The 72,089-nt window shown below is 42.5% G+C and overlaps 1 protein-coding gene across 1 annotated transcript; it reads left to right on the top strand.

The window, feature by feature from the left end:
* The first annotated feature begins 30,537 nt into the window (after nucleotides 1–30,537).
* Nucleotides 30,538–54,280, top strand: OLFM4 (olfactomedin 4). The gene is made up of 6 exons (XM_086611767.1): nucleotides 30,538–30,618; nucleotides 32,789–32,866; nucleotides 38,259–38,411; nucleotides 44,200–44,412; nucleotides 45,346–45,499; nucleotides 53,487–54,280. The coding sequence occupies exons 1-6, from the start codon at nucleotides 30,538–30,540 to the stop codon at nucleotides 54,278–54,280; spliced, it is 1,473 nt and encodes a 490-aa protein (XP_086467893.1).
* Nucleotides 54,281–72,089: the final 17,809 nt, after the last annotated feature.

Here is a 72,089-nt window from a genome sequence, read left to right as displayed (position 1 = left end):
GGAAGTAGGACACCAGGCACAGTTTCAGAGAGGCCCTGGGGATTAAGGTGATCGGTGTCTCGGTGCGTGCATTAGTACGTGTTTGTGTCTATGTCACAAACAAACAAAAAACTCCCTGCAGGTGCGTTACAGACCCCAATGTATCCCATCTACCACCACTTTAACAGTTGCACTCTGGAGATGCTGGCATACAATTGAGCACCACACTTCTGCAGCCTAGGAGAAATAGAAAAAAAAAAAAAAAAGCCTTTTTAACTGTGTGCTTTGTTATGATTTATACATTTCTTTCCTGAATAGCTGGGGTTTATCTTCTTCAGCTGCAGGAACTTAGAGCAAATGATAAACGAAAACATCAACTCAGAGCCTGCACTAATGCCTGACACAAACACGTCGCTCGGTATTTAAGTATTTATTTATTCATTTATGTTTTTGTAGTCTCTTCTTAGGCGCAGAACCTTTGTATTTATTATAATAATGGTGACAAAATGTGGGAACGGGGTGGGACGGGGGGGGGGAAGGGGGGGCGGGGAGAGAATGAACATAAACGCCAGCAAAAAAACCCAAAACCGGCGACACCAGAGACAGAGGAACGGTCCCTGCAGAGGTGGGGCCGTCGCTCCTCTTTATTTTTGCTTTAACTGAGGAAAACCAGTTGGGGAGCAGGCTGACCCCCATGTCTGAGACTGGGAAGGCGTACGGGGCATTCCGGGGGCTGGCCAGGAGGAGATGCTGGGGGAGAGCGGGGCCAGAGGCACCCGAGGGCAGGGGGTTGCCCCAGGCTGACGGCGGGGTGGTCCCGCCACCAGCACGGCTACAAATTGCCGTGGCTGCGGTCCCGCTGGAGAGTGGGGCGGCGTTGGGAGAGGCGGGCCCCTTCCGCCTGGACGGTCCGCGGGGAGGGAGCGGGGCTGGGGGGAGCGGCGGAGCGAGAAGGGGACAAAAGCGGCGGCCGGGGCTGGCTGCTGCAGAGGGGTGCCCGGCTGAAATCCTTCACAGAGCCGGGACACAAAACCTCCTAAATCTTCATTGGAAAGTCATTAGAAATCTGTCGGAGGAGCTGGGCGCAGATTGCCAGGGGAGGGGACTGAAAAGCCGCTCCGGGCTCCACAATACCTGAAATGAACTGGAAGGGATGGGGTGGGGCTGGGAAGCAGATTTCCTGCCATAACTAAAGCCCCCCTTTCAGCCTGCTTCGCAACAGTTTTACGATGTGGTAGAATTTACATTCACGTGTTGTTAACCATTCTTTGGCGCAATGAAACGTTTTATCTGTCTGACCTCAACCTTTGCCATATGCTGGTGCAAACTGTTCAACTTAAGCCAGGGCGAGTCGAAGAAAAGGAGGCAAAAAAAAAAATAGGGAGAGAAAAAAGAGGGTCCGAAAAGCACATTGCTCGGTAGGCTCTGTTGTTGCTCTTGATAGCTGCCTTCCTCTCCGTTTTCCATGGAAACGTTTTGAAAGCCAATTCCAAAAAAAAAAAAAAGAAAAAAGAAAAAGAAAAAAAAAAAGGAGAAAGATCCATCCCGATAAATGAATAGTGTGGCTCAGAACATGCCAGCTCTTCACTAATTGTCCAGTTTACATATGCTCCTTCATGTCTGGCAATTCCTTTTATATTGTGGAGAGACAGCAATGAAACTTCATTATACTGTGGTAAGGAGAAGCGTATGGAATGCATTCAAAATTGATCAGAATGAGTTTTATAAGGTTTTAATTTATTTTATCCTAATTTCCTTATTGCTTTCTGAGCCCAGTTCGTTTGAAAGAATAAGAGATGTGGACTACTGAAGGAGAGTGATAATTTCGTGAGACAGCCAGGTAATTCACAATGAAAGACCCTGTTTTGTGCTTTTGAAGATGTGCCTAGTTAACTTCCACACTCCACCCTGTTTCTCTCAGGGACCTGAACAATGGCATTGCCTCAGTCCTGCTGTTTGATTCCTCTGAAACTATGGCTATGGACCTGTCTCTGCGTTTTGCATCTGGTGTGTAGATGTGGTCGGATGTTTCTCAACTCGTATTTTGGGTGGAGTAAGCAATCCTGAATATGCTTCCTAATATCTTGTGTGATGGACTTTCATGAATTGTGATGATTTCTGTACTGAGAAACATCAGTTTTCCTTCATCCCACAGATGCCTCTGGAGTCTAGTAAGAATGGTGACACTGAGGAAATCTGGCTTCAACTCAACCTCCTGAATGGTCTTGGACTAGTCCCTAAAGAGGATGTCCACAAAGGTGCTGTAATGTTGTCATGTTCAGCAGCGGGGGGGCTTTGCGATCAACAAAGCTTGAGTAGCCCCTGTGCAGCTGTGAAGCCCATGCCTGAAGAAGGTGCTTTAGCGCATGGATGGAGTTGTTTATGAGAAGGCTTGAAATGCTTAAGGATGTTAGGTTATTTAGGGGTTGGGCAAGTCCTTGGTGAATCAACTGGTAGCAGTTAGTTTCATGGAAGGCCCCCATCTCTTTTTGTAAATCTCACTGTTGCTTTGTGAGCTTCTCTCTGTAAAGCCACGGTGGCCTTGGAGGGCATTCAGGTAAGAGAACTCTCATGGCCAGATAAGGCTCATATACTCACTGTAATAATGAATCTGCAAATGAAGAACCTAATTATGTATGTTAGAGTTGTGAGCTGATGCAGCCCATCAGTAATCCCTATGCTGGACAAACGATTGCTGCAGCCTCTTGCAGTACATATTGCTGCATTTCATGGTATGTGCAATGCCTTGGGGAAATAAAAATCATTGTTGCCTTCTGTGAAACCCTGCCAACTCATCTGTACTGGGTTTGTGTGGTGCGATTTTGGTAATGGGCGAGGGGCTACCAGGAAGGTTTCCTGTGAGAAACTGCTAGAAGCTTCCCTGGCTCCAAGTTGGACCTGCCTTTGGTGAGGGCCAAGCCAACCAGTGATGGTGGTAGCACCTAAGTGATAACATAGTTAAGAAGTGAAAAAAAAAACCCACCTGCTGGGGAATCTGCAGTGGAGAGAGGGGAAGGTGTGGGGCTTTCACCTGGTTTCAGTACTCAAAGCCCTCCAAGGAGTGTCTAAAATCCACTGATGTTTCAGAGTGCTAATTTTTGTGTTTGGATTTCTGATGAAACTGAAGGACATGTCAAAACCATGTAACAGACTCTAGGTCTGATAAACCCCTGAATGCTTCCAGTCTCTGCTGGTGTTAACTCCAGTGATTTCATTGGAGTGGAGCTGCACGGTATTGATTTAATGGTTATGTTGATGCCAACCTCCGGAGACATACTTCCCTGCTCTTATTCCCACTGACTTCAGTTCAAGAACATAATCAGGATCATAATTAGGAATGATGACCTGATTCAGTCAGGCATAGAAATACAAGCCAGTCTTGAAGTTTCTCGGTAATGATACTGACTGTAGTGGGGCTACTTTCTTCCCTAAAATCAAGGATGTGCTTACGTCCCTTGCAGACGGCAACCTATGTATTTAGGTTCACTTTTGAATTCTGTGAAAGTCTTTTCACTGGCTATAACAAGCTTTGGATCAGGTCCATAAACAGAAGAAACTTGGTAAGAAATTTAAGGAGGCTCAGGAGCTAAACTGTGGTTGCTCCTCGATCCCTGTCTATGCAATTCCATTTGCTCCAATTAACTTTTATGTTTGTAACTGGAATGGATGGAATTTGATCAAAGTCCCTTTCAGAGTACATTCATAGTATTGTGTACAAACCTATTACTTTCAGAAAGCAAAGTAGGATAATGCACTTCATTCTGCAGATTGTGTTTTCTATTCTAGCTGCCATTTAAATATCTGGTGCCTCAAAAAGCATACTCAGCAGGGTTTAAATGTTTTAGTTTATGTGTGTTTTTCAGGCAAAAACTTGCCAAACTCCAGTATTGGTTGCAGGCTTCTGGGCAGAGAGCTTGGCTTGGAATTAAATACCCAGGAAATGGACTGGATCCAAGAATGAGTAAAATCTGCAGCTGAGGTGCAAACACCTAATTATAACCATTATCCAAATAGTCAATGTGAAAATAATAGGGGAAAAATTACTCATTACATTGAAAGATGATTTTTTCTAATGCCATTAAGAGATTTTAAAACCAGCCAAAATATCAAAAGTTGAGTAACCAAAGTATCCATGATCAATATTTATATTCAGATAGGAGTGAAGAGAACTGAGATAATGAAATTTAGAAATGCCCATATTGTAATTCGATTTGAATAGGCCACATTGGTAAAAAGCCTAACTGTTTACTATAAGATTACTTTCTGATTCAGCATTACCACACAGAGCTACATCTGTTACTCTTCATTTGAATACAAAAATTACCTCTAATCTAATTAAAAATAGAATAAAAGCAGGAGCTTGATGTCCTTTGGAAGTCCTCAAACTTCTTAAAGCTGAAAGTAATTCAACAAATTTAAAGAATTAATCGAACTAATTAATCAGGGGCTGGATTCTGACTGGTGAGCTCCAGCTGCAAAGGTGACCATGAAGAATAAGACTTCTAACGCAACACCAACAGTGTTCTTATTGCTTGATGGTATTTAATAAGTACCTGTGATAGATCTAAGTTACCTTTGAAACAACTAATTTGACCTATGTTGCCTTTGAAACAGCTAATTTGAATTGGGCTAGCTGACAGCTGCAGCAGCACTGGGCTCAGTGGGGGTTGATTCATCGTTCTTATACTGCAGGGGATGAACTTCTGCAGTTAGACTGCCAGCACTTCAGGCCACCTTAGATCTACAGATACTTTCTCTAAGGAGTAGAGAGGGGTAGGTGACAGAAAGAGAATGATAACACAGGTAGGCTGATTTGTGTCTTGCTTGGTCCCACCTTCCTTCCCTGGCAGATCTTTAAGCTGTGACCTGAAAAGAGCTTGCATCAGAATTTCCCCTCCAACACACTAAAAGCATTGTCTCTTTTAAGTACAGCAGATCACCTCTAAAAAATGAATCCAGCATCCTACCCATAACCTGTTCTTTTTTTGTTGTTGTAGTAATCCTTTGCTTGGAAAAGCCTCAACTCCACAAAAGCAGTCCTGAAGTATTTTTGTTCCTGAAAATCTATGAAAACAAACACAGGTGCATGCCAGGGAACAGAGTGAGAATTTTTGAGTGTTACATCTTGTGATAAGTGACTAACTACAATAGGTAGAAAATTACTAGTCTTCAGTATTTATGTAACATTTTATGTTCTTATTACAGGTCTCCACTTTCTCTAACTAAGAGAGGATATTGGTTTGTCTTTTTAATGTGGAGATGAACGAACACAGAATAGTAAATGTCATATTTGTTTCAGGTCTTGCAGTAAATCTTGCTGAATTGCTTTGCAAATTTCAGGTGTGATTCATCTCACCTCACTTTAGTTCTTTTAAAAAAACACCAAAAGGCAGCTAGTATAAGGTAGCCATCTAGGCTTTGCTTTTAGTCAATGAAGAACAATGGACTTCTCCAACTTGTGGTGTATCCTGTCCTGATGGAGGTATGTAAGAGAAGTGGGGTCAGTAGCCTTTGATAAGCACCTAGAAATGTCTCTCTTCAGTGACTGTGGCGGGAGGAAGCCCAGGGAGCAACTGGCTTACACCAGATGCCTTGTTCTTTGGCAGCTAGGGTTAGCTGAGGTGAAGCTCCCTCACTATGGTGTTGTTGCACATCTGTGAAAGGGAAAGACACTCTGATTGGCACTTTTAGTAGATCAGATGTAGATGATCAGACATAGATTTGGTAAAGTGAATGCTGATTGCAATATCTCTGGCATTCCTGGAGGAAGACCTTTATTTCTTACTGTCCTTGTAGGAAATGGTTATGGTGCAATTTCTTGTTCAGCAGTTGTGTCATATCTGGTTGCCATATCAGAAGTGGGATCAGTGGATGGCTGGCTGCTAAGCAGAGCTCTGAGCCTGTAAGTACAGTCTTGGATGTGCCTAAGGCACCCTACTCTCGCAAGCAAGGCAGTGCGGTATGCCATCCTGCTTGCCAAAGGTAGATGCTTGTAGAATCTCTGAGGGAAACCATTTGGATAGCAGTCAGGTGGGGCATACCATAGACGTGGCTGCTCTGTAAACCTCTTCCGCTTCAAAAATGTTGAGCACTTTGACCTGATTCCCCAGATAAATTATTTATCTTTAGTATTAGATTGTCCTTTTGGAAAGAGTCAAAGCAGACAGGTTTGATATTACAGGGGCAGCTTTCAAAGAATTCAGGTCCAATTGATTACACATATGGCATAAGATTCATCTTACCTGCTTCTAGAAGTCTGTGGTTTAAATGATGTCTATTTCTGAGCTAGTCACCTTTGGCTCCTGTTAGAGTCAGCAGAAAGAAACTGGCACTGCCAAAGGGCATGTCTCAGACACCTGCTGTATCAGAGATGACTCACCCAACTGAAGGTACTTAACTCTTCCCACTGACTAGGCTAGCCTGGAGCAATGAGCTCAGACTAGACACCTTGGGTTTAGACAATCAGCTTTAAGTTGGGTAAATCCTGTTCTTAGCATGTCAGTACTGTTATTTAAAAATTACAGATAATATTAATGGAAAAGTTGCTGCTGATTTGCATGAGAACTGTGATCTTTCAACCTCATGAGACTACTCACATGAGTAAAAATCATGTGAACATTTCACCACTGGCAGGATCTAAGCCACACTGAATGCTGTTTAATTAAAAATAAAAGTCTCTATTGGTTTTAACTGATATCATGTTAGGATCCCACTATAGCATAATCCCTTGTGTACCAGGATGAGTTTTCTGGTTTGACATTGTTACTTTCCATGTCAGAGCATGTACAGGAAGATCTAGAAGTCTACATTGCAGCCATGGAGTGCAGCTTTAGACAGAAGGTTGCTTTACACTGGCTGTGTGGCGTACTGTTGCAGGTACTCTGTGTGCAGCTGGGGGCTACACTGCTATGGGCTTCTATGGCTGAAACGCAAGGTCTGCTTCAATCCATAGGATGTGGTATTTCACCTGCACTTCTTGCAGCGTACAGCTGCCACTGTCCTATTGCTGCCTGCTCCTGGTTCCTCTCCAGCAGCCCCTCTGGCTCCTGCTGCTGTGCAGACAGTGGGCAGGGGTATCAGAGGTGGCTTCAGGTGCTGAAGGCTATGATATGTGTATGAAGAAGAAATGGTGATAACTGCCTGTCCCAAACAGCCTTTCCCTTGTCCCTGACACTCCTCCTTGGGATCCTGTTGCTTCTGCTGCTGCCTGAGATTGAACGGCCACCAGCGGTTACTCTAAGTGGCTAGAGGAACATGCAAGAAGCTGGAGAGCAGGCAATACAGAAAGAAGGCAGGAGCAAAAGACTAGAAATCTTGTTACTCCCCCCCAGCACACCTCCTGCTTACACATCCAGTGTAAGTATCTATCTCTTGCTGTCCTGTCTATGCTGCTGAGTGCAGAAGTGCATTTGCACCAGTGTTTGTCCTGTTCTCATCATCTCTTTCACGAGGAGTGGCAGAATACAATGCAGAAAGGAATTTGTTTTGCCATTTTGGGATTTCAGGGCATATGTCTCCCTTCTTTCACCTTCTGATGTCCTTCAGGGAGTGTAAGGAAATTAACCCCATTAACAATGTGGCTGCTTGTAATTAGAATTCTCATTCACTCTTAATAGCCACTGGCATTCATCAAAGGCTTGATTTCCAGGTCTGTTGAGTAACGCAGTGAAGAGGAAAAACACTGAAGGTGCTAAGCATGTTGGCAGAACGTAAGTGGAATGGCGAGAGCTGCTGTGCTGACTCTGAGAGCAGGCTTGAGAAGTTCCAGCTATGCTTGGCATGCCCCAGAGCGCTGCATGGTCTTGAAAAGCTAGTCAGAGGAGTGAGAAAGTGAGGCTTTTAAGAGCATTTCATTGGACACTAGGGGCAAGCCAGAAATGAGTTTATAATCTGTTGTCATGGTTCAGCTGACAGATGGCAACTGGTGAGCAGTGGTAGCTTGAATGCTTCATGGGATCGAATCCTGTGCTAGCTACTATAACCTGATGGTAAGCTGGTGAATGCATCCCTGTGCAGAGAAGTTGTGCTAGCTAAAGGCTGAATCAATCTGAAAACCAATTTTAATTATACTAGTGCAAATTTTGTGAGCAAGCACACAATCTCCTTGGCGGTAAGGACAGAGATGCCATTAGTGTTGTGTAAGATCGGTCCATGCTCTCTGGATCAGGCCAGCACATACTGAAAAGAGTATCAGAGACAAGGTAATTGCCATAATATAAAGGTAAAAAGTCCCTTTATATTAGATGGTACGTGTTAATCTGTCCCTTGTTAACAGAATCTGACTGATGATCAGGCTGGGATTCAGACCTCAAAACCAGGAAAACCCCACACAATAGTGCTCTATAAAGTACAGGAAGAGTGGATTAACAGGGTACAAGGAAGCCTGCCACGTTTGCGTGGTATCCTGAGCTCCACCATCCCGTTTGCAACCTTCTCTTTACAGTGCAACAAGTGTCGACGTCACGAGCTGGACGCACGCTGACACATCGAATCTGTGACCTCGCGTTTCAGCCCTGCTCTGGTGTAGTGGCTGAACAGACCCCTGCAGCCAGGGATCAGATGGTAAGCCATTAGGGGTGATTCCTCACCAGCACCATGTCCAGACTCATGTCACTGCTGCTTCAAGTCATCCTGGGAGCAATCATCCATGAATTGATTTTGTGGCAGTGCTGACACTTGCCTTCATTCTTCCAGAGCCAGAGAGAATTGCTCTTAACCATGCCCCCCGCCGCCTCGGGATATAATCTCAGGAGCATAGTTTAGGGGCACAGCCAGCTTCAAGGAGCATTACTTTGCTTCAGTGCATTTTTATGTGTTTTCTTTTCCCTACAGGCCTTTTTCTGCTAAGGGGGATATTTGAACCAGTGAATGCACTTTTTTTTTTTTTTCCTTCTTCTTAGCAAAGCAACAGTCAAAAAGTCTGTGTCTGTGTGCTGTTGTCAAACATATAAACATTTGCCCAGTTTGCTACTGGGTAGCATCCTGGGTTTATGTCTTAGCTTCCAGCTTGGTGATAATATCCTCCCTTAACAAAGGATTTTGCAAACAAATGCACGCATCAAAATCAGTTCATCAATATAACGGCATTTTGAAGCCTGTGTTTGCCAAATCCACAGTCCTGGGAATACGCTTCAAGGATAAAACTTCAGTGAGATTATTTATGCCAAAAGTTTTTTTTTTAGCATCAGGACCAAAATAAGATTTTTTCGTAGGTCAGAAATCCTTTGAAGTACTTTCACTTTTTTTTCCCCTGTAATTCTCATTAGCTTAATTAATTGTTGCTCTCTTTTGAAATTAAGGAGAACAAATTGTTCTCCTGGTACTGAAAGGCACACACAAAATAATTGCAGAAGTCTGTTTGTACCTGGGTTTTTATTATATTTCTCTTGAATAGAATCTGAAGAAAAAGGGAGGCAAATTATTCGCAGGAAAAAAACTCCACTGTATTAAAGCCAGAAATATATTTGCATGGTGATTTCTTGTGGATGCATGTGGCATTGCAATGTTCTAATAATGGAAAGAGTTTGTTTTAGAAACAGTATAAAGGTTGCTAATTTCCAAATAATAGGAAATGGTCTGCTTGACAGGTTTTTCTTTTTGGTATTTATACTGCGTGTACAGTAGCAAAAGAGCAGGAGCAGAAGCAGAGCCGGGCAGGCAGGGCAGGCTCTCCAACAGCTGCTGCGACCTCTGCTGTACGCTGCCAAAGCCGGTGCAACGGAACAGCGACCAGGATACGGGCTTTTGGGGGTCCCGTTACGTGATCAGCCCCCTCCCTTTGGGGTGAAAAGGAAGAGGGATTTTTTTTTTTTCTTTAAAGAGGAAAATGAAGGCAACACCTACATGGGCAGAAGGGGGTACGTTTTTCGTGTTCTTCTATTCCATGAACAAATAGCTCTGAAAAACAAGCACGATTTGGAAGGGTAACCTGGCTGGGGAGCTTGCAGAGCTACGCTTCTGCCAGACTGTTTTTCGTTTTCCTATTACATTTCATGTATCTGAAACATAGGTAGGGAGCTCGTGCTTACTTTTTGCTGTTGTATGGAGGCAAATGGTGTTGGAGCTTTGTGGATTAATAGGATGGGAGGTGGCTTCCTGCCTTCTGTCGGTGAGAGATAAAGGTGCCTTCCCACCACACAGGTCTTTTTGAAATAGGCGTCAAGTTAAGTATTAGAAAAAGGAGTTGGTGAAGTGGGTGGAGAGAAGAGAGTTTCTATAGCAGAGTGCATACATTATACTTACTGGCTATTGATCTCATGAGCATATTGGTCATATTGCTCTGGCAATAATGGAGATGAAGAGCAGTGATGGACTATTTGGGCAACTGGAGCCGATTTTTGGGAAGAGTGGTCAGCTTGGATCCCATTTAGCTGAAGAATGACCTGGAATTGGGTTGGGAAATGATGAAGACAACCACCCATGCATAGCCTCTTTACAAGATAGGAAGGCTGGAGAAAGGCTGTTATATCTGCTGCCTTTGCCAGCTCATTTCTTCCCCTGTCTACATGGGAAAGCAGTTAGGAGGCAAAGGACTGTTTCTCTGTCGATACATCGTAAGAATATGTGAAGGCAGTGTAAGTCACAGAAAAACTTCACAGATTTTAATAGAAGATGAACCATCCTATGACAATGTGTAGATATAAGGTCATGTTTTCAGTCTTTTGAGTTTTCTACTGACTCTTAGCTGTGACATCTCTTTCTAAAAACTTTTAGAAAGGTTAGCACAGTCCCTTAAGAATCCTAGAAACTTCTAGACTGGTGACAATAGAACATCTTCAAACTTACTGTCTTTTGGGATTTTAGACCCGCTAAATCCTAGAATGCTTTACGTATGGCCAAAACTGCAAATATATAGGAAGTAAAGGATGGGACTCACAAGCCCAAAGAGTATGGATAGCAGGAACATGTGAAACTTCCCTTAGTGGGCTAGTTGAATACCATCTGCTCAAGGAAGGCTAGAAAGCCACATGGTCAAGGAAGGCTTAAAAGGATTGAATAACAGTCAAAAAAAAAAGTTAAAAGAGAGTTACAAAAGCCCATGAGAAAAGGAGTAGAACTGAGACTCCTATGAAGTGCTGCACAGCTTCCTTTCTCATTTGGCTTTGCATCATGTCACAGGTGTCCTTTCAGGCTCTGTGAAGCAAGGGCCAGCCATCATCTTACATACTGTTCATAAGGAACGATATACTGCCTTGTACATGCAAATATACATAAAGGATCTTACTATCATTCCTGATACGATTATTTTGATTATTCAGTGTATTGTGAATGAGAATGAGTAATTAAAATAATATTTAAATGTAGACTCTATTTGCACAGATACTGAAAAATATCTCTCTTTAGCAAAGCCTTTTGCTATTGCTCTTTGCACCCCGGGGAGATTCAGATGCCTGATCATTTCCCTTGGCCCCCCAGCTCTGAGGAAATCATATCTTTTTGTTGGCTCCCTTGGCTTCCCAGGCAATGTGAAGAGCTGGCTCAATGTGGGACCTAAATGACAATTCATTGCCAGGAGGGAAGTAATTTTCAGGCCTCCTCCCCTTCTTGCCATGAACATAATAATACACTTTGGAAACATTACTGGGGTAATCTGAAAACAGCAACGCTGTCAGAAATCAGAAAATGCCTGATAGAACCGGTTGTTCACATAGCTTAGCTACAATGTTTAGAATCACTGTACATCATATTTCACTCTTCACTGACATCCTGCTGGATTTTTCCCCAGTGAGAAGTTGTCTTTGCACTAAACCACCCTAAGAGCACTATAGGTTGGACTATAGGTTGCCCTTCTCCTTCCTCCCTGTCCTCCCTCCTATTTTTTTTTTTTTTTTCTAGTAGAAAGCTACTTCATGTTGCAAAGATCATCAGATGAAATGAATGCAGCCCAGCTGGGATTTGCTGGAAATGTGTTCAGCTTGGCAACACCTCTCACAGAGTGCTGGGTCCCTAAAAGCTTTGTTTAAAATGATGAAATGAAAACAAAGGAGACATAATTAGCTGGTGTGTAATAATAGACAAGGCTTGTATCCAGCTACTGTAAAAGTCATTTAATGAAGGGTAATCTGGACATAAGCCTGCACACTATAGCCATAAAATATTTAAGCTTTTTAATGAGAGGAAAAACGGAGAGAAGGGTTTGCTAACGTGATTAGGAAAAATGCCTTTCATAACCATTTTTACAGGGGCTTGCAATTCCTAAACTGAGGTTTGTTGCTTTCTTGAAGCCAAGCAGCAATAAAACTTTTATACCACAGCAACACTTAAAAGCTACATACATCACATTGGTTTTATATGTCTGAGTGGTAACATCAGCGTACTGCTTTTTATGTCTGCAAAGGGCTACACTGGCTATTGAGGAGCATCTCCAGTTTTTTCCACTTACCTCAGGTTGCAGAGTGCTTGTGGATGAGCAATCATTAATCTTAAATTGCAGTAAAAGTTGCTTTCAGTGATGTTCTTTCTCATCTCCCTCTCCTTGTTCTGTTTTTCTTCTCTATGTTCCTTCTCCTTCCTTTCTTTCTCCTTCCTGGAAAACTCCCTTTCTACTCCCTGAGCCCACCGCTATTGGAACCAATTCAGATGCTTCTTGATCTGAGCTGGACCAACCACTCCAATGTGATGAATACAAACCATTATTTTTAGTTCATTCACAGATTACTAGGCAAAATACAGGAATCAGCTGGGATTTTCTATGATGGGACAATCATAAATGATGTAATAAAACATTATTGTACCCCTGTGAAACATTTAGAGGTGGGATCCAGCATGGTTATGGTGTTTACCTAACCTGAGTGTGCAGATGTGTCTAAGTTTTTGTTACCTGTTCCTGGGAGGAAGGGATAATCCTGTCCTCCTGCATGAGACACCTTGTTTTTCTCTAAGCAATGGAGAAAGATGGGCACCCAAGAAAAGTGGACACCTCTGAAAACCTCCTCTCTTCATTTAAGAAAATGAATGGAGTCTTACAGTGGTACACTAGATTTCCCAGTCTTTTCTAAGATACAAGAGCAGCTGAGAAGGGCCACATGATGCTGAGACACAGTGCATGCAGTTTTGCATGTCTGTTTGAGACCTAGGGGGACGAATAATGGAGACAGACTGGTTTCCACCCTAAACTTCTCTCTGTGGAAAGTCTGTTGCCCATGGATAGCAGGATACCCACCAGTAGAGCCTTCCCTGCAGTCTCCTGCACCAGTGGCTGGGGGGAAGGAAGACTTGGTGACGGGGAGGAGCTGTGGTTGGGAGTTTTACCACTCTGAAAGTTTTCAAGGTGAAAGAAAGAAAGTCCTGGGAGTTCATGTGTCCCCATAGTGCCAAAACATCACCCAAGCAATGCTCGCCTGGCTGGCTCGTGTGCTGCCATTGTTCAGCTGGCTTCAGCTGCGTTATTCCTCTCATTTCCTAGCTGCCTGTTTTCAAGGGCTCTGTGGATTGCTCTCATTGTCAGTACATCCAATTAGGGTAATTGTTGCCATTATTTCAGTGATATCTCACAGAAATAACATGCTCATAGACATGGCTTTCTCAATCCTTCAAAGTCATGACTGCACCATCAGAATTTTAGCACAAAGGTTTTGTTTAAGCATATAAATAATATTCATAGGTCTGTCTCTCACGTTCTTGCAAATTCTTCCTTTAAGCTTCCATGTAGGAATGGAGACAATAAATATTCATGTCTTTCTTCCTACCTTGATATGCTAATTCTGGTGTGAATGGTAATCAAGAAGCAGCTGAAAAAGATGGCTCGGTTCTGGCATTATTTATGAATCCTGCACTGAAGTATTGGACTGGGGGTGTGTGACAATGCCAGTTAAGGGTGATTTAACATGAATTGCTCTCTAGAGATATCTTCTTGCTTTATTCATCATATAAAAACATTTAGGATTACTAAATTCCCTATTTATTACCTCAGTGAGTTGTCTCAAATTAGGTGAAATTGGTTCTTTCTTTCCCACCTCTTTCCCAGCCTTCTAAATAAGGTGCTGAACTCAAGTGCGTCAAGTTGTGCACCTAATAGTTCGATTGACTTGACTGAGTTAGTTAAAAAAAAGCCTAAGTGTTTGTAAGAGTGGTGAATCTTTTATAGTTACCAGCTCTATAGTATATATTGAAGAGTTGATTTCTGAGCAAGCTGAATGGATGTTCAAGTTGACTCATATACCATTTCAAGTAGAGTCACAAAAATACTTTCAGAATACTGGAGAATTAAAGATATGCCTAAACTGAATCTCAGACATTAAGACCTCCAGACTTTGTTTCTGAAAGCTTCATATTTGAAGTAGCTGGGACACTCATCTTGAGCAGAGATCCAAGCAGGTGCACTATGCCTGAAATTGGTGAAATGGGTAGAAGTTTGAATTGAAATTTCACATTGAGATTCTGAGAGGTGGATTAATCTCTGTACAGAATATTAGTATAAAAATGTAAAGAGTCACAACTTTTTCTCAGCCAATTATTTGTACAGGCTGAAGATCTCAGGACTCTACTACTGACTTCAGTGGCAGCAGAGACCTGCTTTCATCAGCACCAGAACCTAATCGAGTTAGAAAAGTAGCAGTGGCTCAAACCAGCGCCACACCAAACTAACCTCCATGACGAATGCTTGAAGGAAAGACAAAAGACAACTTGAGCTACTTGTAAATTGGTAACTCTCATCAGTGTGTGTAAACTCTGTTATGCACCATACTGCATGTTTGCTAGAAGAGGTGTCATACAAATGGTCAGGATTAATCTAATTTTTTATTTTTAGCACTTCAATGAAATTTTAGATAACAGGAAGGATCAGAAAAACATATAACCCTGCTATAGCCAATTTCCCGTGTCATGAGCTAGCCTTCATTTTTGTTAAGTATGAAATGACGTTTGTCATATCGACAAATCTTGACTCTGCTGAAAGATCAAATGACCTTTGGATGTAAGGGGTTAAGAAGACCAGATGCTCAGAATTGAGTTCATTGTAGATTCAAAATGCTTAAAGCTAAAAGCTGAAAGACTGAGCCTTGTCTTTTCTCATTTGATGTTCCAGGTCACTGAGGTTACATGCTCTATGTGAAGGCCCTATGAATATGAAGACTTCTTCCTTTTCATCTAGCTGCTTGGTAACAGCATTATGGTTATAAATTACAATTTTCTTTTCAAATGGCTGGAAAGATAAGACGGGCTAAATTTAAAACTCTAATTCAAATATACTCAGTTTCAAGCTTTTTAACATGACAACTGTGGGGATTGTATTTAACTGGTGGTAGGTGGCACTTGATTAAATAATACCAATTTGGCTCATGAGCTGCAGTATCACCGGATGTACCCATAAACTGCAAACGTCCTCTTTATTCTGTTTCCCCATCAACACTGGGTAGGTTAAGGAAGAATATTTGCCTTTGTAAGTGGTCAAGAATTGTCTAGTCCATAAAATAAGAAAAGTTAGTAAAAAGGTTTGACAAACTTGACCCATGATGTTTGTTCTGAGCCTAGATTAGCTGGACCCAAAACATGAGAATGATGGCAGCTAGAGGATGCTAACCTATTTTTGTGCTTGCTCTTGAGCAGTCTTAAGCGAAGTGGTATTCTCTGCATCAAAGATTTATTCAGTTTCATTATTGCTATTTCACCCTGCTACAAGGAGGGCCTGAGTGGGCAGAACTCTGAGAACATGAGAGTTTAATATTTCTCATTAGAGATGTGCAGAGACAATGGAAGGAAGAGTGGGACCTCTGCCAGAGGTGTCAGGGGGAGAAAGCGGGTCATTGATGCCTTCTATCAAAATGACAACTCCCAGTAGGAGTTCCTCATCAGGGACTGCTTGGGAGCAGTGCAAAGGTAGTCAATTTTGTTGTTGGTGGGGGTGATCAGGAGCTGGCATTGTATCCATCACCACCCCGCACCCCGCAACTGTACTGCTATATGACCTGCTGGTGGGAAACACACTGTACAAAGACAGAGGCACCGCTGGCATGGTGGGAGTCCTGCAGAAGTTTAGAGATGTCAGGAAAGCACTGACAGCTTGTGCTTTTCAGATATGGTAACCAGCTGATGCATGGCTTGTTTAGTTGTGCTATGAGAGTAGCAGGCTTCTACACAATGAATTGTGGTGGTGAAGCTAGTTAAACGTATATGCTTCCCTTATATTGGTTTGCGTTGTTACCGCTGAAGTTTGCATGTGTTTTTATTACCCTTCTTGTTTCAGGAAGTAGATTGTAAGAATTACTGTTATTTCAGCAAAACACACCTCTGCCAAACTTGATTTTATGTAAGTGTCACTGTCTAAAACTTAGGTGTCTAGCCTAAGCTAGTTAGACAGCTTGCCTCTGGACCGTACTGCCAGTGAGGGGAGAGAGAGAGGTGATCCATCTATCCTGTTTTATATAGATTGACTTGACCCTCTCTGAACTGTCTCATGCTTCAGTTCTTTAAGAAAGAGTTTGGTGGCTGGATCAGTTATAGTTATCATCAGAGCCTGAGCCTCAGCTTTGCCATCTGTGTTGACCAGACTACAAAGGTGTACTGTCCGACATTGAAACACCCCACAAAGATTCAAGCGTCTCTGCTCAAGATGGACTCGGAAGTGGTTTGCTGCCATTGTCATGTCAGGGAACGGTAGCACAGATGGAATTTAATCTGTAAACGTTTTTCTTCAATGTAATTCAGGAGTGCACATTTAAAGTGCTTTCCAGATTCTGGCCTCATTGCCGTCTTCTTGGGAAATTTTTACACTGCAACTGTTTTGTCCCTAGACACAAAAGGAATAGGTTCTCTGTAATGTATGATGACACATTTCGCTAGAGGGACAGAAATGAGTGTTTTACTGAAAAAAGACTCTGTTAAATAACATCCATCTTCCTCTTTGTAAAATGGGCAGTTAGTATTAAGCTATTTCTGTGAATGCCACTGCAATATTGCATTTTCTTTTGCATTTAAACTTGACCAGTAGCTCTTCATTAGTGCTGTTAGATCCTGAGGAAGAGCAGTCCATTGTACTAGCTTGCTGGGATGCCAGATACAGAAGCTGGCACAGAATGGAACTCAGATGGTCACTATGTGCTTACTACACAGTCTGCCAGGAGTGGAATTCACCAGGAATATATGAATTGTTTAACACATCTTTAAAAAGGAGCACATCTTTTCTGAGTGCTCATACCTGTTCCTCTCTGTTCAAATGAACACTTGCTTTTCACTTTCTCGACAGAGTGACTGCTCCCTTTGCAAAAGGTTTTTTTTGTCCCTTTTAAAATCTCTGCTCAGATACCTTAGTCTTGGTCATGAGGGGTCATGTATTTTTATACAAAGCCATGGAATTTTTGACTGCTGAATATTCCTAGATTTCAGCATTTACCAATGCTGGAATTTTTGAGTGCTTCAATCCAAAAGAAATATGAAAACACAACTTTGATGTGGGCATCAAGAAAAGGATGTATTTCACCTGTGAAAGTCAGACATGTACTTGAAACTAGTTGTCTTTCTTCCTCTCTCATTAACAAGAGAGTCGTATCCAGAATCCTTCTGAGGAGATGCTTAGCTTAGTGTCATGTAAGTCACTCTTTGGAATTACCTTTCTTTCTACTGTTTTTAGAGCTGAATCCCACACCTACTTCCCATCGTTTTCCCCTTGATGTCACTAGGAAGTTGGATGTTGACATGGAAATTAAGCATCTAAATATCTTTATGGACCTAGGTCTAAGCTGGAAAATTTTGTTTGATGATGTTTCTGTCTGCTTCAAAGTTCACAATTATTGTCTTTCCTTTTATTTTCACAGGGCAGAGAAGAAAAATCTCTGCATAAATCCTTTCCTCAGAAAAATACTACAATCAGCTGAGCACCGGTAATTGTGTTCTAAATCTTTATGGCCTTAGTTCTAGTCTTTAAAGTATAGTTGGAATAGCATATTTAGCTGTATTTCTTCTCTTGCCTTTAGAATGCCAAGCACACCAATAGAACTATATGAATAAGAAATTATAATGCTGTTTATCATCTAAATTGTTATCGTTTAGAATTTTTCTCTCAAGTGTTTCTTCTAGAAATCTATTCAACCCTCCCTGATGACACATTTGGATGAACATTTTTCAACTGTGAATGCCTAAAGTTAGTCATCTAGATCTATATTTAGGCACAAAAATGAATGACCTGATTTTCAGAGTTGCTGATTACTTATTTTGATGCATTAATATGAATTTAACAGCTTAGCTGTAGGTGCCAAAGTCTTAAGAATGTTATTTTTTTCCCTGTGCACAACTTGTCTATCAAATTGCAGAACACATGCAGAATTAAATTACTAATGAATGATGACAATATGCCATATAAAAACAATGTTACATTGATTCATTTATTTGTTTACATGGTTGGGCAGGCTAATTTTATGCACAAAGCCCATGATGAAATCTGATTTATAGTAATTTGAACAGAAAAGCATATATTTCTCCCATTTCATATCAAGACAATGGTGAATTCTCTGTGAAGAAAGCACATCCTCTAGTTGTTCTTTTTTGTATGCCAAAGAGAAATGGAATCCGAAGACATTTTGCTCATTCTATCAGAAAAGCAAACTTAGCTTTTCCTGATGACTTTCATTATGTTAAAAATTGAGAAAAACTGGATACTGCACAAAAAATTGACACATATTGCAAAACAAAAGCCTTTCAGAAAACATTAAGAGCCATATGTTCATTTTAGAGATATAAGGTGCCACTTTGAAATATGGTTTTCTTGTCGTTTAAAGACCCAATTCATCAAAGTGCTTGGCTACTTACATTAATGGGTCATAAGCATTTGCTTAAGGGCATTGCTGAACAGGGACCTAACAGCTTGATTTGCTATACCTTGTCTAGATGAGTCTGAGAAGGTCCCTAAGCTACTTTGAGGACACTCAGGTCTGCTTACAGAATAAGGACTGTTGAACTGTAGTGTGAATGGCAGAATCTAGACTTTAAAGGTAAGGGTAATAAATACCCTCTGTTTTAGAGTGTTGTCCTATTATCTGTTTTCCATTTATTTTTTCTTGATACACACAAAGAAAGAGATGAAATGAGGACCAGCTGCTAGGTCTCCTCATCTTTAGGGGTTGGTCTCTGGGCCCTGATCCAACAGTGAGGATATTCCTATGATCCACAGGGGCAGCAAATGCAGGATCTCACCTACTGCACTGAGTTTGCTTGCAAAAACCTTATGGAGCATGGCTTGAATACAAGTAAGCTGAGTGAGAACTGCACAGCTCCACCTGACATTACACTGACAGCAGGTGGTAAATGTGGATGGAAGTGCCTGACTATCTCTGAATAAAACACACAGTCCCTTCAGCATAAGCAGCTGTGTGATCGCTGGGGAGCTGTTTGGTTACATGTGGGTTTTTTCCACATCTGTCATTTTAACTAAATTGGTGGTCTAAATGAATAGTGTCACGCACAGGAACATTACACGGATTTATGACAGCTGAAATGTATAGCACCTAGAGGATTTGGGGTCCATGAAGCAGTGAATGGATTTCAGAAAGGCTTGATTTTCATCCGTGGTGGATATAAGCTTGATCCATTATTCATCATGCTATGCAAAAGAGAATTGCGCATTGGGTTCACAGGGCAGTCTTCTGGCATTTCAGAAAGAAGAAAAAGGAATTTAAGGGAAAGATTTATATGCTTATGTTGCGTCTGTTTATAACGTGAGCAAAATAAGTCCAATTTCCTCCTAATTAGATGATAACAGGTGCAAGCAAATCCAACAGAAGGAAAGATGTTTGTAGAATATCTATACAGCATTTGGTGTGAGCGTATCAGGGAAACGGGAAGTATCTCTCAGCCGTGCTTTTCCCCTCTTACGGTCTGACACCTGCTGTGTGCCCTGCTGTCGGATAGCAGTGTAACTGTGCTCGGCGAGGTGGCTACCTGGCTCAGGTAGCAGAGCTGAGTTCATCTGAACCAGCTGGGGAAGTGTGTCACTTTTTGAGACTCGTTTCATGCTGTGCCTTGTTATTCCGAGAACTACGTTGCCTCCCATTCCCTCTCCTGCACACCCTGTTTCACTAAGGTTTGGGTCCATTACTGTCACCCGCATGGTAGGCGTCACAGTCCTTGCCACTTCTGCTCAGGCAGGGGAATTGGACTAGATGATCCTTTGAGGTCCCTTCCTGTGATTCTCCACTGCTGGTCCTGCCTCATATTCTGCTTCACCTCCACCTCATCCAAAAGGGCAGCAAGCAGAGCGTAGCACATCCTACATGCAGACATCACATCCTCCAGCTGTTTAAGCTGGGATGCTGAGACGTGAGCAGAGAAGGCTTGGGGCGTGCCACACATTCTGCTGTGTTACCATGTGGTACTACCAGCAGAGCGATGTGGTGGACAGTTGGAGGCAGAAACCTGTGAAAGTGTCGTACCAGGAACTGCCAGAACTTGCCTATCAGAGATTTCAGGTTGCCTTGGTATCTACAGATGGTGAAAGTTATTCTCCTTTCTCCTCAGATTTGCACAAGTGAAGCTCTGTTGACATCCCTCTGATATACTTCTGATAATGAGAACAGAGTCCAGGTGGGCAGAAGCTGAACATGGAGGGCAAGAAGATGAATGTTTCACCCACTTTTAAGCAACCCAGGGAGCAATGTTACTTCAATTAAAATCAAAATGAATGAGTTGAGAAATTTTCATTGCATTTTAAAGGAGGGGCGGACTTTCTACTTACATTTTGAATTTATAACCTAATATGGGAGAAAGGTGAATATATACTTTTTAATTAAATAGCTGAAAAGATCAGAACTGAGATCCTGTTTGACTAGGATGTTAATGTTGTTCTTTAAAAACTGCCACTGAAACAGAAAATCTAGAGGATTAATTTATCCTTATTATAGAGAAATACACAGAATCATTCATGATGGTGGACTTAATAATTTTCTTGTGGGCAAAATTAAGTACTCTGATGTCATATTATGTATTTGTGTGGAAACAAGGTTTATTTCTGTGTAAACACATTTTACCATTGCTTCAGACTCCTAGTGAGATTGTAATGATAAAGCAGCGCAAATACTGTCACAAACTGGCAGAAACCAGCATGGCAGGAAATTCCAGACTCAATGGCAAACTTCCACAGGCTATTGGAAATTAGCTGCTGTTCTGCTAAAACAGTGATTGGTACTATGTCTTATGGGAAGAAGACTGAGTTTTTAATATGTAGACGTGCAGATGGGTCCTTGTCAAATTTATGGTATGACACTCATTTACCTTCAGGGAGAAGCTGAAATCCAAACTGTAAAGAAAAAACAGGTTTCACAGGCAGAGTCTGTGAAAAAAACATATTCTTTGCAGATATTGCTCTTGACTAATCAGAAAAGCATGTGAAGAAGTGCATTTGCAGCAATTAATGGCTGCATAAGTGAACGTGATAATTCTGGGTTTTTTTACAACCTGGATTTTCTCTCCACTTCTCTTTTCTTTTAACCAATATCTCCTCTGGTGCTACGTTCTTACCTGTTTTTGATATATGTTATGAGAAATTGCTCCAGACTTGTCTACATAGAGATCTATTAATAGATATTCATTCTCTAGTCAGGTGCTCTAATTCCATTGATAGAGTGTCTTTTTTTTGAATTAGCTTAGCTCCAGTCAGAGTAGACTTCAACTAATTCAGACTCATTCACTCCTATTTTGAAATAAGAGAGCCTATCTAAAAATTGGTTGAGGAAAGACTTATTTTTCTTTAAAGTTGACACTATCTCAGTCTAAATACACTTTGCCGTGTAAACAAACCCTGGGGAGCATGCCATATGTTCTGAATTACATTTGCAAGCTTTTGTGAGTACTCCAACTCATGTTCATGTGCAATTCAACCTACAGCCGTTCAAGATGTTATCAATTCCCCACCTTCTCTATTTATCACAGCGGTTCTGTCAGAAGTTCCTGCCAAGGTGGCAGATAGCAGACTGAAGCACGGGCTCTTTCAGGTCTCACTGTTCCAGTTCAAAGGGTACCGTCCTAACACAAACCTGGTTTTACTCAGAGTTAAACTGGACTGTGAACTGATTTGTTCTGTGTTTGACTTGCACGTGTTCTGTTCGTTTGACTCGGTTTTGTGGGTGCTAAAATGTTACGGGGTGGGGGGGGGGGGGGCAACTGGGTGCAGCACCGTCTTCCACTGCTGCAGCAAGATTGACCAGGCACAGAGATTTGTCAGGAGATGCCTGAGAAGTGATGTGTCTCAGTAGCTCACCCTGAGGTCTCGGCGTTATAGACTCATGTTCTTTCCCCCATCATTGTATAAATGACCTTGCATCATGTCTTTGAGATTTTTCTATAAAAGGCGAATTTGTAACTTGGCCAAATTGGATCAGGTTTTTTTTTGAGGTCAACAAGGAATATTTTTCAGCCCCTGCACGAGGTTCATTTGAATGTCAGGTTCCTCTGAAAGCCGGTGAGGCTGTTCAGAATTCTGCCAAAAAAATAGCATTCGGGAGAACTGTCTGTTCTCCTTTAACCTTGCTCTCAAAGCAACAGCAACAAAAAATTGTTCTGGTCCTCCTGAGTCTTAAAAAAACATTAAGGCAAGCACTGAGCTCAGACACTTGAAATTTGGCTGCATTACAAAGGACTGAAAATGAGGCATTTGCCCTGGTAAATGCCTTAATAGAGGGGTCATTACCTGTGCTCTCTCTACGACTGGATTAAGCCCACTGCAGCTGAGGATGGATTGGACTAATAAACCCCTGAGCCTATAGAAAGCCTGCAGTAGTTAACAGCATGCACGGTATAGCACCAGCATTATTGTAAAAAAGCTTTCCTTGCTCAAGGGTCACCAGGGCAGGGAGAGGGTGGGCTGCTTGGGCCACTCTATTTTCTTCAGACTCTCTCGCTTCAGTTGTCTCAAAAGTTGAAAGTGGGTATGTTAATTTGTTCTGCGAAGCAGGCTGAGTTGCGTAATAGCAACTGCAGGTGACGCAGAGCCTGTCCCATCCTGATTTGCAGAAATCTGGCTTGCCACTACGGTTACAGTTCAGGTCAATCAGCTGCAGAGAACATCTCTGAGCATGACTCTTCTTTGTGCTGCCCAATACGCACATTCTCCTGTGGTCCATCTATTTATTTCTAGAAGAACAGGGCTTCTTCGGCGTTACTTGCAGTTACCATTATGCAAAGTGTGTATCATCTGGTCAGAATGGATTATTGTGTCCCTTGCAAAGCCCAAAGCATGCATGTCCATGTCTACAGGTACAGCAAAATAAGATATTTGAATAGTTTATAAAACCAACTGATGACTTTCTTTTCTAGGGTCAAGCGTTATCTGGATGTGAGCTTTCTTTACACTGATGCCTGAGTGATGAATGTAGCTGAAGAGAAGGGACTACTCATGTAAATAGCTGCTCATCTAGTCTATTCAACCATAGATATATAGATATATAGATATATAGATATATAGATATATAGATATATAGATATAGCCTATCTCACACAGGAATGCAGCATATCTATACCACACAATGTCGGGCTGTTTGAAGATACAATGGCCACACCTTGATCCCGGATATGTTAACGCTCTGATGATGCAATGTTCCAAGGAGGCTGAGTAGGAATAAGGTTGCTTTAACTCTGTATGTATGCCACTGGAAAGGTATGAGCATATTCTCCTTGCCCGGCAGCTGAGGAGGCCTTTGAAATACATGTTGCAGGCCTCCTTAGGGATATCTAATATTAATGTGAAAATATTCACAATGCTAATGGCTAAATAAAGCTGCAGCTATACCCAGCTGATAGTCCATAAGTTTCCTCATCTCTTATTCCAGCTCAGATATTTTCCATATCCTCTTCATTGTGATATTTGGCTGAAGATGAAGACCTGAAGCAGGACCTTTTTGCTACCATGCCAAGCCCAGAAGATTTTGTCTTTTGAAGAGCAAGTGGTCATTAATGCTTTTGGTGCAATTGAACATATCACACCTTACATTGCTTGGCCCATATAGGGGGAAGAGATCCTCTTTGTACCTGTGAGGAGAAAAGCATTAGTAGAACTGCCTTGAAAACCCATTTCTCTCATCATGTCCTCAGGCTGGTCAAAGCAACCCTGGGCTGAAATTCGAAACAGGTAGAAAGAATAAGAAGCAGAGGACCACATCAGTCATATGTGGGTTTGTTGTAGGGCAGAAGACTTTTTCTTTCCCATCCCTTAACTCTGCACAAGGTGATGTGTGCACATTTAGTCAAGTGGTCAGTAAAGGCGAGCTGCCTCCTGGCTGGGCTACCTCCATTTCTCATTCACAGAGCAGCTGAGGCTGTCGATGCATGAGCCTGGTGCTGCTCTGAGAGTTGACAGAAGCAGCAGTTTGCCTGGAACGTGCAGAGCCATAAAAGCAGCTGCGAGCCTTTTCCTTCTGGCCAAGTGGCTGTATTTATATTCACCAACCAGAGGCATGTGCAGGCATTAGAGAAACAGCTTTTGTTTCTTTAATAGGGGTCTTATTGTTGTTGGGACCTGTGATATGGTGGTATGTGGAGCAGATGTTTCAAGGACCTTTCTGTATTAAGTGTTTATTATATGGGTGCCTCTAAGCGTTGAGATTGGCATTAGTGACTCAGAACATGTCCAGACCATGTTCCTCTGTTCCCTGGGACTGGGGACATATGTATGAAGGACAAGTCTTTCTGAAGGAGTAGTCATTCTCATAATTGGATGCATGTTTAGGGGAAGGGACAGGAGCTAAATGCAAGACTCTGTCTGTACTAAATGCAAGTCTGTACTGATGCGCTAAACAAATAGCTGTTCAGCTGAGAAGACAACCCTTATCAGGTTGGCGTCTTACCTAATTGTGTCAACTTTTACTTTCGAAAATCAATTTATTTGCAACATAATACCAAAGTAAATCATTCCTTTACACGTCATGCTGGCTCTGTTTCCAAGATGCTTTTTGAAGGAGCAGTTATCTGTTGTCAGCAAAAACATGCCCCCTGCCTTGTCATTGCCCCAGGTTATTGTTGAGCAATTATTCTTTCTTCTTTAAAAGCATTTGCATGTAGGTTTCTCTTGCCTTTATGCATGTGGCTAGCCATCCATGCAAATCTATCATAATCCTGCTGCAGTGGTACACTTCTTTCCTAGCCCGACTCTCCTGTGAGCTTCCTTCTCCCAGATGTTTTCTTCCACCTTTCTTTGCCATGCTGTATGAATATACTCTACTCTCTGCTTTTGTTCTTGTTTCTTTTAATAAAGTAGCTTTTCCTTAAATGTCCTTGCAACCGGATTTCATTCTTACTCACCACCCCAGCATGTTTTGATACTGCTGTCCGTGTTTCATATATACACACTTAACGCCTCCTTTAGGTTTTGCTTTTCATGCGTGTTGATGTGCTCTAACAAAGCGTGCCAGTTTTCATCTATGGTCTCTCCTTCTCACTATTCTCTCTCTCTTCTGCCTGTTGTCTTCCCGTTCTTGCTGACCAGGACTGTACTTTCCTGATTTCTTTTGGCTTTTAACTCACAGGCAGAATATGGTTAGACACAATTAATTTATCCAAAAGTCTAGGTTGCTTTGTTTCAGGGTAACAAGCTCTTCTGCCAGGCCACAGAATCTGTGGCTAATCATTTCTCATCCTTCTGTCTGACGTGTGCGGCACCTGCCGTCTTCTTCCTCTTATGTCTGTCTTACTGAAGGTCTTTCTTTTTTGACATTATGGATAATTTTTTTTCTTTCAGTTTTGGCAGCTCAGTCAGCTCAGTTTCTTTCGGTGGCGTTTTTAAAGCTGTAAAGGAAATTTTGCTCTCTCTGCAAATAGTACTCAGTTTCTCATTCTGCTGCAGAAAGACACCCCTTTTCTGCAGTCTCGGAAAACTGATACTCACCCTCACTCACACCGTGTTTGGAACTAGGTGTTAACATTTCTCATATGCTTTCTTATTTCAGACATAGCCCAGAGGGATAGTTTTTGGAACACTAACCTGACATTCTACTGATAAAGGGATTAAATGGAAGTATTTGCATAATGTCTTCCAAAAAGATGGGCTTTATGATAGATGACACCAAAATATATTTCATAAGAATGTGAATCATTTGGAGGGGGGAAAAGTGCAAGTAATTTGTAAAGAGATTAGAAGAGTAGAACAGGGCAATTTGGGACATTGATATTGTGAAATTGTAGGATTTAATAATGTCAATAGTCACAAAGCATCTTACCGAGAGACCTGCTAACCCTAACTTCCTTGTTTCACTACAGGATGATCCTATAACCAGAGAAGCCCAGGCTAGTAAGCTTGAGAAAGAACCGTTTTGCAGCCACCTTTGGAAAAAAAAAAAAGGAATATTAGCTGTTACGTTCTTGTATCACAGAACGAATTTGAATTAACATTTTTCTCCATCTTTTTGGCTTTACTTCAGAAATACATAGTTTGGTGGGAGGGGGGATTTAACAAGCTTTAGGCAAGCTTTGCTAAATCCACAGTATATAGGGTACTGGACGACATGCACTGGAATGCTGATTCCATGAGGCTCGGAGTCTTATCGGGTCTGCAGGCAAAGAGTAGAAATGCTTTTACATTAGACTTGCAAAATGTAACGTGCAGTGCAGTACTTTCTGCCTGAACCCTTCTGTCAGGTTAGCATGATTAGGTACTACATCCTATTTTGAATCTTCTTTTTTTTGTTTGTTTTGGTTTTGTTTTAAAAAAATGTAAGTTACACACGCCTGTCCTGAGAGTGTCCTGAACAGTTCAAAGAGAATTTGAAATTTTCACATCAGCTAGAATAAATGTATTAGTTGACAATTATTTGATAGATGAAACTAAGATACATAACCCACATTCAATTCTTCATCCTGTCGTTGGCCTACTAAGCTGAGACAAGTTATATCCTTTCTTTTGCCCTTATTTTTGCAAGTATAATCTGGTCCCTGTTTCTGTAATAGTTGAGTGCCTCTTATTAATACATCTAATCTTAAAACATGACTCTGAGGCAGGGAAATACTATCTTTTCCAAATGTAGATGGGAACCTGAGACATAGAGGGTTATGTTCATACCACCAAGCATGATCAAATAATATTTGACTCCAATGACTTTGGATAGAGCCAGCAGCTTTAGAGAAGAGATGATCTGAATCACCTCTCTCTCTGTTGAATAATAATCACAATAATCTGTCTTGTAATAAACACAGTGGTTAAGTTAGGTTGTGTTTGAGAAGGGCTCCGCTGAACAGAAGTCTTAAGAGACAATGGGACTTTTTTTGCAAAGACATTTTGACATATAACTCCCATTGAAATCAAAGAGAAGATCTGTGCCCCAGAGAGTTTGCCCTGGATTGCCCACTACGTCTCTTGCACAACAAGGAAGTACTGGTGGGTGCAGCTATACAAAGAGAAAATCCTTATATTTTACTGTTTTCCTAAGTGGAAATTCCTAAAGTAGTGCAATTTTCCTGAATAACATGTAAGTAAAGTTTCTCTCCTCTAAAATATGCACAATGAGTCTGACTTATTTTTCAGATGAAGGGCTCTACATAGGTCTAAAGAAAATATTTTTCTTTAGTAATAATTATGCTTTGGCTAGGCATAAAAACGTAGGTCCCCATTGTCTCTGTGAGGTCATGTGCAAACAGAAATACAGGGGAAATTGCCAAAGCAACTGATTAACTATCATTACTTAGCTAATATTTGCTTTCTATCTCAGAACTGGCTATTAAGCATAAAAGAAAAACTGGTGAGAAACTATTGTGCTTTGTGGGTGATTTGCAGTACCAGCCTCTGGAAGGAACAGAGACTCACTGTTACACTCAGAAAACAGGTTTTTCTCCTGATTAGAGATCCAGGCTCTAAACTCACAGGCTGTCTATGCTGACTATAAAGCTGCCTTCAAAACTGCACTTGCTTGAGACATGCTGGAGCTGCCAGATTGCCCTCTCTGTTGGGACAGGACTCCAGGTGCCCTAACAAGGCCAGTGGGCTTGTAAGTGCCGTAGCGGGTTGCCTTGAGGCTGTTTGCAGGCTGCCCAAGTGTGGCTGCACTGATGGGACATTAAGCACGCTGCTCATTTAGGGTCTGCGTACATACAGGCACATCTGTACCGTCAGGTTGGTTTCCCTACTTTGTGCTAGGCTTCCCTTGAGGTTGCATTTATCCTTCTAAATGCATCCACCCCTGGGGATGATGCCTGGTCCATAGGAAAAGCAGCCTGTTTGCACCCTGCTCAGAGCTGGCTTCTTTACAGCAGCCTGGTAGTTTCCCTTGTAACCACATGATGAAGGTCTTGTCCTTTTGGGTGTCTTCTGGACCTTTTGGCTCTAAGATGTCATCATTGTTTTTCCATGTGTTTTTTTTTTTTTGTTCGTTTGTTTTGGTTTTTGTTTTGTTTTGTTTTGTTTGGAGCAATAGAAATAACCTTAGGCATGGGTTGCAGCCCACCAGAGTGGTATTTCCATAACAAGGGATGTGCCAGGAGGACTTATGGCAGGCGTTTGTCAATATGACACCTGGTGAGATATTGTTGGAGGGCTGGTTAGGACAAGTCAGGGTTGGTAAGAACAAACCCTCATCAATGTCACCTTTTGGAAATTAACAGTTTCCAGGAATTTCCTCAGTATTGTTGGTTCATTCCAAAAGAACAGTTGGTTCATTACAAAAAAGAGGCTGAGAAGGAAGTGGCAATTATGCAATATCAGGATATCACAACCTGAGAGTAAACTGGGAGTTAACTTGGTGGACAGCATAGGCTTACTGGTTATCTGCAATTTGTATGTGCTGATTTGCACCTGAACTCTGCTCTGGAGAGGCCAAAATATTTTTCTTACAGTGCAGAGGATAGTTCATAGCCTGTAGCTGCTCTGATATGTGCCAGTCTGCTTTTCTTGGTCTGGAGCTCAGGGCTTGAGCAGACCACTATAACCTGGGAGGAAGAAGCCTGGATTTATTTTCTTGCTCTACCACTAGGGCTCTGGTTCTTTTTGCTTAGACATTATCACAAGCCTTCCAGGTGTTGTCTATCTTACACTAAATTATTAGCCATGAAATCCTCCAGTGGAGATGCAGCTTCTACTGTGAAAAAGCGTTTTTGCAAGAACATATTATATCTATTCCCTACAAAATGAGCTACTCCTCAGAAAAGATGCTGCTGCCAGCCTTGTGAATCTGTCAGGAGGCTTATGCTTATGCGAAGCTGTGGTAAAATCGTGTTATCACAATGGACTTGGCTGCTCAGAAGAGTTTTCTAATATGGATCTGCCCTAAGCCTCAGCTTTCCCATTTGCCACCTGGAGCTGATAGTGCTATGTTAACACAGGAAAGCCTTCTGAATTCCTCAGCTGAGAGACAGGTTTTGTATGCGGCCGTACTGCTGCTCAGAAGTACCGCTGCTCCTACCCTTACCACTGCACTCCAACACTGGAAGGGAATAAGGGTCTCCTGACCACTTTCTCCACTTACACACAACTGCAGCCACTTGCTGCTGACCTAGTAGAAGAAGTAAGTCTGACAAAATGAAGAAGGGCAAATGCCGCATTGAGGATACAGGCACTGGAAACGACAGGAGATGACACGTTTTGGACTACGGATTTCTTGACTTCTTTTGCAGATGCACAGACATGGCCATTCCCTTAGTCCTGACTGGAATCTTCCTGTCAAACACCAAGCTTATTTTCCCAGTGATCCACAGAAGTCTGGAGAGAAATTTTAATTTCTGTTGCAACAAGTGGAGGCTTGCAGCTAACTCCACCAAGGCAGCAGCTTGTTGGAAGTGGGGAGCTCCAGCAGTGGGCTGGATGCCTTGGGAACTGCAGGCAAATCACTGCCTATCATACTACAGTGTGGTGCAGCTGAGGAGTGTGAGGGCCACACTAGATGTTGCCCGCATCCTTTTTTTATCTCTTCCTGGATTAGTGCTCAAGACAGAACAGTGCATCATTGTGGTCAGGTGGCATGCAGCTCTGTGAAAAGAGAGCAAGTGAGTAAGCATCGATGGGTACACACTGTTAATGCACGAGTAAGCGTTAATGGGTACATGGCGTTAATGTACGAGATGTAAGCCTACTGGGAAAGAAATGGGAGGAGACTGTGTCCCACCTGTGTTACATGAGACTTGAGGGAACTGAAAAGCTGTAGAGACCCCTGAGCATTTTACTTGTTGTCCAAGGTCTGTTGGCCTTTGAAATAAGGGGAGGATGTTTCTGGTGTGTGAAAAGCCTAACCTGACCTGCTGGTCTCTGTACCTATGAAAAGTAATAAATACCACCCAGGCCTGTATTGTCTCCATAACTTAGAAGAAATCTATAAGAATTTTTGTGATTGAGTCACAGTACAAGGAAATGTCTATCTACCTGTCCTAGCAAATAAGCACCTGATGTTCTGCATAACCAAGATTAAGATTAGATAATGCACCATATGGGAAAGCTTTCCTGTCAGGAAATTGGATGTAGTTAATTTCTGATGGTGAGTAACTGGCACGTTCTTAGTATGTTAGTGATTTGGCACCTCTTATTGTATGACCTCATGACATCAGTTCTCCAAAAACTTAAAAAAATATCATGCAAGTTCCTTAAGGTTTGGTTGGGGAAATCCCCAGACTCCACTATAAAAGACCTCCTTTGTCCCTTTGCTGTCACATCTGCTGGTTGAGAAGATGAAGCACATACAGGTGGCTGTGCTGCTCCTTGTGCAACGTGTGATTGCTCTGGCTGGAACAACGGCAGCGACAGAAGTGGTAAGATGAGGGTCTCATAACCTGAGCTTTGGTGACTTCTTGTCTTCTCATGTACTTTAGATCACCGAGAATTCTTTTAAGGTTACTGCAAAATTATTAGGCAAATGTTGAGATCTCTGCATGGAGAAAGTTTAAAGTATTCCTCCATCCTCCCCCGAACTAATGTATAGGGACTGGGTAATAAGTGTAAGAGTGAGGCACAGGTTTAAAATCAGAGTCAAATTCTGCCTTTGGTTAGATGAATGCAACTCCCAGTGAGGATCTGAGTGGATATTAAATGCTCTGTGTAGCTTCTAATTAATTAGCAAGGGCTTATAGCAGGAGAGGATCCACATCTTTGATGTGGAAGGAGTTGGGAGGTGGGAGCTTTCCCAGTTTCATGGTTACTGTCATGATCTGTGACCAGGCACATGAAAGCCATGCTGAGTGGTTTTTGTGAGGCACTCTCTCTTCCCCATATTGGTCAAGAAAGAAGTTCAAATCAAAGCCATCAGGAAATCAAGCCAAAACAGCAAGAAATCCAGGGCAGAAGGGAGAAAAGAAAACATTGAAAAAAATGTAAAAAGCAAAAGTTACATTAGTGAAAGATTTGTTTTGATTCTGTACTGCCTCTTTTTTCTTTTATTTTCTTTTATTTTTTTTTTTTTTTTTAAATCTAAAACTGGGCTTAAATTAGCAGAACAATAAGTTTGTGAATATCTTAAAAGCTCTTCCAAATGAAAAAAAACCCACAACATTTTGGTTTTGCGTGACTCAAAGTGACTGCCTTTTGGTATTTAGTTAAAATTTGGAAAAAAAAAACGTTTTGGCTCCCAATGACTTTCTGATTTGTCTGATTTAGTCAACAACCAGAAAAATCCTGTGTGACTCTAGTTATATTTTTTGGATTTTGGGAGCACTGTGGATGCAGGCAGTGAAGTTCGATATCTTCTAGGAAGGTGCATTTATCTGCTCAAGGAATGAAAAGTTGCAAAAGTCAAGATGGAGGTGTAAATATATGTTGATAAACTGAGGGTAGAAACCTTAATATGGGAGGCATTTCTCCTCAGTCTGCTTAGCTTTAAGCTAGTGGCCAGTTTGTGTAATTAACACAATTTGTGATGCTCTCTGCACTACCTCTCTTAATTGCTATTAGCTGCCTGCCCCCTGCAAATGTTCAGTGTAATCATATGAACACACAAATGCTTGTTCAAACAGGTTTAGCGGACAAACTGTCCCACAAAAGCCGGTTTATACTGTGCTCTTAAATAAACTTGCCCTTTGCTGGCCATTTGGATTTCCCAGGGGTAGGTGTCCCGTTGCAGGGGAAGCCCATGTGATGCTCAGTCTGTCACACCATTTGACATTGAGGATGTCTTGCTGCAGTTCCCAATTTGCCACAGATTTTGATCAGACCCCACTATGGGTGACACTGTGGTGCACCACGACCACGCATCATGCTCTGCTCACTGCGTGGGGACACAGTGGACCTTTAGGGACACACAGTACAGTGCAAGGGTGACAGGCTCTCTCCTTGCATCAGGAAGGCAGGTGCCAGCCACAGATGAAAGTTAAAGGGGATGTATTATAATCTTATGACATAAAAGATTCCTAAAGTGGTCCTGGCTGTATCCTTGGAAGTGTGGCGGCTTCCCCCAGCGCTCCCTTCCTGCGGTGGGGTGCTGCCCCCTCCGTGATGCTAGTAGCAGAGTGGGACGTGTGCCCCAGCCATCACAGCTCACAGCCTGACAGCTTGGCATGCATGGGACAGTGAGTCCTACACCCAGAGGAGCGGCGAGGAGTGGACGTCCCTGCCGGGAGGACAGTAGTCTCCAGATTCAGGGCAAGGAGGCCACGGTACTGTCGGTTTAGACTGCCACGCAATCTGCCAGGGCTGCCTCTCAGAGCCCCAGCTCACACCTCCCAGGCAAGCTGAGCATCCTCTTCTGCCTCAGACTGGTCACTCAGAGCCTTTCTTCAAGAAGAGGTGTCCATGAAGTGCACTGTGCCTGGGGAAACTTTAGTCGCCTTAGCAGCAGATCAAAAAGTCAATTAATTTACAGTTGCTGCGGATGGCTCCCACAATAAACGCAAAGTGCTTCGGAGCTGCAAGATGGGGGCTAGCTGGTGGGGAAGGTACGGTGCCATATGCAAGAATTCACACTGAAATAGGCTTTCCTTTGCTTTTTAGACCCCTCATCTCAATACGATGCTTCCGTCTCTGATTCAGCCTAGCAAAACGACTGGTGACCTGCGTACTCCGCCAAAGGTATGACCTTTACTGTTCTTGGATGAAGTCTAGAAAAAAGAACAAAATTAGGAACTTGTGTCCCATCTTTTAAATGCTATGCAGTCACTCAGATTTAACCTTGTTACATGTTCATCAGTTAGGCTGCCCAGGAAAAGGCATTTATGTGTTGCATATCCAGGATTTTAGGCAGTAATGATTTCCCAAAATCATCAGTGCTGCTGCCATGTCGTTCAATGCCTTAAGTCACATCCAAAGCTCTGGCATTGCCTTTGTAACTACCGAACTGGACCTCAGACATGAAACATCTGGGACCATGGGGGTTTGATCACAAGGTACCAGTTTGGTGGTTACAGCCTCCTTAGAGGAAGGAGAACACTTTTTTCAACTCTGTCTTCCCCTGTAAACCAGAGGAGGGCCTTGAAACTATCTCCTGAGAGGTAGGTGCCCACTTGTGGTTGTGGGGGGTGAGAAAACCTTGATTCTTCCTATCCTGCTTAGCTCAAATTTTATTCAACTATTTGCTTATAGAGGGACTTGAATTTGATTTCTGTGCCTTCCAGTACAGTGCTCAAGTCCATGATCTGCAAATTTCAAGATTTGGTTTCTTTCCCTCTCTCAGTCAGTGACTGCTTAATCACATGTTTGCTTTAGAGTAGACTCAATGGGACACACTTGCTCTGAACCGTCCTGCAACCAAGTATCAAGAACAGGGCTTGTGCAAAGCACAACTCTGGATCAGGTCAGAGATGGTAGACAGCTCAATGGCAGGTCTTTGTTGTCCAGGCTAGCTCAGTGTGGCACCTGGGAAGTGTGGAGGGACCTCTTCTAAGAGAGGCTTAAGTCTCTGGTTTCGGTGGAGGGTTTAGACAGTTAAATGGAATTAGGAGTCTTTGAATCTCAGTAGCAGGACTCAAACCTCATCCATGTCCTTGCCCAGCTGAAGTGGCCTCTGTCCCTGCCATGTGGTTTCTGTGGGTCCCATTCTTTGTCTTAGGAAAAGCAAGTAGCTAATTCAGAGCTATGAATGCCACTGGGCTACCATGTAGCTGGAAATTAAGCACTGAAATGGCTGGTCTGTTTTGAGGATATAATCCTCAGTCCACATTTAGGCAGCTGAATAAATTCCTGGTTTTCAGAAAATCAAGTACCTGCCAACTCCTACTCCCTTTCTTAAATTGAAGGGATGTGAAAAAGGGGCATTTCTCATAGCTTCAAATATATATAGGTAACAACTTAATTTTACAGACTGAAATGTTGCTGTCAAGTCCTTGATGTAGGCCTGGACAATTTACTCTCTTCTAAGTATTCAGTGTAAATTATTAAACTTTAGAAAACATACAACTTCATCAAAAGTAACAGCTTATCTCATGCATTTTTCAACAGGATGAGGGAAGACATTTTTATCATATAGTTATAATTTAACTGTTTTTATATTTCGATTGAAGCATGTGCTGACCCAAGGGGCTTTTAACTAAACAATGCCTCTCATTCTCGTGAACATCACAATCCCAATGTTTGTAATGTCAATGGAAGAATGGAAACAGTTCTGTCTGCTCAGGCTGTCTGCTCCTTTGGGGAAACCATCTCTTGGCTTGGATATAAGCTGCACTTACCCCAATGAACCTCTACCTTCAATTCAAGGCTCTCTCGTAACACAAATGTTAAAACATAGTGAATGCTTTTCATAGGGAGTTTAAATGCACAAGTTGGAGGTTTTCTGGGAGATCATCTGAATACATTTATGAATGATTTATTTAGCACATGGAGTAAGCTAAGCTAAGTAAGCTAAGTTACCTCTAGATAAACCAACGGCTATATATAGTCAGGACTGTAATTTATAGCGGAGTACACAATGTGTAGTTTGCACTATACTCTATATCAAAACATATATATATGTATAGAACATACTATGCTATACTATGTATAGTATGGTCTCTTTTGGTATACATATACACATATATATTATATTTGTGTTATACACAGGTGGGATAGAATACAGTACCTTCTACACAAAAATTAACATGCCAGTGCACAACAGTCTTACAGAAAGTTTCATGTACTCATTAAGCCACATTCATTTCTTCTTTTGTTTTTCCACTGTCAGTTTCTTTTGTTATTTCTGAGGAACTTTCCATCCCAGTCATGCCCATACACAGAGCACTCAGAGGTGCAAAAGCATCTAAGTGACTTAGGAATCTATTTTTGATAGTAGTTTAGGTACAGATAGTCATATCTTCTGTGGTGGGTTGACCCTGGCTGAATGTCAGATGCCCACTAAAGCTGCTTTATTGCTACCCTCCTCAGCTGGACAGGGGAGAGAAATTAAAATGAAGGGCTTGTGGGTCGAGATAATGATGAGGACAGATCACAGAACCATAGAATCATAAAATAGTTTGGGTTGGAAGGGACCTTAAAGATAATCTAGTTCCAACCCCCCTGCCACAGACAGAAACACCTTCCACTACATCAGGTTGCTCAAAGCCTCATCCAACCTGGCCTTGAACACTTCCAGGAATGGGACATTCACAACTTCTCTGGGAAACCTGTTCCAGTGCCTCACCACCCTCAGAGTGAAGACTTTTTTCCTCACAGCTAGTTGAAATCTACCCTTTTTCAGTTTAAAGCCATTGCCCCTTGTCTTATCACTACATACTCTTGTAAAAAGTCCCTCTCCAGCTTTCTTACAGTACCCCTTTAGGTACTGGAAGACTGATACAAGATCAGGTCTCCCTGGAGGCTTCTCTTCTGCAGGCTGAAAAACCCCAACTCTCTCAGCCTGTCTTCATAGAAGAGGTGCTCCAGCCCTCTGATCATCTTCATGGCCCTCCTCTGAACCCGCTCCAACAGGACCTAGAGCTTATTCACTAATGACCATTATGGGCAAACCAGACTTGATCTGGAGAAATTAGTTTAATTTATTACCGATCAAATCAGAGTAGCATAATGAGAAATAAAACCAAATCTTAAAAACACCTTCCCCCACCCCTCCCTTCTTCCTGGGCTTAATGTTACTCCCAAAATCTCTATCTCCTCTCCCTGAGCAGCACAGGGGGACAAGGAACGGGGGTTGTGGTCAGTTCATCATATGTGGTTTCTGCTGCTCCTTCCTCCTCAGGGGGAGGATCCCTCACACTCTTCCCTTGCTCCAGCATGAGGTCCCTTCCCATGGGAGACAGGCCTCCATGAGCTTCTCCAACACGAGTCCTTCCCGCAGGCTGCAGTTCTTCATGAACTGCTCCAGCATGGGTCCCTTCCACAGGTTGCAGTCCTTCAGGAACAGACTGCTCTAGCGTGGGTCCCCTAAGCTCCAGTGCAGGTTCTCCACAGCTTCACAGCCTCCTTTGGGCACATCCACCTGGTTTGGCGTGGAGTCCTCCATGGGCTGCAGGTGGATCTTTGCTCCACTGTTAACCTCCATGGGCTATAGCGGGACAGCCTGCATCACCATGGTCTTCACCATGGACTGCAGGGGAATCTCTGCTCTGGCGCCTGGAGCACCTCCTCACCTTCCCTCTGCACTGACCTTGATGTCTGTAGAGTTGTTTCACATATTCTTACTCCTCTATCCATCTGCAATTGCTGTTATGCAGGTTTTTTTCTTCTCCTTCTTAAATATATTATCCCAGAGGTGCTACCACCATCACTGATGGGCACGTCTTTGGCCAGTGGTGGGTCCATCTTGGAGCTGGCTGGCATTGGCTCTATTGGACACAGGGGAAGTTTCTAGCAGCATCTCATAGAAGCCACCCCTGTAGCCCCTCTGCTACAAAAACTTTGCCTGCAAACCCAATACGTGCTCAAAAGTGCTTGGAAACATAGAAACAGTTTGCAGTATGTTCTCATTGGGATATTTAAGAGTGCTTTGGTAACCTGCCTGGCAGGGAAATCAGTGGAAGTTATGTGCTGGGACATTCTGGAATGCCATGAGATACTTATCTGCTTCCTTTTGTGTTAAATGTCTTCAGCAGTCTGGCTATGAGTGAAGTTTTAAGACCCATGGTGCTTGAATAACACAGATAAAACATCTTTTCATGCCTTCTTTCAAAATGAGATGTGTGCTGTTTCTTACGGCTGCAGTAAAGAAGTTGCCAGAAGTGTGGACTGGGATCATTCCTGCTCTCTGCTGTTCTCTTCTTGGGCTCACAGATCAAGACAGCTTTGCTGTTGGCCATCACTGCTTGTTCTGGGTTGGTTTGGCAGTGAGAAAGTTAGTCAAAATCACTGTGAAAAAGCGAGGGAAAAAGTGCTGAAATGTCAGCTTTCAGTAGACAGTTTTGTTGTTTGCTTGTTTATTTTTAAGAGGGAGAGGGAAATAGAAAACACATGAATAACTGGGATTTCTGCAAGGCAGGAGTAGAGATTATAGAAAGAAGAGTATTTAAAGAGCAAGCCTGTAGTTTTAAAATATGCAGCTGCATTGAAGTGTGTGCCAGAATATTTTAAAGTAACATCAAATATCTTTATTAATAAATCCGTGGTAGGTTTATGAACTGAGAAACGCCTTGTGTATAAACAAAAAAGAACTGCTTCAAATGCACTCAATATTCAGCCCAGTGTTTGTAGAAATTATGTGCTTTGGCTCTAAATTATGGCGAGATCGTAATTTGCCAGCCCTGACCTTTCCATACACCATACACATTGCTCCACTGGTGATGCTTTGAACTGGTGATGCTTTGAACATGCAGACATCCAGGACAAGGCGATTTGTGCTTATGGCATGGGCAATAGCTTTGCAAGCCATCCACAGAGGTGGGTAAGCGGGCTGTGATGTGTGGGTGTTCCGTGCAATATTTTGTAGCAAAAGAAGTATCTCTACCTTAGACTGAGCCTGTGTATTTAATTTGTTGCCTTTCAGCGGTGTACAATTAAATGCATGTGTCTGTATGCTGGGGCTAGCTGAGAAACTCCAAAGGAAGTATTTTTCTTTACAAAACTTTCCCTGTTACTAGTTCTATTTTGGTGCTTTCTTCTCTATGGATGGAAATGACTACATGATCTGATCAATTCACTTCAGATTAACAGAAAAGTAACTATAAGACCTAACTTACTAAGTTATTATTTTCCTGCTGTTGTGTGCTTTTCCATCTGCTGGAATTCATTATCTCAGGAACATTGTCCACATGATTGGGAAAGTAAGAAAGAAAGTAAGAAAAAATATGCTTCTTTTTTTTTTTTTTTTTCCAATGATAAAATCTTTTCAGCAATGTTTAGCTGTTTTCAGAAAGATTTGTAAGGCTGAGTCATAAAAATTGCTAGATATTTTGAGTTCTTTGGAAAAAAAAAGTGAAACGTGTCTAATAACCAAGTTGTTGGTCTCGTGATTGTCACAGCTCATATCATTGTCGGGCATTAGCTACTGATTCCAAAGAAGAATATTAACACTTTTTTCCTTATTGATTTGTTATTGCAGCTCTTCGCCAATGTGTCCGGCTCTGTGAATGATAAGGGAACTTGTCAGTGCTCTGTGTACTTGCCGGATACCACCTTTCCTGTGCAGAAGGCTGAGCAATTGGAAATTATAGCCACGACACTCTCCAAGAAATTTGAGACAGAACTTTCTCAAGTAAGGTGTTCTTTTCTTATAAATATAACAATTGTATCTTTGCTGAAAAATGGTTGCTTGTGAAAAAGTACAGCAGTCAGCGCTTTTCTGTGACCTGTCTTTCAAACAGCAGGAAAGAGGGCTCTGTAAGAACAACGAGAATGGTGATTAAATCTCAAATCTTTGACATTGTAGCATGTCATACATTTGAATGTCCTTAGGTCTCTTTTCTAGGCCTTTGCAGCTACAGGCATATGGTATTTTTGGAAGAATGGTTATGTTTTCCCTCTTTTGGCTCAGTTTTATTGGCTTGTGATTGCTACACAGAGCTATAGGAAGTGAAGCCTCCTGCTCTTTCATGTGTTATTATTTGTATCAAGCCAGCCAGATTGTAAGAGGGAAAAGAAGGGAAAGAGGAGAAAGGTCACCATGGCCCAGAATGAAGAAGTAGGTGAATATTTGTCCCTTCACTTCCTCTGCTCTCACTGGTTCAAAAAAATATAAAAAACCTGAGTATCTTCCTTGTCGACATCTGAAGCTGTGGCAGTGAGACTGCTGAATTATGCATTGTTGTTGAAGACAAACACACCTTACACTACTTTGGCTGCTTGTTGAATGAATTCATATCCGTTTTTTGAGGAACTCAGGGCAAACCTACACATGCTGCAGTGCACTGAGTGAAGTTGCCTGTGAAGAAAGAAATTCGTCTTTGACTTTTGGTTGTGGATAAATATTCAGGATTCAGATTAGGTGTCCAGCAGAAAGTGTTTTCTTCAGGAACCAAACATCTTAAGAAATGAAGTGTCCTTGAATTAATCAGCAGAAAAGGCGCAGCATTAAATTATAAATTCTAACCATAAATATTCATAACCCTCCTCTGGTATAATCAAGAATAGATAAGAAGTTGTGCATAAAAAACACAACAACAGGCTGAGGATCCTATGGTAAGATCTTTCAGTTCAAATAATTTGTTTTGAAAGAACCAGAGCTAACAATGAAACGCATTCAGCTGTCAGCAGGGATATGAAGGGCAAGCTGACAGAAGTCCCCACTGCCTCCAAGTACAGGAGTTACCTGATCCCTTGCAGGATGGAGGTGTAGCTCAGAGTTAATGATCCATGAAAATCACTGAGATTTCAGGTCCCCATACTGTTCCCACTGTGATCAGTGCCAGCATTTTAAGCTAATTGTGCTGGGACAGGATCAGGGGCATGATTCCCAGCCAGAAAGTTGGCGTGGTTCTTCAAGGTATTTGTGTACCACCTTTCCCAGTTACATGCCCTAGTGTAACTAGCCTCTTACCAGTATGTTCCTCAGCATGGTGCATGTTTTCTTTAGGATGTGTGATCTATCTGCTAATCCCATGCAGATCTGCAGAGTGTCTCAAGTGCTGCTTGACCTCTCTATGTGGACAACCTCAGATCTCCATTGAATTCAGGTGTCTTGCTCGTATAAAGACACAGGTTACTCTAGATACCTAAAATTAGGTGTCCAGATTTGTATCTGAAACTCATATCTAAAGTCAGGGCAAGCTGAATCCGCACCGTGGACTAATATCTGAGGTTGCCAGCTGGTGTCAGCTGGTGTAACTGCACTGTCATCCTTAGATGCCCAGCAGAGCGCTGTGGTGTAGGCACTGACCTTGGCTTTCAAATCTTGCTGAAGACAGTGAAAATTCTTGACCTAACTAAGGCTTCACTGAATTTCATCCTGTTGAGACCAATCAGCCAAGCGGTGTTGCAATGCATCTAGTTAGATAAAATGTGACATATGTTTTGGTGTGATATAGGCAGAGACACTTTGGGTCAGAAATGAGAATGAATAGGTTGCATTTTGGTGTAACTCAATGTGTGTAAGCTTTCTCAGATATGATATTAATTTTCTGTAGAAAGAAGAAAGCTGTCAAGCATTGCCCTATTGATATCTGAGCTTAAGTAATCTCAGATCTTGTGATGCATGAGTCTCCGTGCATAAAAATTCTTCACCTTTCCAGTTGTGGAAAAAACTCTCCTTATACAATCCTGTACATTGCCTTAGTGGTGATAATACTCAGAGAAAGAAAGAAATAATGAAATGGAGGAAAGCCCAGTTTTCATTATTGATCATTATTAGAAATGATCCTGAGCAAAATCCTGGGGAATTACGCTCAAACATAATGTAGTCTCACTGCAGGGGTGGGAATTTCTATGGAGCGCTTTTGTTTTTGACTCTCAGAATCTGTGCTTTATTCGTTCTTCTAAACACCCTTTGAAACTCATGGGAGCTTTTCCTGGGTAAGAGCTGCAAGATTGGACCCTCTTAAGGATGCTTTCCATGTACTAGAAGTTCCAGATAAACAACCTGATTGAATCGTTAACCTTTTGCCTGATTGTAGGCTAATTCAAAAAGCAAGGGGGTCCTTTTATAGAATCAGCAGGCAAGGAAGCTCGCAGATAAAGAGTCGCTCTCTTGTGCCAAATGAGTACAAACTGTGGGCTGAAAATACCAGACTAATTTTTCCTCTGTCACATCAACCTTTCCCAGCATAATTATGATTGCAGAAGAAAATTAACCTTTCAAAGCAAAGCAGGAATTGGCTGCTTCTCTCAATAGGAACGGGGAGAGGACATCTCCGTAGCAGGGATGGATCAACACTTCATTCCAAGGAGAGCAAGTGCCTTTCAGAACTTGGCTCACAACAGGCACAACATCCTCATGTAACAAAAACAGGAGAAAAAAAGCATGCCTGTCCTCTGCCAGGAACAGCTGTTTTCAGAATAGGTTAACCTGCAGTGGAATTCTTCTCAGTGTCAGCTTGCAGACTGCTTGCCAACCTTGCTTCTTATGGGTCTGTAGGGGACAGGCCTGCCCAAAGCCAGTGTCCTGGGCCGAGTGACTTTACAGAGTTGCTGATTTTGTCACTTCTTTCTTATCTTCCCTCAGTTCTCCCACTGTTTTTCTTTTACATCTTCATCTTGCACCTTTGTTCCTCCTTCTGTACTCTCCAAATGCATGCTGGAGAAGTGTCTGTTTGCATGCTGCAGACCCTGTGTTGATAAATACCAATTGCAGGTAAATGACACAGTAAATGAGCATTGCAGGTTTTTCCTGCCCTTTTCATTCCACAAGAGTGACGATGTTTGAAAAGGAGGAAAAACTGAATCCAAGGTATGTTTTTCCTCCGTATGCCTCACACGGCTCCACTCTCTTCCTAGATGGGGCTAATGCCCTAGGCACTCATCATCCCTACTTTAGGCTTTTACAACAAATGTGGCAGCAATCAGTACCAGTTATTGGTCTAAATATGTGATATGCACAGAGTTTCTGTGCCAGCCTGTCAAGAGACAACAGCCAGTCCCTAGCAGGTAGATGCAGTAGAAGAGTAAGGATTACAAGCTGCTTAAATCTGTATCTGCCAAGCAACAGAGCAGCATCATGTTCCTTTTTCAACTGATATTTCTAAACTACAGGAGCTCCTAAGACAGATCTGAGCGGGCAGGAATGTCCACAGAGGTCATTGCAATGCTTGACATATGTGCTGGATTTGTCTGCAAAAGCAGTATAGACCTGTTAAAGGAGCACTGCTGAGAAAATTATATTTGTCCGATAACTCGCCAGGGGAGCTATTAGCTTAAGTTCATTGTGATGCTGGTGTGGCTGTATGGAGCGCTGCAGAGTGCTGGGGCTACTTCAGGCTGTATGGATATCTTCAGCTATACGCCACTGCATGGTGTTGGCATGTCCTTAAATGACCTAAATTGTTGACTGAGTGAAAACCCTCTGATGTGGGAGGAGAACTTCAGGTCTGTGTCCTGCAGCACAACGCAATCAGGGCTGAAATAACTATGTATGTCTTATTCCAGCCCTCAGCATTTTGTCCAGGCTCTCAGAACCCTGGAGAAAACTCCAGATTCACAGGTTTCTAACTAATGAGTAACCATCACTAATTCCAGCAGTCTGTTTATTGCAGTGGTTTGTACATTTGGTCTGTATTACATCATTATTATTATTATTATTATTATTGCTACTGTGAGAAAGGTTAATAATACCTCGATAGATTTCCAAATACCTCTATGACATACATAGCTTCCGACAGCCGTGCAATTTTGTTTAAACGTGGACTTTATATTTCTCAGGCTGTAATCGTGTTCTTTTTCTGTTGTGCAAACTCTAGACACACAGCTTAAACAATGACCTTTGAAGATTTTTTCAGAAGACTCTTTTGAGGATATCTTCCAACTCCAAACAGATTTTGGTGATCAGTGAAAGTGTGAGGTTCTTTTCCAAGAACATTGTCCAGTTCTTCACACTATTCCCTTCTGAACAGATGATGGTAACAGCTAGGACAAGGGATCTTCTCTGTCTCTGTTGCCAGTTAGTTACAAGGACCTAGTTCGTATCTTTATATGCTATTATTTTCTGACTCTTAAATGTAATAAATAGCTTAGCTTGGAGTTACCCTGGCTTGTCCTGGGAGATCTAGAGCATCCAGTGATATGAGTCAGTGCGCTTCTGCTGCAGCTTATGGAGACATGCCAGTTCCTATCAGAGCAGCAAAAAGTCTGGCTGCACTCATTTAGAAGAGAAGATCTGTTTCAAATTCTGATTTAAATGCATGGGATTGAGCAGCCTGCTGTTGGTGCATGTTATGTATGTGCATGCAGAGGTTTGCTGGTGGATTCTTCCAGATTTAAGGTGTGGTTGTGCCACTGTTGAAAATTATACTTTTGAAAAGAGTCTTGTCACTTATGGTTCTCCTTCTTAAACCACATCACTAAATATCTTAAGATCTTAAAGGATCATTTCTGCACTTCATGAATTTCCATGCCATGAGCTTCAATACCTCCCCTTTGGTAACACAAAAGATTCAATCAAAATTGAAAGGAGAGTATAAATACGGAGTTACTGGTGCAGCAAACTAATTCTATTTATTCTTACTTCTTACCTTTTGTGATATAATTATACTAGTGTAAGGGAAAAGAGATATGACTTTCATGAAGCATACAGGAGAGAAATATATCTTTCTCAAAGTGTTGATTTTCAAGGAACTAATATTTTCCATGGAATGTCCCAAATTCACATAGCATTCTTAACATTCTGCATCACAATGCTGCTGTGACCTTTACCTCAGCAGATACATGCTTGAGAACATATTTATCTGGACACCTGTTTAATGGTTCAAAGACTGAAAGGTTGCTATGTAAATTGCTGTAGCTAAAGCCTGCAATAAATTTTACACTTTCATTTAAACCAGATTTGATTTTTAACACTGTGTTTAGACATTGCCACCCTGCCCAAAGACAAATCCCAAACCAGTTCCACCAACTTTTGACACGATTCAAAGGTACACAAGGTAAAATCCTCTTAGGATTCAGAGTTAGTAAGAAATGAAGTTGAAAAACTTAGGAAGCCTTTATTGCATTTTTCAGCCTCCTTGGGTTGCTTTTGTGAGATAATACACTTTAGATTTCCTACTAAATTTTTCTCCAATGTAAGTTCTTAGCATACTGAGGATAAAATTAGCTCACAGAGACAATATTGGCAAAGAATTTAAAAAATGGAAGACTGCGAGTAAAATTCTGCCTTCGGTTATCCCGAGGCATTCCTGAGGGGACTTTGTGGAACTGCCAACAATAAACGAGGGTTAAATTACACATTTTTTGTGTATGTGATGAGAATTTCATCTATGGACTTTATGTGAAAAATATATGTGTCAAGTATTTGGAAGTTATGCATGGGATACTCGGAGACAGAATAAAGTTGTCAAACAGACCTGTTTTATTTGCTAACCTGGACTTGAATATGTACCTTTTTTTTTTTTTTTTTTAAGGTTAGAGAGTACTCAAAAATGATTGAACTGTATCAGCAGAAAATCCTTAATCTAACCATCAGAGTGGAGCATATGGAGAAGAGCAGTGTATCTTACACAGAACTGGACTTCCAGTTACTGAAAGTGGAAATCAGTGACCTGGAGAGACTGGTCACTCAGCTGAAATCCAGCCTTGTTGGAAGCAATGTCATCGTTGAGCAAATATATTTGGAGGTATTGCCAGACTCTTAATTAGCCACAGAGGGTTCAAATATACAGATAGCCTATTCTCTCTTTAGTGTTTAGGTTGAGGAAATGTAGCCTGTCTCTACTGCAGTCAGAGGAATTATTTTAGCATTTCATCAGCATAAATTAAAAGAAAGCTTGACCTTAAATGCATTAACATATTTTTCCTTGATATAGAGCACAGAAAAGCAAAGAAACCTCAAAACAAATGGGGTCCTTTTTATTTTTGCCAACTATCTGCTTGAAAGTTAACAGTTATACATAGTGTTAAGCAGAGGAGCTGGTTAAATTATTACAATAAATATTAACTTATAGACCCCCATGCTTGAAAGCCTCTGTGCTTTAACGTAGATAATTAAAAAATTAGCTTCTGGTTGCTAGGGCAGTGGCCCAATCAATATGAAATCAAGAAGTTGGAAAGACTATCACCTTCCCAGCAGACTATAAATCACATTTTCAAAATGGTAATTAATCACTCACCTAGAGAGAATAATTACTTCAGATGGAAAGTGTAATATCATTTTCTCCATTGTCCTCTGGATCATCAAGGAGGTGATTGAGAACATTATTTGTCTTTGCAAATAAAATTTCCAGGTACTTTTGTAAGGCTGGAATAAGTACTTTTTATACATAATAGCTAGTACTTGCTTAAGACTTACTAGATACTTTTATACTATGTACAAAATACTATATTTTTGCATTGTGGTGTACAACTGAGTGTTAAAGCATTTCCTTTTGGTCACATACCTCTGCTGGAAATTTGAAGTTCAGGCTGGCAGAATAAGGTCTATTCTTAGAGGTATTTCTTAAAACCCATTCTGTAGCATCTTCTGTGATATGATCAACCTGTCTGCAAATATCAATAAAATAAAGCCGACAGAAATTTAAACTCGCACTCTTTTCTTTTTTTTTTTCCCCTAGATCACAAATCTGACTATACTGGTGAATGAACTAGAATCACTGGACAAAAACAATATCCTTGCAATTCGTCAACAAATTGTGTCTCTGCAGAATCGACTGAAAGCGTGTGAAGAGGGCACAAACAAAACTACAGTACGCCCTTATTTCCCACCAGGTAAACATCTCACTTGCGTGTATCAGATAAGAAACAACATAATACATGGGTAGAACAGTAAACGCACAGATTTCTCTTTGTTAATATTAAATACAATTGTAATGATACCACTTAGCTCTTGAAAAATTGAACAGACAGCTCCTAATGTTTCATCAACCGGTTCAAAAGGAAAATGAGAGCAGGAAACAAACGCTTCCAGATGCAGGAGCTGTTTTCAACCGGAAAAAGTCGTAATCTTCCTCTCACCTACAGTGCGAAAAGGGAATCTCTACCCTCCCTCTCTTTTTTCGAAACAATTACCTTTTTTATTTTTTTTTTGTGGGAAACTATGTTTTTTTCTGACCAGCTTTGATTTTTAATAGTTCCTGTGAAAGTGACCTGTGTCATGGTAATTCTGCTCTAATGCTGCTTGGGAAATGTATGAGCAACGGTTGATGTACTAAAGCTGTTGGTATGCAAGCTCCGGAAGGTAGCTTTGCATGGAGATTACTTTTGCTTCACAGGCAAAAGATTCTTCTAAATCAGAAGGTCAAGAACCTTGAGGGGAAGTTCTGGTCTCGGGAATATAAGTGGGAACTTTATTACTGGTTTCAGCTGAACTAGGATTTTACCATTTTCTTAACTAGGAAAGGTCATGTTCTTGTGCTTAGATCAGTGGTTCCCGGAGTGCAGTTCATATAGAACTATCAACAGTCACAGGGCATGTGGTAATTAGTTTACAACTGGAATAATTTTTGTCTCGATGGTCTGTTCAATTTGAAAAATCACATTGCGAGTGAATTGTAGTCTGAGAAATATTAATAGTCAGATATGATATACTGGAGCAAACCATTTAGGAAACGCTAGTTTAGGTATGCCAAGTCAAGCGTCCCACTCACTAACAGACAGGAGGATTTGTCAAAATATGTGGATCCCCCAAGTGTTTTATACACAGGAGGTTCCTTTTGGCGGAATACCATTAAGAGAGAAAGTTCTCTGTTGTATACAATACCCAGGGGAAAGATTCCTTTTTTCACATAGGCTGGTTAGCAATCAGACAGAGGAACCCACAAAAAAGGAGGAATGATGGCCCTGCTTGCAAGGAGCGCAGATTTGCACCTCCCAGCATTTACCTCTCCCCACTTTTGGGTCAGCTAGTTCAAGTGAATAACATTGGAAAGGAGAGAGGCAGAAACACAAGCTTCCCTTAAGGTCAGCAGCCTTTCCTGTTGTGATCTCCTTAGGGCTTCATGGCGATGCAAGCTCTTCTCTGACAGGATGCATGAGTAACACCTTGTCTGGGGGATCAGGCAGGAGAAAAAGTTGAAAGAAGAACCTGCATTGCAAAATCTTAAGACCCTTCTCTGCTCCTTAAGGAAGGGCTTAAAATGTTTCAATGAAAAAAAAACCAAACAACAAAACCCACAATGTTTTACAAGTATTTGAAAGGCATCTCATTGATTTATTGAGGGTGACGGCGTGTGGAAAGAAACAGCCTCTTTCTCTTCAAGCCTACAGCAAGCCTTTGTTTTGATGAGAATGTACTGAGTTCTGGAACAAGAATATTGTGTCCTTCCATGAGTGATGGAAGAAGAGGCTGCTTTTATGCCTGGGTGGTTGGCATAAGCGTCTGTGGGACATAGGAGCTTTCACAGAGTGGGAAGGGAAGGCCTATGCTTCACAGTGCAGCTCCATGCAGGGATAGGCAAATCATGTCTGGAGCAGGATGATAGCTTTGGGATGGGTAAATGTAACTGCACAGGTTTGTGACCTTAATAGAATTATTTAGCATTGTTTCTCAGGGCACGATGGGGAGATTGATAGACCTGCATTGCTTTAGCATTGCCTTACTCCTGGCTAGTGTGCTAGCTAGCTAAGGCACCTTTGCATGTCATGGCATTGTGTGAGAACCACAGAGCAGAAAATAACTTAGAAGGCTAAAAGCCCAGGTGGTATGAACAACGATAGCTCCATTGACTTCCACAGAATTACCACCATTGACATCAGCTGAGGACATCACCTGGTGTTGTCTGTGAGTTTATCATCTACTCAACCCCAGAGGGGTTAGAGGATGTGTGTGGGTGTCCTGTCATGACCACTTTTAAGGTGAGGGTGGTCTCTGAGGGTGGTGTAAGGGACAGGCAGAGCAAACGTGGACTGGTGGCAAGTTTCCTGCCTGTTGGGAGATGCCAGCTGTACAGATAACCTAGGTGTTATATAGTCTCAGATCCCTACTAATACACATGGGACTGGTGTATCCTGGCTTTGTGTGCCTGGCAGGGAGCAAATGTTCTCTGGGCAAAGAACTTTGTAGAGCAATTAAATGTCCTGTGGACCGTATCTGAAAACAAGGAGTAGGAGGAAGATGTTATTGCTTGGGGAGATGGAGTAAGTATGTGAGAGCATTGCATTTTCTAGATGGTCATTTTGCAGTTTTTGCATGGATGCTCACACCTAGGCCTCTGAAACTCTCTAGCACTCATTTACGCATTTGAACACAATTTCCATACGTTTTCTCTGCGAGCTTGAATGCCTTGAATTCCTGCCAAACCATTCGGCCTTGTCCTGCTTTTAGTTCATATTATATTTATAATGTTTGTATTAAACTGACTCTTTGTCCTGTTTTCAGACTGCGTTTCCTTTCCCCCTTCATCCTCTATCCTGAGTATTTTGGGTAGGCAACATGAACTAGAGAGAGCTTGGCTAATCCCCAAGCTGTCTAAGACCATGAGTCTAAAGGCAAGTTTAATTAAAGCTTCTTGCTTCTCATTGCTGTAGTACACAGCCCCTCTGACTTTTCCCCCAAGGCTTTTGCTGGTTACTCTACTTACTCAGAGTAAGTAGGCCTGTTCTCAAGCAACGTAGCAGAAAGAAATCACTCGTCTCCATTTGCTTTTCTTTCCTACTGGAGAGGTGGGTGTCCGATTGTCTGAGATGGAGCTCAGTAAATGTATAGTTAATCAATCATCCTCATCGTCACTGGCTTTCCTATCTGCAGCAGTTCCTGGCATCCCTCTCCTCACCACTCCAGTGGGAAGAAATATTTATCCATTTGTTTTCCTTTTGTGCTGATCTCATCTGGCTGCATCAGGGCAGGTATAGAGAGAAAAGACCCCAGGATGGTTCTTTGAGGACTCTGCAGCAGATTCTTTGTCACATTTCACTGAAATGATCTGAGAGAGGCAGCAAGGAGAAGTGAGTCAGATGAAACTCTCAAAGGCTAAAAAAAAGAAAGAAAGGCAAAATAGAGTAAAGCTGTTTTTTTTTTTCTGGCTTTTATACATTTAGGAATTAAGGATTTCAAGTTACTGGTGAGTAGGTCTCAGCAGGAGAAAGACCTGGTGTAGCCTAACGCTGAAACTCAGGCAATCTTATTAGAGTCTTACAGTGGTTTCGTTTTTACCTTATATTTTAGCTCCTATGTACCCAAGATGCCTATATTTTTTAAGTGTTTTGGGTTGTGTTTTGAAACAAATACATCCATACATAAAGACAGAGACATGCCTATAGGCACCTGAGAAGAGCTGGCCAGTGCCTCCTCTCTAAGACTGCCTGAACTGCCTCTGGAGACAGCTGCATTTCTGCACTGGCAATGGAGGGTCCTTAGCTGAGGCACCTGAATTTTTAGTTGCCTGAAGGTAGGTCAGATGAACTCCAGCTGTCCACCTCATCCACTGTTAGATGCTGACAACGTGAGTCTCCTCTGACACAGCTGTCAGCCTATGTCTGTGCCCTGTGATGCTGGTGAAGACTGAGGTGTCTGTGTGTGTCTTCTTATGTCACTGAGACTGTAGGAGCCAAGATGAGCCCTTCCTTGAGCAGCTCTGTCTCCTTGTCTCAAGCCATAGTAAGGCTGATAACAGCTCACACATCTGGACGCAGTGATTCATCTGATGGGAGAGGAGGGTGCACATCTGATGATCGGGAGCACGTGTAAGAGTGTAGCACCAGCCTGCTCCTGGTCTCTGTGCCCCTCATGAGAGTTCCTTTAAATGTGGGTCCCACCTTGTCTCGTGATCTTCAGCTGCATAGGCAAACTGTGGGCCCTTCTCTTCTGCAATCAGAAGCAGCTTCTTGGTGGGGGGAGGCTGCTGGAGTTTTTTCAGCCCCTGTATTGTTGGAGTGAGAAGCTGATGTGCTCTATGAGTGCTCTGGGTGAAGGGGGTGAAGCGAGACCCAACGGGATGCGTCTCGTGCTCAGTTCTGCAGCCCGTTGGCCAAGCAAGTCAGGCTCCCTCCAGTCCTGACAAGTAAGAGCTAACTCCTTTTCTGATGAATCAGAAGGATTAGTAAACAACTGAGCTGAGGTAGTGGTTCTTTATGTAGGGAGAAGGAGAAGTACATGTGTTTGTACCTATGTTAGTCCTTCTCTCGCCTATTTGCTACACAAGCATGAAACAAAAGAAGGCAAAAATACCAGGATGTCGTTTATCAGTGGCCCAAAACACTGGAGAAAGGAGTTAAAAACTTGAAAGTTTGAATAATGCATATGGATTTATTTCAAATACCTTCTAATATTTACAAAATTACATGACACTTTGTTTCCTTTGTGCATTTTTCTTCCCACAAGATCCAGACAGGGAGGCAAGTTTAGATTAAATAAACAACAATGAATTCTTCTGAACCTGTGCAGAAGACAGATCACCCCCTGACTACCACAGATTTTTTTTTGTAAAAAAAAAAAATAATTCTGGGAGAGTTTTCAGGGAAATCAAAATCAAGCACATACTCTATAGAAACCTCAGACAATTTTTGATGTCATTAAAACGGAACACGCTTCTAACTTTATTTTAATAATTCATTGTTTCATAAATAAAAACCAAACAAGTGTTCAGCAGAGAGCTCTCTTTAAGGGAAGAAATAATAATTTATTATTTCTTTTGTAAAAAAAGGTCTCTCTGCTGAACACACGTTAGTTTTTTATTTATGAAACAATGTATGAATTATTAAAATAAATCTGGAATTGTGTTCTGCTTAATGACATGAAAAATTATTTGAGGTCGCATATAGATGAGCTTAGCAGTGCTTCACTACCTGCAAGCCTCGGTGCAATATTTTTCTAAACAAATCAAGAGTTTTAGAGCATTTAATAACCATTTAATTCTGAGATAAGTTTACTGTGATTTAAGCGCAGTAATATATTCAATACGTCACCGGCTTGAAAGAAGCCCTCGTGCCGGAGGTAACAATACATAATAGGGATATAAGAAAAAACCAGTTCAAATTGATTTATGGAGTTGGCAGGCTGCAAGCCATTTTGCACTGTCTGCCTTAGCTTTCGTCCTTTGCATGAGCTGAGGTACAAGCACCTCCAAAGACCAATAAGTGTGCCAAGTGCTGAGGCCATGTTACTAGCCATGCTACGTGCCATTTCCAGAGATGCAGCCTGGCTAGCCATACGTCAGTGTGCTATATAAGCTTCCTCGTGTGCTATATTTGGAAATGAGGTTTCTGCTCCAGGGCCTCGTCCTTTGTAAAGCACTTAAGTGCATGCTTAAATGCTCATCTGCTCCGAGCCAGGAATGCTGATTTGTGGATTCTTGATGGCACGGAGGAAAGCAGCGTTCAACCAGGGTCATGCCATGTTTCAGCCGCAAGAATCCCAGGACACAAAAGGGACTGGAGGAGGAGACAGGGCTGCCCACAACTCATGTCACCTTCTCTGCCTTGAGCTGGACACTCAGTGATGCCTAACTGCTCCCATGGGCTATATTGACCCCAAGGAAGTTGCCAGTGTGGCCTGGGGACACAGAGATTTAGCTCAGCATAGTGGTTTATATTTAACATAAAGCTGTTCTCCACCTTCCTCATAGATGTTGAGAGGTAGCTGCAGGTGAGTCACATGTTCCACAAGTCACTAGCGCAAGAGAGCAAAAGGCTGTGAGGGGTAGTGTTACGTAGTGGAAGGAGAGAAATATTACATTTTGAGAAAGGAGAAGACGTGGAGACCTTTACTGCCCGAATCAACTTTATGCATTGGCACAAATGTTGCCCTCTTGCTTGGATATTTCTCACATTCAGGCTACAGGTTTCCTCATCCCAGAGACAGTGCACCTTCCTTCTGGGCAAAGCAGACGACAAAAAGATTTCTGTGTGTTTGCAACAGCCCATTTTTCATCAAATATCTTGTTTCCTAGTGTTTTTCCAAGGTGAGTACTTCAGATTCGTCTGTCTCCTCATAACCCTCTGTCTGTGGGATAGACTAGGATGTCTTTGAGCACAAGATATCTCCTAGACTTTTTCTGGCAGCAGCTTTAGGAGTTTTCAGTTTAGCTCCATAAGCATTATCTGTCCTTGCTTAGGGATGGCCAGCTTTGAGGGCAAAAGCTAAATTAGCTCTTTGTTATTTCTCTTTCTTCTTTGTGCTAAGACACAGATTGTTTATATGCTAGACATTCCTTCATACAACTGAGCTTATGAACAGCCATTCTTGTCATACAGGTGGTAAGCAATCATGACAATGGTACCCATGCAAAATATTAAAATCTAAAAAGTTAAGTTGGACTTTCATCATTGATGCCATAGCTGTTGGTGCATGGAGTTCTTGTGCTGAGGGAGGTATTATTAACATCGAACAGTTGGTGGCCATTAATATATCTATTAATTGCCATGTGAGATTTGAGTCTATTCATATTATACTCCACCTCCAATAAGGAAGGCTGTCTAGTGGCTACAGCACCCACTGAATTGGGAGACATTGGAGTACCACTAAGCTTGTGAGCTGGTGCCAGTCACTGGACATCTCTGCATCTGCTACCTCAGGTGAACATATCCTTACAATGAAAACTCCGGGACATTTTTGTGGCAGCAATAAAAAAATCTAATGTTTAAACTTGGAAAAAAGCAGGCTGTTTTTTGCCAGTGGCAGCTTCGGACTCATCAGAGGCCCACAGATATTTATGAGTGGAGGATTTTTTCCGCCAGTAACTTACAATGTTGAGAATTTATCAGGAAACAGGACTGTCACTGCCATTCACCATGAGTAAAGGGAAAGTATTTCTTGCATCTAAATTCATTTGGACTTTTTTGTTCTGAAGTGTGTTCATCATCTTTGAATGTTCATTTTGCTTCTTTTTTTGTTCCTAGTAAGCCTGGAAAAAATTCTACCCAGCCTATCAGCAGATCTTGAAAAACATTCTGTAGGTGCAAAAACTCAAAAATTTTGGGTAGCAAAATTAAAAAGAAAAATAAATAAAATTTCCGTGATTCTGAAAATGTCTTTGTAGTTGATATGTGGAAAACAGAGCTGTTCTGTTCAGCTTGAAGTCATATTCTCTTTAAAGTTGCCTGCCATGAAAAGTCAGAGTAGTTTCTGTCTACATTTCCTAGGCAGTGATTGCTACTGTCTGCGATTGCTTTGAGGGCCTGAGGTGGAAGGTACCATGCAGCTGTGACGCACTGCTGTACAGCTGTGATTCTGACAGCAGAATGCTAACCTGAAATGTGACTCTGGAATTACTGCTGCTGCTGCTCCTTCCTTCTCCTCCTCAGTGAAACACACAGAAATCAGATGCTCCTCTCTCTTTTTTTCCCCCATCTCCCATGCTCTCAGTTCCACTGAGGTAGAAAATAACCTAAAATGCTTCTGAAATTGTATTTTCCAAGGGATTTCCTAGTGCATCAAGCTGGCATGCATCAGATGGGTAGAAACAGAAATCCGTCCCTTGTCTGGAAAAGCACAGTGAGCACTTATTTTCTGCGAATTAATTCTGACTGAGGATTGGATGTCCTTATCTTTTCTCCACTTCCCACCCCCACAAATAGCTGTAATAATATGTACTTTTTTTTTTTTTAACAAACTTTCTGAGTCAACTTGGAACACTTAGTGACATCCAGTTGCTGATCTTGGCCCAAAATGAGCCTTTTACACATGAAATTGTGTGTTTATGCCTGTGCTTTGCCACAAAGCTAACCCCTAGTAAGCACACTCTAGAGGCTGCAGTAGAAAAAAACCTCTCTCCTAATGATGACATTTGGAAAACCTGTTTTTTTTTCTCTTTAATTGCAGGTAGCTGCATTCATCGTGGACTACTGAATGTTACCCAGCCCTATATTGTCAAGCTGAACTGGAGAGGATTTTCCTACAAATATGGTTCCTGGGGTAGAGATTACTATCCCTCTAACCCAGAGAAGGAAGTCTATTGGGTTGCACCATTGAACACAGATGGGAGATATTTGGAATATTACAGAATTTATAGTTCCTTTGATGATTTGCTGCTGTTTAAACCCATGTATCAAAGTAGAATAACATATGGAGAAGGAAGTGGTGCTGCCCTTTATAATAATTTTTTGTACTATCATGCTTATAGTTCAAGATATATGGTGAAGCATAATTTAAAAACAAACTTCATGGTTTTGAGAAAGGAGCTTCCAGATGCTGCTATCGGTAATCGTTTCTCTTATGCAGGTGTATCATGGCAAGACATAGATTTTGCTGTGGATGAAAGTGGGTTATGGGCAATATATTCAACAGAAAATAGCATGGGCAACATTGTGATTAGCAAACTCAATGAGACCACACTTGATGTGCTAAATACTTGGCAGACGAGGCAGTACAAGCCATCTGTTTCCAACGCTTTCATGTTGTGTGGCGTTCTGTATGCCACAAGGCCAATCAGCACCAGGAAAGAGGAAATCTTCTACATGTATGACACAAGCACTGGCCAGGAAGGTAGAATTAGTGTCGTTATGGATAAAAAGTTAGATACAATTCAAAGTATTGATTATAACCCCACAGATCAGAGATTGTATGTTTACAATGATGGTTACCTTCTAAGATACGGTGTGGTCTTTCAGCCTTAGTATCTCAGTGACGTAAGCGTGCGATAAAACTGGCAGCAAACAAAAATGAGAGATCGATACGCCTTTAGACAATGTTATTGCCAGTTTAGGGTTCATCTGGTCTGATATACTGTAGCTGTGGGTGTTAATATATATTACTTAGACTCTTTAAAGGAATTGCCCACTCCGGTCAGCAGTATTGCTGAGAGCAGTGTTTGGCAGTACTGGGTTCTTTAGGTTTTGACTGATGTTTATTAGTGTTTGGTGCTTTGCAATTGTCCTGCCTCTAAGAGTAGATTTACTGCATGGGTTTAGTGCATTCTGTTCACAGAAATTGATGGGCACAGCCTATCTACTGACTGAGAAGCTAATTACCCACTAATGTGCATTTGTCAGTGTAACACAGGCAAGTCACCCAGAAACTGAGAATGAATTTCCACTGATGTTCATCAGAGTGGATTGAGGCTTCAGAGAAATTAATTGAAGGATTAAAATAGTATAGGAAGTAGACTTGGTTAGAGGACAGCAATCCATTTGTTAAGTGGAAGCAGCAGTATCTGGCTCAAGGCTTCAGGAGAGAGGGTAGAAACGCACTTTGCTGTTTGAAGTCCTACCACAGGGCGGAAAGAGAGGGCATAGAGGCAGGGACAGAGCTCCCTGCCCTTGCCCTCACTAGTGCAGTGGGACAGCCACCCCTCGGGCCTCACTGGTAGCTGCCTCACGTCAGCTCAGCTGTCTCCCACACTGCCACAGCATCAGACTGGCTTCCCAGAGCGACTGTGGGGACAAAACTGGCAGCCAGGCTTCCATCAGCTTTCTCTCTCTTCCACTCTGCTGCCCTTAGCAACATCCTGTGCCTAGACCTGGCCTTACGAATGGACTTACCCCAATCTAGCCATGTTTTGTGGTCACCATGGCTCCATTTTCCTGGCAGTATAGTGCAAGAAACACTGTTTTCCTTTCCTTTATGCTCTTGCAAGCTGATGCACATCCTCACGTTGACTTATTGGCCACGAGTGGCTCTTAGGTGTATCCCATGCATTGCCATAGAATGACAGCTGTGTTATTTAATGTCTCTATTCAGCATTTTTTGCCATTTTGTAATTGGCTTCCTGAGAGCCTTGTTAGTGTAGGATCCAATTTGTTCCCTGGGTGATTCTGTCTTACAGCAAGGTAAGAGGTCTCGTGAAAAACAGAAGTCTGGTCAAACTAGCTGGATATATGATGTGGAGGGTTTTTTTTAATGAGGATTGTGTAATAGCTTCTGAATGTGTGCACTGTAACAATGTCTTACTTTCATCATGTCAGAAAGCAGGCTTAAAGACTGAAATTCAGAGCTCTACAATAGCGAAGAAAACAGTTTGTGAGGTTCATTTTCTTCTGTTACCTATGCAATCATGTCTATTTCCTCTGATAATCAAGGTCAATATGTATGCAAATGATTGCTTTTGTTTTAATAAAAAAAATATTTCAAAGAATCTCAGCTGTGCTATAAAACCATGTAAAGCTGCTTGTGACAAATAGACAACTTCTAGGATGCACCGGGAAACCAGGGCACTGAATATTTGAAATAGCATCATTGCACTCACTTGGGCTCTGTGTGCTTTAACAGCTCTGGGGACAACACAAAGGTGTGAATCTGTATGTCAACAAGTACCTAAGAGGAGCTTTATTTACCCCCACAGAAATATATTAGCTGGTTAGGGTCACATTTCTCCACCAACCTGAGATATTACTCGAGACATTGGAGGCTGATGAACTTATGACACGTTTTGCAGCCAGGTGCTGCCACTTATCAGGTATCAGCATCTGTTTCTTGGAAACCTGTGAAATGAATTTGAAAGCTGTGGAGGCATTGGTGCAGTAATCTGATCAGTTAGCACAAGCAGGGCTGCTGAGTGAATAATCTGTAACAGCCCAAGTAAGGATTTGGCTGAGAAAGGAAGAAGAAAATACTGCAAAAAGTTTTTTTTTCCCTCTACATCTGTGTGTGTGTCATGGAAGGTGCTTAGCTCTCCCCTATCAAGAAATGCCGTCAGCATGGGCCTTGAGGCTCCTCAGCGTTTAGGGAGGGAATTAATGTTAGCATGCGTATAACTGATTCTGGTGAATTGACTGTGATTCTCAAGTCCTTCCTGGGGACAGATACTTGTGGTTGAGCTTTCTCCCCTTTGGAAACAGCAGTTGGCCTGGACTGAAGGCTTCCGTGGTGGTGGTGGAGGTGGGGATGCCGTGGCTGCCCACCACGCTCTGTTGCAGTTTGGCCCAGACCCTGTGTGATCCAGCACCGGGCTCCAGCTGGACCTCATTAAGATGACCCGGAGGTGGGGAGATAGAGGCAGCGGCCATCTCTTCAGGGAAACACACAATGTCGCTGCAAAGAAGATAAAACACAATTGTGTTAGACGTTGGTAGCTCAGTTCCAGAAAGAAAGCAGAAACATAGAATCATAGAATCATAGAATGGTTAGGGTTGGAAGGGATCTCAAAGATCGTCTAGTTCCAACCCCCCTGCCATGGACAGGGAAACTCTCCACTACACCAGGTTGCTCAAAGCCTCATCCAACCTGGCCTTGAACGTTTCCAGGGATGGCGCATCCACAGCTTCTCTGGGCAACCTGTTCCAGTACCTCACCACCCTCAGAGTGAAAATTTTCTTCCTTATATCTAACCTAAATCTGTCCTCTTTCAGTTTAAAGCCATTGTCCCTTGTCCTATCACTACATGCCCTTGTAAAAAGTCCCTCTCCAGCTTTCCTGTAGACCCCTTTAAAGTACTGGAAGGCTGCAATAAGATCACCCCGGAGCCTTCTATTCTTCAGGCTGAACAGCCCCAACTCTCTCAGCCTGTCTTCAGAGGAGAGGTGCTCTGGCCCTTGGAGCATCTTCGTGATCCTCTTTTGGACTCGCTCCAAAACCTTAAAATATGTTGTGTGAAGGAGATGGGTCAGGATGTTTCAGTCCTTGCAAGGCTGATTTTGTCCTTCGATTTTTCTCCTGTGCTGGTATTTCCCAGGCAGCTGGTGCTGGGATACAGTGAGGGCTCCCCAGGGGTCCATCAGGGCAGGGTCAGAGGAGCCCCCGGGGGTGGGCAGGATGGATGGTGAGGGACAGAAGTGGCCCTGGGGCCCTGGCAGCTGGCAGTACTGCTGGGAATGTTGTGAGTGGCTTTCCTGAGTTGTAGAAAGACCATTGTCCTTTGAAAAACAGAAAAATAAAGGCAAAAAATGACTCTATTTCAGCTGTTGGCCTATTGATTTGGTATCTCCCTGTGGAGGTTTTGGGGTATATAAACAATATTGAACGTAAATAGTACCTGCCACGGAGCCCGAAGGAGAGGACATCTGTCAGCACGGTGACACGGGGAACTGCAGCACAGGGACCTGGATACAATTCCGTCTGCGAGTGGATTTCACACCACCAAACTGGAGGCGCCTGAGGCGGGAGGCTGAGCTCTGATCCGTGCAATGGCTGCGCACGGGGAGAGAGGGACCTGCTGCCAAGGGGCGCCTCAAGATGGCGGAGTCATGCATCTTTTCACTTCTTCCCTTAACCTTGTCCTTTCAGGCGTTGGATGAATGTGGTTTTGCAGAGCTGGCTGTTAAAATCGAAGTGTGTTCTTGAGCTAGTCATTGTGCACATCTTGGGCTGGCTTCATGCTGTCCCTGTTGCCCCTTCTCCTGTAGCTGGTGCTACCTCTGCTTTATGTGGGGAGTGTTTCCTCCTCTCCTTCCTCCTTGGACATGGAGAAGTCCTCACCCTCATGCTTCCTAGTGTGGGCTCTTACTGGGTTGGTGGCTATGCACCATTTCTTAGATGTGGCTTTTGCCTGCAGTGATATAATTTTCGCTCTGACCCTTTTCACCCAGGCTTTCCTGACGCCCACTGACCTTGTTCTCCCTGGTCTGTTTGAAGTGCAGTGACAAATTCATCCTCTTTTGCCTTTTGCAGTCCTTCTTAGTCCCACTTCTCTTTAACAAGTTAGACACAAGGTCTTTTTAATTTGTTCCAGGACTTTCACCTCCTCTGCTCTCAGCAAACCTGTTACCTGAGCCTGCTTGCTTTGCTGCCTAAGCGATGTCAACCTCCTTCATTCTCCTATTCCCTTGTCACGCACTCTTCCCTTTCTCCCACACTGACACTTTTCTCTGGGATGCCCTCTCCAAACAGATCTATCCACTTCCCTAGGTGGCTCCAAATTTCTCATGAAGGCCAGCTTCTCCCTTGAAGGTCCTGATAGATTGCCAGCTGACTACAGCTAACTTGTGCCTTCAGTAGGAGACTGGTAGTTATTTGCATCATGTATTCAATTAGCTGGCACATGAGAGCGTAAAGCTGGCACACATAAACTCTCTTATTATTCATTCCCTTATGTCACTCCCTCACTCTCTGTTACATTCACTTGTTGTATCTTGTCTTAAGCAGAGATTGTGTGCTCCTCGAGGGAAATACCTGTCTTTTAGTTTGGGGTAGTACAGCGCCTAGCACAACGGGCTGCTACCTTCCTTCTCTCTCTAGGTACTTCCAAGCAACAAGCAATAAAGAGCAACAAGAGCTGGCCAGGGATTGTTGCATGCATCTGTGTTTTTGTCTGAATTTTCATGGATGCTACTACGTGTGCTGCATATAAATCGGCTTTGAAAAGTAGGCAAACAATATGCTTCCAGACAACTGTGTAAACATTCTGTTGGAAACTGTTTCAGTAGCTATGTGCACATAATGTAGCTACAATGCATCCCTAAATTTGTACCATGTGGGGTAGGATCACTTTTCCTCCTGTAAATATTTGATTTCTTTCCTTTCTTTCTTTGCTTTTTTGTCACTGCACAACAGTTGCTCCCTGAAAGCCAGAGACCAATGGCACAAGTGTGCACCACACACAGAGCCTGCAGCCATGATCTTTTTTCGTACTGCCAACAACCTGTGATTTTGCAGGACTAGGAGTTCTCCTGATAGGACAAAATGCTCCCTTTGTAGCTAACCTGGGTTTGGAGAGATGAGAATTAAGGAATCACAACATTATGGTTTGTAAAAGTGAGCACGTGTGAGGGTGAATGTGTGTCTAGCAGGAATCCTGTCTTCCCCTCTGCTTGCTGGGTTGCTGCCAGTTTGCAAGCTGTTAGCCACGTACGGGGAAGCAAATGAAGTGAGAGAAGCTGCATGGACAACTGTTCTTTCGAATCTTCAGGGAATGGCTCCTGCCATTGGCCTACATTCTCCAGGCCGGTTGGACTGTACTTGGCCTTGGGCCATGGATGAGGGCAAATCTGGCTTTAAACCATTGTTCTTTTTCAGCAATGAGGCTGGAAAGCTGTGGTCCTGTCCCCAGCTGAGCGCTCCCAAACTTCTTTGTCTTCTGCCTGCTACGTGTGATTCCTAGGGAGTAGTGGGACACAGTCATATCCCACATACATCTCTCTGCCTTTGGTACAAGTATTATGCTGGAGAGAGAAAGAAATGGACAATACTGCCATACAGCTTGTGGTTCCACCGATGGCAGAAGGTGCCACTGGAAGAAGACACCTGAGTGCACTGCTTTTGGCTGGAGCTGTGCAGAAGAGGGGCAGAATCCTAGACAGAGATCCCAGGAGGTCTCCTTGTCCACCCCTCTTCTTGAAGGCAGGATCACTTACGTCTGAGCTGCCCTTGACAGCTGTTTGTGTAATCTGTTCTTTAAAATCTCTAATGATGGAGATTTCACAGTCTTCCTGGGTGGCTTCTTTGGGCACTTAACTACTCCTACAACTAGGATTTTTTTACAAACCTTCTCTGCTGCAAATTAAACGGATTTACGAAGATAAGCATGACTATGTTGCTGAGACCAAAGGCTCAGCTGCCTCAGCATCCTCTACATAACAGTAGCCAACAGCAGAGGCTTCAGGGCAGTGTATAGGAGCAGGACAAGGGTGCACTGATAATACTGTCACTGGAATTCCTTAGCCTGAACTTTAGGAAGATTTTCTTGGTCTGTCTGCAACAGATTCAAAGTGCAGTTAACTCTCATCTGTGTAAGAACCATTTATGTAGTGGAGAATGCTTTTCATATATCTATGATACCTTCTCTTTTCTAGATAAAGAAAGCCCAGTTTCTCACACCTTCCTCCTAGGACATGTTTTCTAAACCTTGTAAAATTTGTGTTGATCTCTTCTTTCAGTTGGTCTACAACTCTTTTAATTATCATTGAGGAGAATGGACCAGTTACTTCAAAGTCTCATGTACAGCACTTTGAACTGGCACCATCTTTGGTATCGCTGATGGATTTGGGCTCCATCTGGTTTGAAAGGAAAGCACTAAGGAGCCAGGAAGAGAAGAAACAAGAATGAGGCTAACACCTTAGCCCAAGCGACTTCCCTGAATGTGGAGAATCCCAAGGTCTGCCTCCTACACCTATGTCAGAAATGGTATGCATGAGATATACCTAAGCTGTCTAAAGTATAGGAGACAGCCCTGGGACTCCTTCATCAGAGAGACACAGAAGAATTGGGCTATCATTACTCCTCAGGCTGCAGGGATATTGCATTCCTGCCTGCATGGCAAAACAGTTTTCAGAGGAGAGATGGAGAATTTGCACCCAAATCCCACATTCCAGTGTCTATATTATTCCCTGTTGGTGCTGTAATGAGAGTTGAGGGCTATATGGATTTGTATGTGGTTTGGCTCTGACTCCTAGTGTTGCAATGGCAACTAACTACAGGATTTCAGTCTTTGGCATTTCCTTCTGGCTGGCTCAGACCGTTGGTTGTTCTGTGTCCTCCTCTTAGAAGCTCAGGTCTCTCATTGGATTGCACAGGGAACCAAGGATTCATCTGTGCCCTGCGGTGCAACTCCTTACAGTGACACTCGAGCGCTGGCCCTAAGCCTAGATGATGTAAAGCTGCCAGTGCCTCTTGGACCAAGGACAGAAATCTCTCTACCGTCTTCCATTTGGCAGCATAGACAGCTTCTTTAAGCTGAAAAACAGGATAGCTGTTTTAGCATGATGCTAACACAAGTACTTGGCTAGACTATGCTAATGTGACTAACTCACTTCCAGAGTGTAAGCACTGTGCCACAGAAATGATCCAGCTTGTTTAGAAATACCTGACAAACCCCTCTGGGCAGTACAGTGTGGTTACATCGACAGGCAATTTCCACACTGCTGGTCACTCTGCGGCTGGACGTGGGGATGCATCTTGTGCCTTTACCTAGTGAGCCATAGCTTTGTTGACCTGCTGGGTTCTCCACTAATTTTCCATGCATCTGTGCGATTAGATTAATTAGCTCCTGATCTGTAATCAAGGTGGGCCAAGGAAGGCTCTGGAAAGACTGAGGCCATGGAGGATTGCTGCCATTGCCCATGCGATGGAAGACCAGTGTTTGAAAGGTTGACATGAAAGAACTCAGATTCTTGATGCTTTTGTGGAAAACACATACATAAGCTGCACAAATCATTACCATCTGTATTACTGTCATGGTTTGATGTGGGGGGGGAGGTCCGGGTGGCAGAAGCTGCCCATCAGACTGGACTCCCATCCCCCTCGGGGCTTGAGCCAATCGGCGCCTCTGCGAATTGCCCTATTTACGTCGGACAAAGGAACCGGAAAGGTGTGCCTTTGCCCAGGAGCGAGGAGAAGGGAGGGGGCACATGGCCTCCTGCTCCTGCTGCCCGGCCGGGCGGCAGCCCAGGCCGGGCCGGGGCCATCTGCTGGGAATGGCCCCGACGGAGCCGCTTGGGGAACTGGGGGAGAGCTCTGCTCCTGCGGTGCCCACTGGGCCGAGTTCACCCAGAAAAGACTGAGATCTGAGACAAACAACCACACCGACACTAAGGTCAGTGAAGATGGAACGGAAGGTGTCCCGCGGCTGAGTCCCCCTTGCAAGCGGCCCCTTTGCAACCAGTCTTCGGTGGAGCAAGCAGAGACCCACTCGCAGCCCGTGGAGGACCCACGTTGAGAAGAGATGCCAGAGCCTGAGTACGGTACGCATCTAGAGTCCGTGGGATGACCCCCGCCGATGGGGAGGTGCTTTGTTAAAGGAGATGCCTGAGCCTGAGACTATTGTGAATCATGGGCACAGGTCGAGGCGCGTTTACGCATTTATGCATTTGAAGTCTGTATGTAGACGCATTTAAGGTCACATTTAAAGTCTGTATGATGACCCACGCCAGAGCGAGTGGCTATGACTCCCTAAGAACCCAAGACTGTGGTAAAGCCCGCACTTGGGGCAATCTTTTGGGGAAGGATTGCCTCCCAGCGGGTAGGACCTCACGCTTTCCCGTGAGTAGGGGATCCACTGGAGCAAGGTACAATGGTGTAAGGACTCCTTCTCCTTCAAAAGAAGCAGCAGTAACAACATGGGATGAACTGACCTGCACTCCCCCATTTCCTGTCCTTCTGCGCCGCTGGGGGGGAGGAGGCAGAGCTGGGAAGAAAAGGCAAAAGGGGGGAAGCGGTGTTGTTTTTAAGATCTGGCCTTGTTTTCTTGTTATCCTCTCAAGTAACCGTTTTTGTGTGCTTTTCTCTTTCTAGGTAGCTGTTGTTAAACTGTTTTGCTTTAAGAAAACAGCCTCTTTTGCCCGGGGCCGTGGTTGGTGGGTGCTCCTCTGTTCCTGTCTCGACCCTCAGCTCTTTTGTTATATTTTTCTCCTCTCCATTTTACTGGAGTGGGAGAGCTGCGTGGAGTTTAGTTGCCGGAGCGGCTTAACCCATGACAATTACGTACAGACCCCAGAGCATTAACCTGGTCTATTGTACCTGAAAAGTGGTTGTAGCAAGGTGGATGTTGGTCTCTTCTTCTTAGTAACAAGCAATAGGACAAGAGGAAATAGCCTCAAGTCACACCAGGGGAGGTTTAATTGGATATTAGGAAAAATTTCTTCACCAAAAGGGTTGTTAAGCATTGGAACAGGCTGCCCAGGGAAGTGGTTGAGTCACAATCCCTGGAGGTGTTTAAAAGATGTGTAGATGTGGTGCTTAGGGACATGGTTTAGTGGTGGACTTGGCAGTGCTAGGTTAATGGTTGGACTCAATGATCTTCCAGGTCTCTTCCAACCTAAATTATTCTATGATTCTGTTAGTTGTTTATGCTCGAAATACTGTTTATGTTAGCAAAGCTGAGGTACAAATCCTTCTTATGCATAATGCAGGACACTTTATACATTTGACAGGAAAGCAATTTGAAACATTTTGAATAGAAAGATTCTCTGCTGAATCATTTTATTGTGATGAAAAATGCCCCCAAGAAACAGTAACGTTAAAGATGCTGGGTCTTTGGAACTCAGGAAAGTTTGGAGTGATCAAATGCACCTTGATTTAACATTTTCTGCGTCTCCCTTTTTGGTGTGTTTTAAAGGAGGAAGAGGTTCGTTTGGCTTTTTAAATGGGAATAATAATGGTTAGCTGTTCGTATAGTGTCTTTTATCTGTGGGCCACAGAGTTTTTCACTCACTGTAATTTAGCATGGAAACCTCAATGTAAAGAAGGGGAAGATACAATAATACTTCTCATATTCAGGCTAAATTCCATGCCTTTATAAATGGGGAAGGAGAAAAAGTCAGATGGAAGTTGTGAAACATCTCTTTATCTGCAAAGCATTTCTTTTATAGCTTCCGTCCCCTTGAGCAATGTGTAGCTTTGCAGAATGGGGGACAGTCAGGTTTCTGTAGGTCAGAAGAAATGCATACATCTGGGCTTTTGTCTCTGTGCTGACTACTTGGGATATTTTCCCTTCCAGCAACTTGACTCCCTTAAAAACTTTGAGGTGCAAAGTGCAGCTTCACACTATGCCCTGCCACTCAGGACAGGAACTGGGATGGGAATTGGTACAACTTCTGGCATTGCCAGCTCCTGCAGGGACTCCTTAGTGCAAATCTTTGGAAACCGGATTATGTTTTGGAAGTGATTCTTTGACGTCTTCTTATTCAGGGCCCGGGGGCTTTAACTGTGTGTCTGTTCTCTGTGGGAGATGGGAAGTGTTTTCTCTTTTTCCTAGCTCAGACCAGTTTCTGCTTTTCCCTTTTCCCTTTGTATCGGCAGTAAGAGAAGTGGCCCAGAGAGATTCAGAGGTGTGTCTGCAGGCACAGAATCTGGCTCAAGTATTTTTCTTATTCTGATCTTCTGGAGTAATGTCCAGAATCTGGGGTGATGACCACAGCATAAGAACCTCAAGACGCAAGAATGATCTGTTGATTTTTTAGTTTTATCTGGTGTTCTCTCTTCATGTTTCCATATGGAGAAATCTGAGCAAGGAACTTCTTTCTCTTGCAAAGCAGCTTTCCTAAAAGCATTTTAATATAGTTAGATTCATAAGTCAATGGCTTTTTAAGTGCAGCTGTTCACCTCCTTGAAAAGGAATTGTGGATTCATAAACAGACCACAAAAATGCATCTTTGTGACTCTCAGAAAAACAGTTGGCACTGTCTATATTGTAAGGGAAATAGGTCTGAGTCCAAGTGGCACAGACTGACACTAGTCCATACTGGTGAGAAATCCCAGTTCTTTTATAGCTAAGTCTTGAAGAAATCTATTTGGAGAGGTGCAGAGCACAGCCAGGGAGTGAAGAAACACCACATGGATGATCAGTAGGCCAGCATGGTTCCTCATCCTCCATTATTTAGTAGTATAGATCTTTTCTGCATAGCTTCAGCTTGCAGCCTGGGTATTTCTATGACTCACATGCAGGTCATGGATATACTTTTCCACAGCTCAAGAAGCTGAGTTCCATATGGAATATATCTGGAAAACATGAGGTAGAAGTTTTTGCACACCAGCCTATGGTGGGGTTTTGTATGTCCTGAGTAATGTGTCCAAGGTAGTCTGAAGATGACATTAACAGGATAAAAGTGAAGCTGTAAATACAGGGATGTTACCAAAACAGAAAGAAGAGTTTTGAATGGCTTGGCTTTGAAAGGATTTTGTGGTGAACAAATAACAAGTACAGACCACAAGGTTTCTGGACTCAAAGCCTTCAAGAGAAGTGGTGCTTGACCAAAATTTCCTGGCACTTAAATACTTTATTCAGAAAGCTTTTAGCACATTTTTCCTTCAAATAAATTGTGTGTGTTTACAGTTTGTAAAATATGTTCACAATGTACTTTTGGCCAAGAACTATTTTTTACCCATAAATCACACAAGTTTATCTCGTACAGTGAAAAATGTTGTTAATCGAACAATGCACTGACCAGGCTTTAGCGGTAGCACGTGTGGAGCATTCCCTGGAGTTAATCCTTCATGTATCTTGGTGAGGAATTATTAGTAGTCTGCAACAGGGTGAAAACCATCCTGCATTAGCCCACATATTGTAAAAAAGCTTCTACTTTTGGAAAGAAAATGCAAGATAGGTGGTACCATAGGTACTAGTGGCTGTATTGACAAGATCTCTGTTTTAGTGCTGAAACAGGGTGCTCCAAAGAGCACCGCTTAGTTTTAGACATTGCAGACATGATCAGCAGAAAAGTGGTTAATGTGCTGAGAGCTAAAAAAGAGATGATGGTTAAATGGAGCAAAAATTGCCATTTTGTACCTGACTCTTCACAATCCTGCCTTGGTTTGCAGCTGTATTGTGTCATCAAACCACGTGCAATCCATGGGGTTTCAGCTGCATGACTCCCATTAACTCTAATCAGAGTCAGGAGAATAAACTGCTGAGCAAAGCACTCTGAAAATATACCCCTCTATTCTTAACAATTATATTTCTCAGCTTTGTGCGGTGGGGAATCTTTAGGAGGCAGAGCTGAATGCTCCATCATTTCAATACCTGCTCTTTGTGCATAATGAAATCTGCACTGTTTGCAGCCTGCTCCCTACTACGGTTGATGACTGATTTAACTACACAAATGACCAAATGATTGACTTCAGCATTTCTCTACACGAAATAGATAAAAATCCTTCAGGGAGATATCACTCGTGTTCTGTGCATGTGAGTGAGGTTATACAGGGTGGAAAGGCTGTTTAGGAAAACTCAGTGTTGTCACCCTTTAATGAAAATTGTTGCCAGGATACTGTCAAGTCACACAGGATAACTGCGAGTGTGGCAGTTCTAGCGTTAAAGAGATGCACAAATATCAGCAGTCAGAACCGGTACCACATATTTAAGGCTAGAGCAGACGTCCAGGTGCAGGGTGATATATCCCCACCGCTGTGTTTCCGTGAACTATGGCAAACAGGCAAACCCTACGATGGTCCATGCAAACAGCCCTACAGCCGTCATGCCTGTGAGATGCTGAAAATCCTCATCCCTCATTAGTGTCAGCGACCAAGAGATATGGCTGCTCAGAAACCCCGATAGGCAGCAAGCACGTAGAGCTGGCATCTAGCCCTCTCGCTGTATATGTGCTTCCTGGCTTTTATGCCCAGGCTCAATTGTTCTGAGTAAATAATCGCACTCGTTTACAAATCTGCATTCTGAATAATTTCTTCAGCGTTCAAACACGCCCCAGCCTTTTACATGACCCTCAAAGTGCAGATAAAACCGCTGAGATTTCCTGTGGGAACTTTAAAAAAACAATAACCACAAACTCTTCTGAAGGACAGATAAAAATGTGGTGAAAGTTTCATTAGCAACAAACTCTAGCCCTTTTAGCTGCACCAGCAGCCATATTTTTTGTTCAGCGGGACAGTTTTTGCACAGATGTCAAGTTTTGCTACTTGAGGAATGTGAAAATGAGAACAGAGTTTTCAATGCATTCGGATCAGTAGGCATAATCAGGTCTCAAGACTACCCTTCCTTATCCAGATAAACAGTAATTCTTTACAATGATTTCTGAAGTGTACCATGTTCCCATTTACTTAGACACGCAGTGCTTATAGTGGGAACCATTGAAAAGCGTTGTCCTGCATTATCTGAGGGATTTTGAAGGAAATGAAGCAAATCTGCTTTACAATACATTGTTCCTTCAAGGAAGGATCTCACAGAATCTAATCTTTTTTTCATTCATTTTTTAGTGTAGCCTGCACAACAGAGGCTGCTCTTCAGCATCATTTGTATGATAATAGCGTTATTTTGTCCCAAATATGGTGCACATCTCAAGGACCTCCATAGTCACATCAGGGGGATTGTTCAGTCCAGACAAGGGGGAAGCAATTGTGGGAGGAACAAGTCCAAACACAGTGAAGTGAAGTGAATTTCAAATATTACCGTTAAATCGTTACATTACCTTTTTCGGCTGTCACCAAAAAGCCTTTTCAGCAAAAGGGACATTTGGCTTCCCATGGCATTTCTGCCAGACCAGAATAAGCTGAGCTTTTCCAAGAGACTTAGTCTCCTGAACGTCACCTGTCCACCTAATCCTGGGTTGAAATAGAGCTTTAGGCAGTCGATAAATGCTTAGCTTCTAAACAGAGGTCCTTTTCAGCATGCATTGGTAATTAAAGATAAACTTCTGGGAATTTTGAGGTGAAGTAGGACGTTTCTTAGACTATAATGTAGTTTAGGTCTAGAGCTGTCTGAGGTGCTGTGCCTGGCCCCCACAGCCAGTCCAGAAGGGTCTATGCTACCTATCTGGTAGCCATGGTACCCCAGGGTATCTTACATCATCCTAAATACCCATGTGAGAGCAACCAAAACCTAATTTATCAATGATTTTAAAGATCTATAGGGCTGAGAGAGCTCTAAAGTCTGCAGAATGTATTGCTGTTTGAGATTTACATAGCAGTGAGGGAGACTGGTTCCTTTTGTGCTTTCTCTGTGGATTATGCAGGGAGCCCAGGAAAATTGGCCTACTAATTTAGGTGCTTCATTGGGATGCTGAAAGTTGGCAACGTGAATCCCCCAAGTGGCAGTTAGAACACTGCCTGGGCTTCCACGTGAAACTAAGTCTATGACATGGGCTTTCATGTGCTACGTGAAACTAAGTCTATGACACTATAGCAAGTAGTTTTAACAGAGCAAATGATTTGGCATGGATGCTTTAATGATAGAGCTGAATCCACTTTTCCTTTTTGCAAAATGTTAGCGAATACCTCATGAAGTTGTTGTGACTGGCTGTGTTTCATTTATGGCCCTCTCAGTGTGATGAGTTTGCTGTGAATATTCAAAGTTCACACTTGCTATTATACTGCAAAGCTGCATGAATCGGGTGGAACAGAATTTATTTTATGCATGTTTATCAATCTGCAAGACTTATTTACTCTAAGCTAGTTTTATAGGCATTATCCATAGAAAGAGTTAGGCACTGTTGAACAGTGATTCACTTGCTCCTTAAGGAAAAACATGAAACAATAAAAATAAATGCGCTGGATAATACTTTAAAGTATTGTGGCATGTTAATTGGATTACGTTAGACATGTGGAGTTTAATTATGTGGCACACCCTGATATTTTTAGGGCCTTTTGAAGTGCCTTATTGTATACCGCCTTGCCTTCGTCTGGTCTAGTGAGGCACATTTCCTGTAGCCCCTCTGTCATATGTACCTCTTCTAGGGCATCTCAAATGGCCGTAGGTGCTTACAGTGTGGGCAAGTCAATCCCTGAACATGTGCGCCTCAGTCACCATGGTCGATGAAACCAGAGATTTCAGTGGGATTGAGCATATCTTCAGCAAATTTGCTGATGACACCAAGCTGCGTAGTGCAGTTGACATGCTGGAGGGAAGAGATGCCATCCAGAGAGACCTTGACAGGCTGGGAAGGTGGTCTTGTGAGAACCTCATGAAGTTCAACAAGGCCAAATGCAAGGTCTTGCATGTGGGTTGGGGCAATCCCAAACACAAGTACAGGCTGGATGGAGAATGGATTGAGAGCAGCCCTGAGGAGAAGGACTTGAGGGTGTTGTTTGATGAGAAGCCCAATGTGATCAAGCAATGTGTGCTTGCAGCCCAGAAAGCCAACTGTATCCTGGCTTGCATCCAAAGAAGTGTGGCCAGCAGGTCAAGGGAGGCGATTCCGTCCCTCTGCTCCACTCTTGTGAGAGCCCACCTGGAATACTGCATTCAGCTCTGGAGTCCTCAGCACATGAAAGGTATGAACCTGTTGGAGCAGGTCCATAGGAGGGCCACAAAGATGATCCGAGTGTTGGAGCACCTCTCCTCTGAAGACAGGCTGAGAGAGTTGGGATTGTTCAGCCTGGAGAAGAGAAGGCTCTGGGAAGATCTTATAGCAGTCTTACAGTACTTAAAGGGAGCCTACAAGATTGGAGAGGGTTTTTTACAAGGGCATGTAGTAATAGGACAAGGGGCAATGGCTTTAAACTGAAAGACAGTAGATTTAGACTAGCTGTAAGGAAGAAATTTTTTACAATGAGGGTGGTGAAACAGTGGAACAGGTTACTGAGAGAAGTTGTGGATGACCCATCCCTGGGAGTGTTTAGGCCAGGCTGGATGAAGCTTTGAGCAACCTCATCTAGTGGAAGGTGTCCTGGCCTGAGGCAGTGGGGTTGGGACTAGATGATCTTTGAGGTCCCTTCCAACCCAGACTATTCTATGATTATCTGATGAGATGTACATGTTTACTCTAGGTTGTGCTCAGCACCTCTCCAGACTCTGTTAACTGTATTCACTTTGACTCTTGGAGGAAGCCCACCTCACATGTAAAGACTTGCATCCTGGACATCTACATGTAAGTGTTTGAATTCTGCTGTTGCATTTGGGGGAAATTAAGTTGGATGAGACGAATGTGATCCAAGGGTTTTGTTTCTAATGAGAAAATAATAAGCAATAGAGCTTGCAACTTGAGAGGTGAGCCAAAAAAATTGTGAGGAAAAAAACCTAGCTGAAGTCACATCGAACTGGAGCATCTCTCCTCCATTTTTGGAGGGAGATGCAGGGACCCAAAAATAACATGATTCACTCCATGCTGGCATAACTAAAATGTGTTGTCAACTAAAACCACATGTTCCACATACGGTTGCATCCCCTTATTTTTAAATCAGGTCAATTTTGAAATGAAAAAGCCATTTCAGAATAAAAAATGCAAAAGATTCCTTTTGAAAATGTTGAAATGAAATGTTGTGCCATTTGGAAAGTTTCATTCCTGTTTTTTCAGATGAAATGTCAAATAAATGCAAATAAAATTTATGTAGTTTCTATCATGTGAAAACAACATATTTTATCAAATCTATTATTCACTTATATTTTCAGGATAGCTCTATTTCTGATGCATGAACAGACAACTTATAAAACTAGCACAGTGTGAATTCAGTTTTAAGAAGATGGCAATTCATTCTCTGTGACTCTCAACATTGTAAAACAATGACTGAAAATTCAATTCCCACAATATTTGTGTTAAAAAGGTTGGCTATATAATGATTTTTATTGAATAGACTATAAATGGAAACTAATTTTGACTTCTAAAGAAATAATTTTGGACTATGGTTTTGCTTGAATTGAAAACAAAAAGGAACTGAACTTAGCATGTAAAATAAATGTAAAGGTCTAGTCCTCACACTTTATGTCTTTAACTAGCTTAAATTTTAAGCTGCTTGTTAAACGATCTTTTTATAGTAATTACCTACGTTTTTATATGGGTGCCCTCTGTGTAGATAAGTGTTTCTGAAAAAAACTCTGAAAATTTATGTAGTCCATCTACATTTGGTCACTTGAGTTGGACAGATCATCTCCCTGTGGAAGACTTCACTTTTTCATATTTGCTGTGTAGGGACTGATACACTCAATTTAGGAGGACTGTCTCATTATAAGCCTAATATTCAAAGTTTAAATTAAGGGCCAAGATTAGCAAGGTGGATTCTCTTCTAACAGCCTAACACCACTGTTTCCAGCCAACTGTTGAGCATTAGGGGTAAGGACTATAGACACCTATATCATGTATGTTCCTATGATGGTAGCTGAGTCTTCCATGATTCATGTAGTCTCTTTCTCTTCTTGCTCTAAAAAACACCAAGAAGTGCAGCATTTTTTTATGAGATCTTTTTTAGGGGAGCATTAGTAGCTTTGCAAGATGCAGGTGACTTGTTTGCATAGAATGGTTTGTGTTGGAAGCGACCTTCAAGATCATCTAGTTCCAACCCCCTGCCATGGACAAGGACACCTTCCACTAGACCAGATTGCTCAAAGCCTCATCCAACCTGACCTTGAACACTTCCAGGGATGGGGCATCCACAGCTTCTCTGGGCAACCTGTTCCAGTGCCTCAGCACCCTCAGAGTGAACAATTTTTTCTTTAGATCTAATCGAAATCTGTCCTCTTTCAGTTTAAAGCCATTACCCCTTGTCCTATCACTACATCATGTGATGTTGCTGAAAAGAAATTGAAACGAAAAGTTTCTGTTGATGTGCACACTACTTTCTTAACTGTGGCCTAAAACTTCTGCAGGCAGGGACCTGTGCAGGAATTAGGTTCTTATTTTTGGAAGTGCTGTCTTAAATTATGACACTATAAGGTGCAGTTTCTGGGCCCTTCCTTCAAAAGCAGCCCTGCAGCCAAATAGGTCAGACTTTCTGGGCAGTGGCTCTGCAAGTCTGGAGACTCAGATGGAGTGAATCCACACCTTCTGCTCAGGGAGCTGATCTCACTGCCTGCACAGAGAGTGTCTCTGCTGCACATGGTGTCCATGGCCTCCAGCATCTTTAAGACACCACTGATTTCTGGAGTGAGTTTCCTATATGACTTTGGACAAGTCACGCTTTAGTTTCCTCATCTGTAGGCCGGGGATTATATTGCTGGAATGAATGGAGGCTAAAATCACTGATGTTTGTAATTTGTGTTGATATTCTCCGAGGGGAGGCAGGCACAATAGAAGAGTAAATAAATTGTTGTGACTGTTTAGTATTTCAGTAAATGGAAAAGCTCTTCAAAGCGAAGTTCAGAGCAAGTACAATAGAGTGGAAAATTACATGTGCAGAGCTAAGAAAGACGATGGAAAGATGCGAGGAAGCAATTTCATTGCAGTCGTTCTAGTAATC

This window comes from Tauraco erythrolophus, chromosome 1, assembly GCF_009769465.1.
Source record: "Tauraco erythrolophus isolate bTauEry1 chromosome 1, bTauEry1.pri, whole genome shotgun sequence".
NCBI lineage: Eukaryota > Metazoa > Chordata > Aves > Musophagiformes > Musophagidae > Tauraco > Tauraco erythrolophus.
Note: the sequence above shows the minus strand (reverse complement) of the source record. Positions and strands in the feature narration are given on the sequence as shown.

What these genes read in the sequence shown, in the direction of transcription:
- OLFM4 (XM_086611767.1), top strand. Translation starts at nt 30,538, where the DNA reads ATGAAGCACATACAGGTGGCTGTGCTGCTCCTTGTGCAACGTGTGATT. An exon ending in CAACGGCAGCGACAGAAGTG is followed by an intron (nt 30,619 to 32,788) that starts GTAAGATGAGGG and finishes TTTGCTTTTTAG; the next exon opens with ACCCCTCATCTCAATACGAT. An exon ending in TTGAGCAAATATATTTGGAG is followed by an intron (nt 44,413 to 45,345) that starts GTATTGCCAGAC and finishes TTTTTCCCCTAG; the next exon opens with ATCACAAATCTGACTATACT.